Source organism: Podarcis gaigeae (assembly GCF_964106915.1).
Source record: "Podarcis gaigeae genome assembly, chromosome: 8".
NCBI lineage: Eukaryota > Metazoa > Chordata > Lepidosauria > Squamata > Lacertidae > Podarcis > Podarcis gaigeae.
The window spans coordinates 83,652,118-83,713,798 of record NC_139684.1 but is presented as its reverse complement, the minus strand read 5'-3'; the positions used below and the strand labels follow the sequence as shown (position 1 = coordinate 83,713,798).

The window sequence follows — 61,681 nt, the reverse complement described above, 5'->3', positions numbered from 1 at the left end:
TCTACGTGGGGCTACCTTTGAAGGTGACCTGGAAACTGCAATTAATCCAGAACGCGGCAGCTAGACTGGTGACTGCGAGTGGCCACTGAGACCATATAACACCGGTCTTGAAAGTCCTACATTGGCTCCCAGTACGTTTCCGAGCACAATTCAAAGCGTTGGTGCTGATCTTTAAAGCCCTAAATGGCTTTGGTCCAGTATATCTGAAGGTGCGTCTCCACCCCCATCGCTCAGCCTGGACACTGAGGTCCAGCGCCGAGGGCCTTCTGGCAGTTTCCTCATTGCGAGAAGCCAAGTTACAGGGAACCAGGCAGAGGGCCTTCTCGGTGGTGGCACCCACCCTGTGGAACGCCCTCCCACCAGATGTCAAAGAGAAGAACAACTACCAGACTTTTAGAAGACATCTGAAGGCAGCCCAGTTTAGGGAAGCTTTTAATGTTTGATGCGTTACTGTATTTTAATATTTTGTTGGAAACCGCCCATAGTTGCTGGGGAGGCCCGGCCAGATGGGTGGGGTATAAATAATATATTATTATTATTATTATTATTATTATTATTATTATTGGATTGCCGACCGATCCTGGGAAACCTTGTGTTTTTAACACCGGCCACTTGTTGCAGGTATTTAGAAGTTCTTCACGCTACAGAGGGAAATATTTTCCCTGTACACAGAACTACTGTTTAAGGAACAGCTGCAAGGCCTAGTTTAAAGTTGGCAACCTTAATCCCCTCACCACTCAAAACGAAAACACCAAGTTTCCCTTGAACATACCAGCTCCAGGACTGGGGAAAGGAATTGACAAGAGACCCAGCGAGCCCTCTTAACTTGCCAACAGCAGAGCGTACAAACTGCAAATGTTCTCCCTCTGCTTCTGACGGCTGTGGGTGCGAACTGTGCCCTTTGCCTGTCTTACTGCCCAGGCCTCAGTCGCAGTGGCCTAGCGTGGGGGGTGCAGGGGGGGCCGGCCGCACCGGGTGCAACATCTGGGGGGGGGCGCTAATCTAGTGGAAGAGACTCGAGTGCTAAAATCCATGGGTTAGGGGGCGCAAATTACTTGCCTTGCCCCGGGTGCTGACAACCCACGCTACGCCACTGCTCAGTCGCCAACCTCAGCCATCCCTGTCCATGCAGCCTGAGTGTCATTTAACCCCAGTGGCGTAGCGTGGGGGTGCAGGGGGGGCGGCCACACTGGGCGCAACATCTGGGGTTAGGGTTAGGGGGCGCAAATCCACGGGTTAGGGGGCGCAAATCCACGGGTTAGGGGGCACAAATTACTTGCCTTGACCCGGGTGCTGACAACCCACGCTACGCTACTGTTTAACCCACAAGAGCCTCTGCCGTGTGATACCCACTTGGCAGCCAGCTTTCTTGCCGAACTCCTCTCTTCCACAAGGTGGCAGAGGTAACCTGGCCTGGCCGGCTGGGATAAACCTCAGGTAAGAACACTCTGATTGCCATCCAGCGGGTGGAGTATTGAGAGCAAAAGCCTGGCTTTATAAAGACTTGGTTCTGTCCAGAGGGACAGCCCTTCATCTACTTGGGAGACAAGCTGAGGACACACAGCAGTTCAGGTCTACACGGCAGCGGTCAGCAAGCGTGTCACGGAAACATCCCGCGGGAGGAAGCAAGGGGCTTGATTCCCCAATATTGGAGGGATCGTCTCACTTTGCCCTACGCCATGGAAGCCTGTTGATTCCTTTAACTCTGCTGCCAAAGTGCGCCTGTGCATTTTCAGGGGAGGCGAAAGGAGGAGGCGGACAGTTAATTCGGCACCAGACTCTTTGGTGGGTGGATTTCAGAAAGATCCTATATTTTTTTTTGAGAAGACAAAGAATAGCAATAACTAAACCCCGCAAAGAAAGCAATTCCAGGATTTTTAAAAATATATAAAAAAATAGTGTGCGCTCGCAAGATTCCCTTTCCCCCCTTTCTTACTGGGATTTTGGAATGCTGGGCTCTGTCAAGATGGAATCGCACGACATTTCCGAATGGACTTCATACTACAACGAACCCACGGAGGTAGGTGCCAAATAGCGCAAAAAAAACCCCCAACAACTTGGGAATAATTTGGGAATAACTTGGGAATGGATGCCTTTTTTTTTTTTTAAGGAGTAGGGTTTAAAAGAAGCAACTGTGACTGCTCTATTTAAGACATGCATGAGATATAATGTTAATTGTGAGACCTGGCTGTACTGCAATCTTGGAAACTCTCTTGTGTGCTTCCAGAGTGTTGGGCTATATACTTCCTTTATCAGAATACGCAACTCAAAACTCCTGTTGTTATAAGGAACCGTCCCGGGCATCGCTACTAGGCAGGCGGATACGGCGTATTCTACCTGTCGACAACTTAAAAGGAAGGAAAAATAGCAGGCGGTATAATTTAGTTCAGCAATTCTACCTTGTGGAATTCAGTAACATGTAGAATTCACTCTTAGAAGGGGCAGTGGTAGACCCCAGATTGGGTGCCTCTAAAACAGGGTTAGGCAAATCCATGGAGCATAAGACTATCCATGGAGCTACTAGTGGTTACGTTTTTCTTCCACTGTTGGGGCCAGTAAAACTTCCGAATAATACCAGTTTCTGGGAATCCCAAGTGGGGAGAGTAGGTTTCGCACCCAGGTCCTGCTTGTGGGATATAGCTGGGTCATTGTGAGAACAGTCTGCTGGGCCACCACCAGCTTGACCCAGGAGGTTCTTCTTGTGTTCCTAGGGATGTTAAGAGTCGCCTTCCTAGATCGGACCTCATTATTCCAGAGTTCTGGCCTAGCTATGGCCAGTCAAAATGAAACAAAAGCTTGCTGCGTTCTATCTGGTCAATGCATGGGCCTGTCCAGCTCAGAGGACTGGCTGTGACTCTCCAAGGTTTCGGACACAGAATCCTTCTCAGAGATTGGGGATTGAACCTTCTACATGCAAGGCATGTGGTCTGCCACGGCGTCACCATGGCTCTACCCCAGATGCCACTGGAAGGGCACGAAAGCCATGGGTCACCCAGCTCTGTTCTTACCATCTGGCATCCAACCGTTTATTTACAACCTCTGATTGTGGGCCAAATGACGTCTCCAACCCCCCATGGGTGTTTACCTCGCCGTTTTTATGGCCGTCGTTTTATGGTTACAGTCTGTAAAGTTTTCTAAAGGAAGCCTCCAACCAGGTCGATCGCAACACCTAAGGGCCAGGCCGCCTTAGTACTTTACATTCCAAAAACGGGAGCTGGGTCTTTCAAAAAAACAGCTTTCTCTTAAGCCGACGCAGCGTGTACCAATATCGTCTTGGTCCCGTATCCCAAAAAGAGCCATTTTCTCCCGTGGCTCCTGCAAGCTCTTTCTAATCTCAAAGCCACCTTTCTTGCGGTTGGAAAACTTTGCCGTCGATTCCATATTCCCTTGCCTCCCTGCCGTTGCAGCAATATAAATTAAAACTGCGGTTGCAGGGTCTTGGAGGTGGGAGAAAAAGGAAAACCTGGTGTCATATTTCTTTCGTTTTTAATTAAATGTAATTACTGAGCAAAGAAGCTTATAATCCCAACATGTTGCTCCTCAGCCTGCCTCCGACCAGGTGTCGGCTAGGTCACGGCGCCGGTTTCTAAAATGGCAGCGTGTTGCCTACTCTGCGGTGACTGACATCAGCGTCCCAGGTTTTTGGGAAGGAGTTCATCCCGCATGCCGGTGATGGAGCCATGCAAAGCTTGCAATCTAAACTGCTGAGCTTTAATTCCCTCTCTGCCTCCAAAGGGGGCAAAAGGTGGCCCTTAGGGAGGGGACTGGCTGGGTTTCTTCAATGCCAACACAGGTCCTACGGTTTGGGTTAGCAGGAGCTTGCCAGCACTTCAGATCCTGAGCTCTGTTGCCCATGCACTTTGGGCGATAGCTGCTTCCTGTTGTAATTCTAGGCAGGGACAATACTTGTGTCCGTCCCCCACCCCTAAAATATATATATAACACCCTCTGTTTGGGAGTAAAGGCAGTGCAGTGCATAACCCTCTGTCGCCCCAAAGTGCCTTTTTTTGCTTTCTCTCCTGTCCACTGCTGCTACGTGGCCCACTTACAGTGGTACCTCGGGTTAAGAACTTAATTCGTTCCGTACTTAACCTGAAACTGTTCTTAACCTGAAGCACCACTTTAGCTAATGGGGCCTCCTGCTGCCACCGCGCCGCCGGAGCACGATTTCTGTTCTCATCCTGAAGCAAAGTTCTTAACCTGAGCTACTATTTCTAGGTGAGCGGAGTCTGTAACCTGAAGCGTATGTAACCTGAAGCGTATGTAACCCGAGGTACCACTGTAGTTCCTTGTGCTCTCTCAACAATGCACGGGTGGCCAGGATTGCTCCCAAAAACATTCATTCTGGCAGCTAGACTGGGTGGGGACTGGGAGCGGCCGCCGAGACCATATAACACCGGTCCTGAAAGACCTACATCGGCTCCCAGTACGTTTCCGAGCACAATTCAAAGTGTTGGTGCTGAGCTTTAAAGCCCTAAATGGCCTCAAAGGCCCAGTATATCTGAAGGAGCATCTCCACCCCCATTGTTCAGCCTGGACACTGAGGTCCGAGGGCCTTTTGGTGGTTCCCTCCCTGCGAGAAATGAGGTTACAGGGAACTAGGCAGAGGGCCTTCTTGGTAGTGGCACCCACCTTGTGGAACACCCTCCCTTCAGATGACAAGGAAATAAACAACTATCTGACTTTTAGATAGGACGGTTGGGAGCTGTCTAGAGTGGCTGGGGAAACCCAGCCAGATGGACGGGGGTATAAATAATATATTATTATTATTATTATTATTATTATTATTATTATTATTATTACTATTACTATACCATTCTGCGCATAATGTACTCAAACAGAAGTCTCTTTTCTAAAAGCCTAAGATCAAAATTCAATGGACACTTGCTTGGGAGTAACTCTTACGGAACACAATGGAAATCAACTTGAGATAAAAAATAAATCTCTCTAGAACTGAGGGCAACACGAAGATTGGCTAACAAAATGAAACACTTCACGTGACTCGTACTTAACTTGTGGAACTACCCAAAAGAGGATGCAGTCATAGCTGCTCCTATCAATAGTTCTGCAGAAAGATTAGATAAATTTCCTCAGGGGCAGATAAACTTTGGTCACCATGACGAGATCTAAAATGGAAGCCCTGTCGTACCGCTAAAAGCCAATCCTTGAGGAATAGCGACAAGGGTGGGTGAGCATCTCTGGGATGACGTCTGCTGGGTCACTCAGAGGCACCGAGTCTCCAAAATGGCAGGCTACACGGACCTTTGGCTTGAATCCAACCCAGCAATGCAATTAGCGCACACAGTAACCTAAGCAATGGAAAATATATTATTAGGGCCACGTCGCTTCCGCCGGGTGCTAAGCTCTGCCTCTTACGCACGGGTTGCCAAGGGTCATTATTTATTTTATTCCCCATATCTACCAGTCTCCCGACAAGTGCAATTCTCTGCGCGACGTTACCCGATATTTTAGCATCAGCAACAGCACCGTGTTGTAAACCGTCACTGAAACAATCAAGGTATAACCAACAAAAGCTTAATAATAATAATAATACAGTGGTACTCAAGTTACATACGCTTCAGGTTACATATGCTTCAGGCTACAGACTCCGCTAACCCAGAAATTAGTGCTTCAGGTTAAGAACTTTGCTTCAGGATGAGAACAGAAATTGGGCTCCGGCGGCACGGCGGCAGCAGGAGGTCCCATTAGCTAAAGTGGTGTTTCAGGTTAAGAGCAGTTTCAGGTTAAGTACAGACCTCCGGAACGAATTAAGTACTTAACCCGAGGTACCACTGTAATAATAATAATAATGTTTCGCAAGCAGCAGTTCATACGACTCTGGAAAAATGTCAGAGAATAAAACAGCCCCGGCGTTAAGCATAACACAGGCTAGGAAATCATTGTCTTTTAAAAACCTGTGGAAAAATAAATAGATTCTTTAAAATGCATTAAGGCAGGCAGCAGGTGGGCCTCTATAGCAGCCTTCCCTAAGCTGGTGCCCCCAATATGTTCTGGACTACAGGAACGGCTATGCTCGGCCGGAACGGCTGGAGGCAGCCAAGCTTCTGAATACAGTGATACCTCAGGTTACATACGCTTCAGGTTACAGATGCTTCAGGTTACAGACTCCACTAACCCAGAAATAATACCTCGGGTTAAGAACTTTGCTTCAGGAGGAGAACAGAAATCGGGCTCCAGCGGCGCGGCAGCAGCAGGAGGCCCCATTAGCTAAAGTGGTGCTTCAGGTTAAGAACAGTTTCAGGTTAAGAACGGACCTCTGGAATGAATTAAGTACTTAACCCGGGGTACCACTGTACCAACTTCTGGAAACTACGAGAGGGGAGAGGGGCTCTGCTTGCAGTTTCCTACAGGAATCTTTTTTTTTTAAAAAAGATATTTATTAAAATTTCAGGAATCTGGCTGGCCACTGTGAGAACAGGATGCTAGACTAGATGGGCAATTGGCCGGATCCAGCACTTTTGATGTTCTTATCAGAACATCAGCTCCATCAGCATAGTAATAATAATAATAATAATAATAATAATAATAATAATAATAATTTATTATTTCTACCCTACCCATCTGGCTGGGTTTCCCCAGCCACTCTGGGCAGCTTCCAGCAGAATATTAAAATACAATGATTCTTCAAACATTAAAAGCTTCCCTAAACAGGGCTGCCTTCGTATGTCTTCTAAAAGTCCGATAGTTGTTTATTTCTTTGACGTCTGACGATAGAAAGTCTTTCTACCCAACACTGCAAATCAGGGCAGGCTTACTGTGTGCCCTTGGCAAACCTGGGCGGCAACGGGTGGTTGCTCACGCCCTTGTCGCTTGATGACGCCTCTTTATTTATTTGATAAGATTTCCATCGCCACGTTGGTAGCATAACGATAGCTCAAACTATATGTGGAGTAGAGAGATAGAGATAGCTCAAACTATATATGTGTGGAGAGAGAGAGAGAGAGAGAGAGAGAGAGAGAGAGAGAGAGAGAGATCTTCTTTGGCCAGGCATAGTCAAACTCGGCCCTCCAGATGTTTTGGGACTACAACTCCCATCAACCCTGACACTGGTCCTGTTAGCTAGGGATGATGGGAGCTGTAGTCCCAAAACATCTGGAGAGCCGAGTTTGCCTATGTCTGTCTTTGGCGATCAATCGTAGACAAGTAAGATTGTCTTCCATGAACACGGTCTTAACAGTGAGTCCGTAAGTGACTGTGGAGGCCAATTCTGGATCCACACGTCCTATAGGCAAACAGACAGACAGACAGACAGACAGACAGACAGACACACACACACACACACACACACACACACACACACGGTAGTATATAAATTTAATAATACTAATACTACTACTAATAATATATAAATCTTACGATTTTTTTTACGACAGAGAAGAGCTTGTAGTGCTCAGGTCCTGTTTGCAGGCTCCCCAAAGATCAGATCCGAGGTCCACTTATTCCAGCATAGGGTCAGTCAGAACAAAAAGGAAAAATCAAACCTGCCTGATCCCAAGGCAGAGGATAGGCCCATCTTGTTCAGTATTGCCTACACTGACTGGTAGCAGCTCTCTGTGGGTTTCAGACAGGGATATCTACCTGCAGGTGTGGCTGAGCACGTCTTGCAAAGCCGATGCTCTACCAGTGAGCTTGTGGCCACTTCCAGATATAATTTGCAATATTTATGAATGGTCCCCAATCCTAGATCACTAAGCAATCTACAAAATATAGAATAAGACACATCATAAATAAAGCAGTAATTAAAAGTAGCCAGGTGACATGGAACAGAAGAACTTAAGAAGCAGCACTATACCATTCCTGAGATACCAGGAATTGAAATTGGGAGCTTCTGCATGCAAAGGACATGTTCTGCCCCTGAACCGTGGTCCTTTCCCCAGACTGTGCCTTAAGGACCACGCATTGCACAGCAATAATGATGTTTAAAGTCTGCCCCTAGATTTACAGTTAAAGAAAGGCAGGATGATTAGCAAAGGATGGATTGGGTTAAACCACAGAGCCTAGGACTTGCCGATCAGAAGGTTGGTGGTTCGAATCCCCACAATGAAGGGGTGAGCTCCCGTTGCTCGGTCCCTGCTCCTGCCAACCTAGCAGTTCGAAAGCACGTCAAAGTGCAAGTAGATAAATAGGTACTGCTCCAGCGGGAAGGTAAACGGCATTTCCATGCGCTGCTCTGGTTCGCCAGAAGCGGCTTAGTCCTGCTGGCCACATGACCCAGAAGCTGTACGCCGGCTCCCTCGGCCAATAAAGCGAGATGAGCGCCGCAACCCCAGAGTTGGCCACGACTGGACCTAATGGTCAGGGGTCCCTTTACCTTTATCTTTACCTTAAGTAGCAGCTAATTGATACAGATCTACATATATACAATATTTCATGTGATTTATTTGTTTTGGTATTTTATAATTTGTAAACCACCTTGGGTGTCTTGGCAGAAAAGCTGTCTATCAGGCTTCCTCAACTTCAGCCCTCCAGATGTTTTGAGACTACAGTTCCCATCATCCCTGACCACTGGTCCTGCTAGCTGGGGATCATGGGAGTTGTAGGCCGAAAACATCTGGAGGGCCGAGGTTGAGAAAGCCTGCTGTATATAATTGTAATAAACAACTAAAACACAAATCCTTTTTTTAAAAAAACTGAATGCGTGAAAAGTTGACGCCTCAAAGGTTCTGTTTGGGGTGACGATGGAACTCACTGAGCAATATCCAGCGAAAACTAAGAACAGCCCAAGTTAGTCTTGGGGGGGCCAAGCGAGACATGACGGTGTTGGGATCATTTGAGTCCCTGCCAAGAGAGACCACACTTATGGTGTGGGATTCGGAGTGACCAAGTCTGGGTCACTTTGCTATTAGCACCACTTCTTGTACTGGGTCCAAGCACCCAGGAACTGGAATCTGCAAGAGACCAAAAGGCAACATATACTGGACAGCTGACACTGTATTGGCAGGCCTTATACTTCAGCTGGAGCCTTACACCTGGCGGAAGTTACTAGTTGGGTGCAGTGCTGGATTTACGTATAAGCTAAACCAGCTCTAGCTTAGGGCCCCACTCTCTTGGGAGCCCCCCCCCCCCCAAAAAAGGAAAAAAAACCTAGATGTAAATTTCCAAAATATAAGATAAAAAACAAATAAAATAAAACCTACATACAGCAAGAGTGTTTTGTGTTGCGTAGGCTCCTATAAGTAATGGGCCCCGCCTGCTCCCTAAAATATCATGGGTTTGCTCATTTCTATATACAGTAGTACCTCCAGTTGTGGAAGGGATCCGTTCCGGAGCTCCGGTCCGGATCCCGAGGGTTCCGCAACTGGAGGTGCCTGTTCTGCGCATGCACGCGGTGCAATAGAGTGCTTCTGCACATGTGTGCGGTGCATAGAGCGCTTCTGCGCATGCACAAGCAGCGAAACCTGGGAAAATACCGGTACTTCCAGGTTTGCTGCTTTTGCAACCCGAAGTTGCAAAAGCCGAGGTTCTACTGTATAGGGTGCCTACATTCTGCATGGACTGGTTACATCGCAACACGTGCAAATGGCTTTAGATACATATTAGGTCCATAAATTACAATATAGCATATATTCAACACAAAAAACAGCGACAATTTGTTGTTGACAAAAGACTGCTGGACATATAAAGGGCCCCATTACCTTCAGTAGCTTAGGACAGTGTTTCCCAACCTTGTGCCTCCAGATGTTTTTGGCCTATAACTCCCATCATCCCTGACCACTGGTCTTGCTAGCTAGGGATGATGGGAGTTGTAGGCCAAAAACATCTGGAGGCACAAGGTTGGGAAACACTGGCTTAGGACCTCATCAAACCTAAATCCAGCCCTGGATAGGTGTCAGAATTGCACCTCTAAGATCAAGCCCCAGGAGAGCTGGAAGAGGCAGTCCTCTGTTGCGAACTGCTCTGGAAGCCACCTATGAGCTTCAAAAAGGACTTTTCCATGCAAATGGAGGGGGGGTATCATTGCAAAATATACCAGGCAACCCTGTCCCCAAAACATCTGCTGGGTCTGTAGCCCTTTCCAGCAAGGGGGTGAAACTTAAAGCCCTGTGAATGGAGAACAGTGGGGCAGAGTAAGGCCGCATGATTCCAGTCCTCTCTCCTAGACCCCCTCTAACACATTCGTTCGTTCTCATTGATAAAGCTCCTCTGTCTAAGACGAATGTACAAAAGGACAAATACAACACGCCTCCAAACAGGGTCAGAATCTTTTCCCTTTCTAGGAAGATTTGGTTTCACCGGGTGAAATCAGCGCCGGCACATTAAGAACACTTCCTACTGTACAGTATTTTAAAATTTCCAGCTTTATTTATTTATGCGCTTTAAATGCCTGTCAGAGGAAAGGACGCTGATCGGTTAACTTTAGGCATCCTGATTTCATGAAGGATTAAGGCTTATCAACAGTTGTAGCTAGAAAGGAGGGAAATGGTTGGCGCTGTGAGTTAAACCACAGAGCCTAGGACTTGCCGATCAGCAGGTTGGCGGTTCTGTGCGCTGCTCTGGTTTGCCAGAAGCAGCTTAGTCATGCTGGCCACATGACCCGGAAGCTCCCTCGGCAAATAAAGCGAGATGAGCGCCGCAACCCCAGAGTCGGCCACGACTGGACCTAATGGTCCTTTACCTTTACCTTTACCTAGCTAGAAAGGGAGCCTCCATCGTCAGAGGCTGTCTGTCTGATGACTAGTTTCTGGGGACGAACTGCAGGGAATGGTTACATCTCTGCCACGGTCAGCTTCCAAGGAACACATACAGCGGAGCTGCGGTTGGTGACTTTCGATCTGCCCTAGCATAGTCAGTTTCTTACACTTTTATTTTTCCTCTGTCCCGTTTGAAGAGTCTGTAAACAGTGGAATCTTTTATGTACCCAAAATGACACCATCCATATACCAAAGAGAGGTGGCAACAGATTTGGGGGACCCCAATGTCTGCAGAACTAGGGAGAGAGGAAATAAGGGTGAGGGACACCCACAAATGTTTTAAATTTTGTTTTTAATGTTGTAACCTGCCCTGGGAGCTTACAGTGAAGGGTGGGCGATAGATAGATGACAGATGATAGATGATAGATAGATAGATAGATAGATAGATAGATAGATAGATAGATGATGGATAGATAAATAGATGATAGATAGATGATAGATAGATAGATAGATAGATAGATAGATAGATAGATAGATAGATAGATAGAGATAGATAGATAGATAGATAGATAGATAGATAGATAGATAGATAGATATAATCAATCAGCCCAATTAGAGTTGAGCATGCTCAGTTGGTACACAAAGCTGTCTGAAACATTGAATGCTAGTGGGAACGAGGAACGGAACGGAATATCCTGGAGATGGGCACACAGGCCTGGCTAACACCCTAAACAGGGCCATTCCATGCCACAACATTTTGTTGCAGATCCCCCTTGTTATTTATATTTTTAAAGATTTATATATGCCAACATTTTCAATATTTTTAAAAGGAAAAAAAGAAAGAAATCCAGTTATATAACCCAACTATATAACGAGATCGAAACAGGCAATTGGGGGGTGGGAGGGGAGTCAGCGGAAACTTTAGTACACACAAGATAAAAGTAGACCAAAACTGAAAAGCCAGCAGCTGGTCGATGAGGGCAAACCAGGAATTTTAGCACAGACAAATGGGAACACTTTCAGGACTTCCAAAATCTAGAAACCGCCCCCCCCCCCCGGAAGTTCTCATCTGCTGAATTGTGCCTTTGTCGTATTTAGTAAATTTAGTTCAAATTATCAAAGGGTGTGAAGAGGTTTTATACCCAAATGAACCAATTCAGTATCAAAAAGAAGGGGGAAGGGGAACCTACGCGTGAGCAGTTGCTTCACGATTTCTTCTCATTCTGCAGCAGAGATAAAATAATCCAGATTTCAACACACCAGGCAGCCAACTCATTACACAATCATCCTTGGTTTGGTTAGAGTCATTCAGAACCATCAGGACAGAGAAAATTTGACTAGGGTGGAATCTAGACACATATAAAAAAAAAAACGTTGTGAAAACGCTTTTTAAAAAAAGTTTTGAAAAATATATTGACTTTGCCATAGCTCACCGTCACCACCTAGTGTCACATTTGTGTAATGCACTTTACAACACACTTTGATTTGCAGCTGTATAGCTGTGTCCGAGGATACAATAAACCATTTGCATTCATTTTTAAAAATGCAATAAAATAGCTAGGGCTGCTTGCTGACCTTTATTAAGGCCCAGAGACTATATTCTCATGGGGGTGGGAGATGGTTGATGGAGGACCCTGGGTGAGGGAGAGGGAAATGTTGGTCTCCTGGATAAGAGGCTGTGAGGAGCTAAGGACTTTTGCTCTATAAGACTCACTTTTTCCCACCTAAAAAGTAAGGGGAAATGTGTGTGTGTCTTATGGAGCGAATGCAGGCTGCGCAGCTATCCCAGAAGCCAGAACAGCAAGAGGGATTGCTGCTTTCACTGCGCAGCGATCCCTCTTGCTGTTCTTTCTTCTGAGATTCAGAATATTTTTTTTCTTGTTTTCCTCCTCCAAAAACTAGGTGCGTCTTGGGTTCTGGTGCGTCTTATAGAGCGAAAAATACAGTACTTTTAAGATAGGACTCTGTATTCTACTTATTCTGTTTGCTATTTTATTGTATTATGAAAATCATAAAAATCTCACCACTGGGGCTGCTTGCTGTTGTTTAGGCTTAACTCCATTCTAAACGTTTGGTGGGTTGATCAAAAACTCAATTTTAAATAGGTGGACCTAAAACTAGAACCAAAATACAGGAACATTTTGAAATTGCTGAAAGAAGCATGAGAGAATCAGAGCAAATGGGCAACTTTAACACCACCATTATTTCTTCATTCTCTGTGACACACCACAAATAAAAGTCACAACCAGCAAAATCAGACAAGTAAGGTAAAAAAAAAAGGGGGGGGTAAATTCTGCTTCATTAAGACTGATGGGAAACTTGCCACTATGGGAGAAGGATTTCGGGCAAGACTTACCCCTTTATTGATTAAAATGGTTTTAAATTTGCCGTTCTACAAACAAGGGTTTGAATTAGGCTGTGGGTCACGGCAACAGTTTAAAGTCACCCCTCTTGCAGGTTAATGTAGGTTTATCTTATTGCTGAAAATGTTACAATTGGGCCACTTTCTACTGAGTCACGTAAAAGACTTGGATTAATAAGTAACTTTGCTGTTAGTGCGCCTCAGAATGAGAAAAAAACGTGCTTTCATTCAGGCTGGCCAGGACTTTTGCATAAGACAAAAGTTAGCACACTCTTTCAGTAATCGATTAATCTGTTAAAATGAGATATCAGCTGAACGACTCTCAATTTATCAGACTGCCTTAGCTGTTTTTTAGTTCTCAGCGCCTGCAAATTCCAGCGACACAAACCAATCTAATCAACAAGATACCACGTTGCAATCGTTATTTTCATAGGTACAGGTGGTCTGCCCTAGAAAAAGCTGTTCCAGTTTTATTAATCTGAATCAGTTTTTAGGTACTACCAACTGCACAAACATTTTCACTTTGAACAAAGCACCTTTTTTGCACACCCCCTAGGTGGCTCCACATGTTGCCTCACCTGAGCCCCCCACTAAAAAGAATAAAAATAAAAAATTCTTCAGCATCCCAGATACTGGGAGCAGGACCTATACAAGAACCATATATTTTTCAAAAGGGAGATTGTTTTAGCTCTCAGTGCCCCTGCAGGGGAACAATACATGATTATCAGTTCCTTCAGGTTCAGGTTTCTGTGAAGGCTTGGCAGCGCTGACGTGAAACACCAGTGTTAGCGAAAGTTGTTCCGTCCACACCTAATATGACGAATCTCTGTGTACATGAACTGCTCAAAACCTTAGATATGAAACTATTTAAAGGGTGGACCTGGAAAACGACAAAGGGTCATTTTGCACTACTCACAGTTGTGGAAGCTTTTTTAAAAAAACACACCCCTCAAATCACAATCTATCAAAGATGGGAGCAGGGTTATGCCCAACAGTGGTTGTGGTCACTAATATGACCAATATTAACATGTATATTGAGGAAGTACTTGAACAGAAAGCTGGCATTTGCTATACAGTGGTACCTCGGGTTAAGTACTTAATTCGTTCCGGAGGTTCGTTCTAAACCTGAAACTGTTCTTAACCTGAAGCACCACTTTAGCTAAAGGGGCCTCCTGCTGCTGCCGCGCCACCGGAGCACGATTTCTGTTCTTATCCTGAAGCAAAGTTCTTAACCTGAGGTAATATTTCTGGGTTAACCTGAAGCATATGTAACCTGAGGTACCACTGTACATGTAATCAAATGATACTGATCACTAAATATGCCTCTTGGAGACCCATTCACAAATCCCACAGGTCCTGGGTAGTTTGGCTCTTTGGTCGTGTACACATTACTGTGTTGAAACAGCTAGCTCATTCTTTTTTCTCAATTTATATTGCTCTGAGGTCGGCAAGCACATCAAAATGCTGTATTAAGAAACAATGGGATAGATGCAGATTGTGACTAAGGTCATATGTGTGTCTCCCAAACCAGTGGTTGACGCACACTGAATGCCGAATCAACGGGAGTGTGTGCACAGCCTTTGTAAGAAAGAAACTAGCATTGAGTGCTATAACTCATCCAGACTGATTTGATGATGATGATGATAGTTTATTACTTGTACCCTTCCCATCGAACTGGATTGCCCCAGCCACCCAAGGCAGCTTCCAAAAGACTATAAAAGAACACAACAAAACATCAGATATTAAAATCTTCCCGATACAGAGCTGCCTTCAGATAGGCAGACTGGGTTTAAAACAGCCAAGACTCCAGTGTCATGTTAAAGACTCGCAGATTTATCATGGCGTAACCTTTCATGGACTCCACAAAAGCTTACACCGTGATAAAACTGTTAGTCTTTAACGTGCCGCAGGAGTCCGGGTTGTTTGTTTGCTACCCCTCTTAACATCCTTAGGTTGGATTTTAGTTTCCCGTTCTGCCATTTTTTTAATCCCAGCAAACTTTTGCTTTGCAGTCAAATCTGTCACCGCGGGAAATAAACAGGTTAAGAAAACTTCTTTTCTAGTCATCGGCAGATTTGTGAGAGGGTCTCTGAAAGTCATTTTATGTAACTACAGCAGAAGGACAGGGACCTGGATCAGAGCTGTGGCGTGTGTTCTCTAAGGCATCCTTTACAGAAATGCTCCCAGGTGCTACAAACCTCTGTACGGTGAAAGGTACAATAACAGGCTGCCGTCCTGTACATATTTACTTTGGAGTAAGACGTGGTGAGTCCCGTGGGGCCTACTTCTGAGTCAATGTGTTTCAGAGTGGGCTGCTACACATGTGTTTAGGACTGCAGTCTCTGTTCTTCCGAAGACACAAAATAGGACAGGGCCTCCCTATCCCATTCATGATGAAACAAAAAAATTCCTTCCAGTAGCACCTTAAAGACCAACTAAGTTAGTTCTTGGTATGAGCTTTCGTGTGCATGCACACTTCTTCAGATACACTAAAGTGTCTAAAGTGTATCTAAAGTGTATCTGAAGAAGTGTGCATGCACACGAAAGCTCATACCAAGAACTAACTTAGTTGGTCTTTAAGGTGCTACTGGAAGGAATTTTTTTGTTTTGACTATGGCAGACCAACACGGCTACCTATCTGTAACCATTCATGATGGTTTAAATCGGAATCTCTTTATTATTAGTGGGATTCTTTTTAGCCTTGATTATACCTAAAACTGATTTCTAGCACTATTGCTGGATATCCAAGTCACCAAAAACAGGAGCAGCTCTAATGGCACTCTTCAGATATTGTTGGACTCCGACTCCCATCCATTCAAGCCAGAATGGCCCATGGTCAGACATGGTGGGATTTGTAGTTAACAACTAGACTAGGGCACTAAATTGACTCCCCTTAGTCATAGCTGTCAACTTACAGATTTGAAAATAAGAGACCAGCAGCCTCGAAAATAAGGAATCAGCAGCCAAAATAAGGGATCAACAATTACTTTGATAAAATACATATTTTGTGGCGGGCAAATGGCTTTAGATACCTATTAAGTCCTATAAATTACCATATAGCATATATTCAACACACAAAAACAGCAACAATTTGTTGTTGACAAAGTACAGCTGGACATAGAAAGGGCCCCATTACCTTCAGTAGCTTATTTAAGGGACATCATCAATAAGGGACAGCAGCGGGACATGGCCCTGGGATAAGGGACTGTCCCACCAAATAAGGGACGCTTGACAGCTATGCCCTTGGTCTAAAGGTATTCTATAATCCAAAGGTATTCTATAATCCCCCCCCCAAAAAAAATAATAATCTGAAATGTTTGGTAAATGTTTGGTTGGGTCACCAACTTTTAAAAACTAGTCCTGCCCCTGTGCCTTAAGCAGTGAGTTGATTGGCACAAATTTAGCAGGTGAATATTTTCCTGGCATGGAGCTAACATGATGGGGGAAAGCTTCATTTGCAAAAAAAAAAATATCTCTGCATCAGGCTGCTGTTAACTGCACAGGAGTAGGGCCAGTGACAACTTTGGCAATTGCACATGCAAGTCCTTCTGGGGTCTGGTTGAAAAGCAAAACGTTCTGCAAGCCGAGACGGAGTTGGCACTTCCAGCCATTTTTAAGACAACGGCTCTTTTTTCCCCTCTCTCTCCCTCCCCATCTCCAGTGGTCCAGTCCACCGTCCCTCCCAGCCCCCAGATGTTCAGAATTGGTCCAACCTTTCCCATGCAGGAAAAACCGACTTAATTTTAGCACCTTCTGTGGTCTTCGTGGAATGGAGCAAACAGAAACCTGCTGAGCAGGATGCAAACTGTGCCCGAGAACCAATGGGTGTCGTTCAGAGGGAAGGTGGCAACAGGATATGGTTGAAAGGGGGTGATTTTTGGCTCGGCCCGTTCCGTCGGAGCATGGCAGGGTTCTCTATTCAGCAGCAGAGTTTAATTTGAGCCAGGTTTCCAAGCCGGTGAGCTCCAGAACCTCTTTTCAAGCGGCAAAATTCGGTCTCAGGAGAACTGCCAAGGTCCTGCTGCTGATAAAGAGCCTTTGATATACACAGAGCTTTATGGCCTAAGCTAAACAAGCAGGTCCTTGCCCCCAAGGAGCTTGCAGTCTAAATTTCAACAGTGCAGAGAACAAAGGGAGGAGGTGCAGAAAGAGGAGGGTGAAGGACTGGCAAGCTAGACATGCCTTTCCTTGAGTCCATTTTCTGTATTGGGGACCAGGGACTGGCGGCTCTGCCAGAGGAGACTGGGACGCGAAGGGTCTTTCCTAGTCCTACGCAAGAGACCAAAGAAGCTGCCTTTTAGAACCAATGATCTACCCTGACTGGCAGAGGCTCTCCAGAGTCTGGGCCTGCCCACACCAGAAGACGATGTCCAAACAACCCCAGGGTTGTTTCACATCTTCTCTCCCCGTAAGGTAAAGGTAAAGGGACCCCTGACCATTAGGTCCAGTCGTGGCCGACTCTGGGCTTGCGACTCTCATCTCGCTTTACTGGCCGAGGGAGCCGGCATACAGCTTCCGGGTCATGTGGCCAGCATGACTAAGCCGCTTCTGGCGAACCAGAGCAGCACACAGGAACGCCGTTTACCTTCCCGCCGGAGTGGTACCTATTTATCTACTTGCACTTTAGAGTGCTTTCGAACTGCTAGGTTGGCAGGAGCAGGGACCAAGCAACGGGAGCTCACCCCGTTGCGGGGATTCGAACCGCCGACCTTCTGATCGGCAAGTCCTAGGCTCTGTGGTTTAACCCACAGCGCCACCCACGTCCCTCTCTCCCCGTCCGCCCCCTTTAAATGGAAGGTTTTTCAATCCGGGCTGTTCTGCACTTTCCAAGGATTGGAAAACCCCCCAGTTAGAGGGGGAAAGGTCTGGGACAACCCTGAAATGGAGACAACATAATGTGGACACTCCCCCCCCCCCCCCGCAGAAATGGAGAGGCAGGTTAACGCACATTCGCATTTTGTTTGCTCGGGTGCGGGTAAGTCCTAGCAGGAGTTGTCAGGAATTGGATTTGGGACTGTTTGCACGCAAAGCAGACTTTCTACCACTGAGCTAAGGCCCTTATAATGACAAACCTGGCCGTGGCACAGGAGCTCTGTGATGGGATTCTATGACATTTTTTTTGGTGGAATAAAAGCGTTAAGATCAGAATGTGGAAAATATGAAAACAAGGGAAGAGGCAGGAACGAAGATATTAGAGATGTTCTTCAGACTATGGGGAGCCCGGAAAAATTAATAATTAACAATTTGGACTGCAATTTGGTAGGGTTTTTTTATTTTAGTTTATTGTTTTTAATGGGATTGTGATGTGGATATGTGGATTGGCTGTTTTTATTGGAAAATCAATAAAAATGATTTTAAAAAACAAAAGCAGGAGGAGGGCTGCAGCACTCGAGGGGGGGGGACGGAAACTTTCTAGCCCACCCTCCAGATGTTTTGGACTACAACTCCCATCGGTCCCAGCCAGCACAGGAGAGCTGACCTAGAAAGAGGGAGGGTTTGTTATTCCCGACATGTGACTCCCGAATATTAGAGGCATTATGCAGACCTGACTTCTTGGTCCTTAGCACACTGAAACTGCCCAGGCATGTTCACAGTCAGGGGAGCATTAAAGTCTGGGTTTCCACTACTTAGAAGTAGTTTTATGGATAGGAGCAAGGGTGGTTCTACATGGAGTTATGCTGTATATTATGCTGATGTGAATTAGAATCCCCGCTCCAGTGTACAGTGGTACCTTGGATTAAGTACTTAACTCGTTCCAGAGGTCCGTTCTTAACCTGAAACTGTTCTTAACCTGAAACACCACTTTAGCTAATGAGGCCTCCCGCTGCCGCCACGCCGCCACCACACGATTTCTGTTCTCATACTGAAGCAAAGTTCTTAACCCGAGGTACTATTTCTGGGTTAGCAGAGTCTGTAACCTGAAGCGTCTGTAACCTGAAGCATATCTAACCCAAGGTACCACTGTATAATGTACAGACAGGTGGGAAAACCCACTGTTTTCCTACCTGCAACTGGTCTAAAAGAGTTGCCAGCATTTCTACAGCCCCTGCTCCTACGCTCTAAACAGAAGTCTTACATGCGGACATTTAGCAGGCGACGCTTTCCCCACCACCACACCCCCAAGCACAGGAGCAGGGCCAGTCAACAACAGTGGCATCCTTTTGAATCTCCAAATAGAATCTCCAGTTAAAACAAATATGTGAACACATGCCTTTGGATCTCACTCAGCACTTCCTATTCCTTTCCCTCTGTTGCCTTCCCAACCTGCTGCTTAGGGGGCTGAGTAGTTAACCCAGAACATTGGTGGTTTGAGCCCATCCAGGGATGGCTGTCTTAAGCATATGTGGCGCCGGAGTGCAAAGATCTGCCCGACGCCCCCCCCCCCAGGTTGCCCAGTCCCAGGCACTCAGGAGGGTGGAGCCGGCCGGCCGCCTCAGTGTCTTGCTGGCCCGGTCGCCCCCAAACTCGCGGTGCAGAGCCACCCGCAGCAGAAGAGCCTGTCATGGCGCTCTGAGCGATGGGCGGGCTCTTCCCCGGACTCAACTCTCGGGCCCCGGACTCTCGGCCTGGCGCTCCTGAGAGCCCGGCACCCGGGTGCCCCACACCCCTAGCGCCTATGGGTAAGACGGCCCTGTCTGTGGGCAGGATTCGTGCATTCCAGAAAGTTGGACTGGATACGGTACGAGACGATGATCTTTATTGTCATTGTCCCATACAGAAAAACGAAATTGAAAAATCTACATAAAACATTCAAAACCCAACAAGCCTGCTATCCCAGCTATCCCAACCTGGTTAGCCCCCTAAAAACTCTGATACCCCGTTTTTAAATACAATATACTCCCATGGACACTCCTTACACTGTATTTCAAACCAAAATCGCATTTGGGTAGAAACTGTTTCTCAGGCAGCTAGTCCTAGTCTTTATAACCCTGTACCTTCTTCCAGAAGGCAGAAGCTGAAAGAGATCGTTTCTGGGGTGCACACTATCCTGCGCTATCTCTGCAGCTTTTTATAGCACCTGGAAGCATAGATTTGATCCAAGGTGGGAAGAGTGCACCCAATTATTCTCTCCGCAGTCTGTAGGATGACCCACAGAGTCTCTTCCAACTCTACCATTCTATGATCCGACTTTTCTTTTTTTAAAAGTTGGCTTTGGTGGCCCTGCTGAATGCATCTGCACCTAACACACTGGTCCTCAAAAATGTGGGGGCAAAATTCCAAGGAAGGAAAGCATCTTAGCAAGTGAATTCTTCTTTCCTCCTCCTAGGGAGCATGTGTGTTTCATCAAATAAAGTCCAGAAAAGATGCTCAAGTTCAAAAAGTTTGAGAAACAAAGATGTTCGATGGGAGTTGTTGTAGTCCAAAACATCTGAAGGACACCAGTTTAGGGAAGGTTGATTTAGAATTTTGTTATTCTGCAAAGCTCTGTGTTCCCAATGCCACCAAAATAAATGATATATTACTGCTGGTGTAATGTTAGGGCTTTCACTTGACTAATGAAGGCAGCACAATCTCATGCATCTCTACCCAGGCCATGTTTATTTAGAAATAACTATTTTCAATGGTGCTTTCTCATCCAAGTAAGTGTATTTTGGATTACAGCTTGGGGCGATTAACCAGTTAAGTGGATCCACTAGGTAAAGGTAAAGGGACCCCTGACCATTAGGTCCAGTTGTGGCCAACTCTGGGGTTGCGGCGCTCATCTCGCTTTACTGGCCAAGGGAGCCAGCGTACAGCTTCCAGGTCACGTGGCCAGCATGACTAAGCCGCTTCTGGAGAACCAGAGCAGCGCATGGAAACGCCGTTTACCTTCCCGCCGGAGCGGTACCTATTTATCTACTTGCACTTTGAGGTGCTTTTGAACTGCTAGGTTGGCAGGAGCAGGGACCGAGGAACGGGAGCTCACCCTGTCGTGGGGATTCGAATCGCCAACCTTCTGATTGGCAAGTCCTAGGATCTGTGGTTTAACCCACAGCGCCACCCATAAATCTGCACATGTAAAAATCACATAGGTCTAAAGCAAAAGAACAAACAAGCACATACTTCCTTTGTTTGGAGATATTGCAGACAGATATTGCTTTTGGGTATTGAAGACACCTAATATGACATTTGACACCTGCAATTACAAAAGCAACTTGTACTAAAAAGCTGAATTCCTTGAATTCAAAAGTTATAAAACTATAGTCCCATTAACTGGGACCTGCCTTTTAGCTGATCAACGTGGCTTTTAATTGTTTCACCTAACCGGTTAATCAACTCAGGCTTGCAGCCCTAAGTATTGCAAGTGCCTAAATCTCTGGCCCTCCAGATATTGCTGGACTTCCATCAGCCCCAACTGGCACAGCCAATAGCCAGCGATGATGATAGCAACATCTGGAGGGCCACTCTTGGCCTACAATGAGGTCCGGTGTGTCGCAAAAATGAGGAGTCCCTACTCACAGGCGTGATGTTTCGGGAAAGCGATGGCACACTTTTACAAAGTGGGAGGCAGGACCATGTCGCTGGCGCACTCTGAGGGTACCCAGTGCCTGGGGCTGCAGTCCCATCCACATATACTAGGAGGGGAGCCTTCCTGAACACACTTCTGCTTGTGCCATCTCTAGAAAGCATGGCTCTGAGCGGTTTCCCCCTTGCTCCACTCTTTTCAAAAGGAAAACCCGCTCTTTAGCAACAGATCGGAACAAACGTCAATCCAGGGGAAACCGGAATTGCTGTTTGCTCCGATTAAGCGCTAGAGAGTGGGTTTTCACTGGGGGACAGCAACAGGAAGGGTGGACAAACCCTGAGTCAGGATTGCACCATGCGGCTGCTAAACCAGGGGGCATGTTGGTTACCCCAGTTTAATGCTTCAATGAGCAAACCGGCCCTATCTCCTCAGTTGCAGGGACAGAACAGATTTGACTCCTGGTTTCCCAACAAAGGGGTGGGCTTTGATGTGGCTGTCGCCATGTTTCAAAGGTCTTCTTGTACACAGTGCAGAGGGATGAGAGATACCTTTGGGGAAAGGGGAGACCAAGCCAGGGCTGGTTGCCAGACCTGCCCCCCCCACCCCCGCATGCAAACAACAGATTCTAATGTCCAAGGCTGCCTGTCCGGGGGTGGGGGTGAGGAGGGGGTGATGGCCCCGGTCCAGCTTGCACAATGCCAGCGTCTGCTGTGCTGTTTAGAAAGGATTTGGGGCTATCAGGGAGATGAGAGAGGCCATGGAAAATCTAAACCCCACGCTCTCCTCCTGAGCAGCAAAGACCGGCAAAACCTGCAGCGGGAAAAGTTGCAAAGGATGGAAAAAGCGAAGAGGGTTCTAAAGAAAATTGCACATCCACAATTGGACAGCATTTCCGGGGGGGGGGGGGGGGAGAGAATTTAAACTTCTGTTCAATCCCGGTTGCGGAAGAAAAGAACGCGAAGGCTCCGAGGTCACCATCTAAACATTTCTTTATAATCCCGCGAGCTTGAAACCTTACTGAAACGAAAAGCAAGTGTTATGTATTGAGGTTCTCACCCACTATTTAATAGCAAGAGTCGTCAAACTTATTCGCAGCGCAGGGAAATGTGTTCAGTTACAGAGCATGCGTGCGATGTTGTGCAGGGCTCAAACCTAAACCATGACATCCATATATTAAGTTCCAAAATCATTTTTCTCAAAGTGCAACTGGCGTGTTAGGGGGAAGGGAGCCAGCTGGTGCAGCCTATGCAAACTGATGGGTCTCAGCCAACTCACAATTTATGGGGCATGTTGTGTTTGCTGCATACATCATGGTATCTATAATGGTAAACACAAGGAAAGTGTCGTGTATTTGTAAACATACCGTGAAACCATGTGTCCTTCCCACTTATTTACAAACGCTCATTTGTCCAGCGCGCTTTGCACCCGCAAGCGCCGTGTGAACACGCTGTGTCAAAACACCACTTGTGTGCAATATTATTATGGCATATATTCTATGCTTTCCAATGAATCCTGCCCAGTGATGGATTGCACCCATTCTGGGGAGTCAGGGCAAGGGAGGAGAAGGAAATTTCCTACTGGACCGCAGGAACATCTGGCTAATAAAATCCCAGCCACGTGAAGAAGCGACTTGCTGGACGGCCCTGAAATAGCTCCCTCTAATCCAAGATAATGAAAGAAGGTTCAAAAGCCATTCGCCTTCTCAGAAACAATAGGAAGGCAACCTTGGTTGGGAGCAGGCTAATCTCCTTCGCTCTTTCTGAAAAGGGTTTACAATGTTTGGCTCAGGGGGGGAAATAAGTTACAGGCAGACACACCCAAGGCAGGTCTAAAGGAGACACAGGAGGAAATATCAGGTAGGAAACCTAAGCAGCCTTAGCCAGCCTGGCAACCTGCAGATGTTTAGGACTACAACTCCCACCAGCCCCAGCCAGCACAGCTGGGAGTTGTAGTCTAAAACATCTGGATTGCCCCAGGGTGGTGAAGGCTGAGCCAAACTTGTGTCGACTGTTGTTGCAAGTGCCTTAGAGTCAAATGACATGATATACTGGTCTTCTGTGATCGGAAAAAGCTTTGGAGTCAAGTCACCCCTCCCCGCTGTGGTTGCTTTTTGAAGAACAAAATTGTGCTAGGAGTTCCAGCGATGGAAAAACAAACTCATGCGTGGTTTGGCTTCTACTGAATCATACCTTTGGTGTCTAGCTCAGAATTAGCTCAGCAGGGCAAACGGTGCTCCCAGGTGGGGACTTCATATTGTAAATGGGTTGGTCACATAGTGCGGATCAGCTGCTGACACCAGATTTCCTTCTTTCTTTTATTATTGGATTTCCGCTCAGAAAGGGTTGATCCAGATTTAATGGTGGAGGGAATATGGGACAATGACGTTTGTGTGGACATTGCAAACGTTTGCATGCCAATCGCGAAGCTCGTGAAGTGCCGTTTTACTGCACGCTAAAGGACAGAAGGAAACTACCTCTCTATCCCATGACTTAACATGGAGTTGCCATTCGCCTCCTCACAGATTTCTATCCTGTGCCTTTCAGGGGATCGAGCCTCAGTGAGGGACGCAACAGCAAAACGCAATGACAAAAAAATTCAAACACAGTGGTACCTCTGGTTACGAACTTAATTCGTTCCGGAGGTCCGTTCTTAACCTGAAACTGTTCTTCACCTGAGGTACCACTTTAGCTAATGGGCCTCCCACTGCCGCCACCACACAATTTCTGTTCTCATCCTGAGGTAAAGTTCTTAACCCGAGGTACTACTTCCGGGTTAGCGGAGTCTGTAACCCAAAGTGTTTGTAACCTAAGGTACGACTGGAACAATAAAGGAGCACAAGATGTCAGAAAATAACATTAAAAGAACAGCAGCAAATGAATATTTGCTCCATAAAGGTAAAGGGACCCCTGACCGTTAGGTCCAGTCATGTCCAACTCTGGGGTTGCGGCGCTCATCTCGCTTTATTGGCCGAGGGAGCCGGCATACAGCTTCCGGGTCATGTGGCCAGCATGACTAAGCCGCTTCTGGCGAACCAGAGCAGCACACAGGAACGCTGTTTACCTTCCCGCCGGAGTGGTACCTATTTATCTACTTGCACTGTGACGTGCTTTCAAACTGCTAGGTTGGCAGGAGCAGGGACCAAGCAACGGGAGCTCAACCCATTGTGGGGATTCAAACTGCCGACCTTCTGATCGGCAAGCCCTAGGCTCTGTGGTTTAACCCACAGCGCCACCCGCATCTTATTTGCTCCATAAAAGGTAAAGGTAAAGGTACCCCTGCCCGTACGGGCCAGTCTTGACAGACTCTGGGGTTGTGCGCCCATCTCACTCAAGAGGCCAGGGGCCAGCGCTGTCCGGAGACACTTCCGGGTCACGTGGCCAGCGTGACATCGCTGCTCTGGCGAGCCAGAGCCGCACACGGAAACGCCGTTTACCTTCCCGCTGGTAAGCGGTCCCTATTTATCTACTTGCACCCGAGGGTGGTTTCGAACTGCTAGGTTGGCAGGCGCTGGGACCGAGCAGCGGGAGCGCACCCCGCCGCAGGGATTCGAACCGCCGACCTTTCAATCGGCAAGTCCTAGGCGCTGAGGCTTTAACCCACAGCGCCACCTGCGTCCCATTTGCTCCATAAGATGCCCCAATCCCCCCAAATGTATGCACTGATTTTCTTTCAAATGGGGTCAAATTAAGAGAGTCGGCGGCTACATGTTCAGGGAGATACGGTCTGGAAATTCTCCACACACTAAAGTTTTGCTGCTTGTGCCACCTGGGCACCCAAGCCACTGGGTGGCAACGCAGGGGCCGCCCACCTGGCCCCCAGTATGAAATGTGGGCATGTTTAAGAGACCCTGTTCAAGGTAGGAGAGGACGAGCCAAGGCAAATTTCAACTGAGCAGGAAGGGCAGACACGTCTCTTGCGCACTTTGGATATTTGAGGGGATATTTATTGAGATATTTTGTGGGCGTGATAGGAAGTACTGGCAAACACACTGGTGCCTGCAGACACGCCCCTATGGATATATGCCTGGGACTGCTCACGCATGCAAGTTCTGCACAGCGTCGCCCTACTTCCCCAGTTAATCCTGATTTCCCATTTCTTTGGATACCCTCGTAATTGAAAGGTGGAAACAGTAGGCGAATCTGGATTAAATGGGTAAAAAAAATATACAGGGCAGCAATTTGATGAGGACAACACAATGTGGACACTGAGAAAAATCTGTAAGCATGAGCAGTGGATCCAAATTAGGGGTGCAGGGACGCCTGGGGGTCCGTGGCCCCATCTCTTGTCTGCAGCCCCCAACTCTAATTTTGACATTTTTGCATAGTAATATCGCAAATCTTACGGTCTGCTTTAGCGTTGTGCGATTTTTCAATACAGTGGTACCTCAGGTTACATACGCTTCAAGTTACATACGCTTCAGGTTACAGACTCCGCTAACCCAGAAATAGTGCTTCAGGTTAAGAACTTTGCTTCAGGATAAGAACAGAAATCAGGCTCCGGCGGCGTGGTAGCAGCGGGAGGCCCCATTAGCTAAAATGGTGCTTGAGGTTAAGAACAGTTTCAGGTTAAGTACGGACCTCCGGAAAAAATTAAGTACTTAACCCGAGGTACCACTGTATGCTGGCCCAAAATCAGTTTCGAAATAACACCATGATAACAATTTTAACCCTGCATCGCTCCTCGCGCAAAGGAGGGCAGAGCAGCCGATTTCGAGGCGCCTCGGATATCGCACGATGATCTCCGCCGATAACGCTGCTGATCTGATCTGCCTCCCCTCACGCCGAGGGAGACCAGGGCAGCCGAATGTGAGGATCTCTTTGGCAGAGCAGACCTTTCCCTCTCTTTGGCAGAGCAGACCGCCAGCTAAACATGTGTGGCGGTATATCACAATGTCAGAAAGGAGCCGGTGTCAAACCACCACTGTCCTCGCTGCAGCTTGTTTCCCCCCCCCCATTTTCACCGGCAATACACCATCGAGTGAAGCCGCCACTGCCGTCTGCCCCTCATACCTTGGTTGTCAAACTTAATCCGTTCGACTCCCGGAACCGTTCATAAACCAAGGCGCAGCTTCCAATTGGCTGCAAGAGCTTCCTGCACTCAATCGGAAGCCGCATCTGACGGTCGGCTTCCAAAAAACGTTCACAAACTGGCACACTTACTTCTGGGTTTGTGGCGTTCGGGAGCCAAGCCGTTCGACAATACAGTGGTACCTCAGGTTACATACGCTTGACTCCACTAACCCAGAAATAGTACCTCGGGTTAAGAACTTTGCTTCTGGATGAGAACAGAAATTGTGCAGCAGCGGGAGGCCCCATTAGCTAAAGTGGTGCTTCAGGTTAAGAACAGTTCCAGGTTAAGAACGGACCTCCGGAACGAATTAAGTACTTAACCCGAGGTACCACTGTATTGATATATCGCCCAGGTCTACCCCCCATCCCCCTCCCCTCCCACTCAAACCATGCTGTGGAAGTGACTCAGTTTCCTCTCCTCTTCCCACCCACCCAACCTTCTGCACCTTCCTTCATCCCCACGCCTGATCTCCAATTTCAGAACATCAAGATGTTTAGCGGCTGATAGACCATGATGTTGAAAAACAGATATCTCTTAGCCCTAGTCTTTTTTTCCTTTTTCTTTTAGTATAGCTTTGCTTATTAGGGGCTACCCCATATTTTGTTCAAAAATATATATATGCAGAGGTAATACACACGAAAGCTTATACCAAGAACAAACTTAGTTGGTCTCTAAGGTGCTACTGGGACATGGGTGGTGCTGTGGGTTAAACCACAGAGCCGATCAGAAGGTTGGCGGTTTGAATCCCCGCGACGGGGTGAGCTCCCGTTGCTCGGTCCCTGCTCCTGCCCACCTAGCAGTTTGAAAGCACGTCAAAGTGCAAGTAGATAAATAGGTACCACTCCGGCGGGAAGGTAAACGGCGTTTCCATGTGCTGCTCTGTTTCGCCAGAAGCGACTTAGTCATGCTGGCCACATGACCCGGAAGCTGTACGCCGGCTCCCTTGGCCGGTAAAGCGAGATAAGCGCCGCAAGCCCAGAGTTGGCCACGACTGGACCTAATGGTCAGGGGTCCCTTAACCTTTAAGGTCCCTTTACCTTATATATATATATATATATATATATTGACTGTGTCATACCAACACAGTACCTACCTGAATCTAGTACCGTAGAATTATCATTTTTTTCAAAGTAAGGGGGTGCTGTGGCTGGGCTTTTGAAAAATAGGGGGGTCCTCAGTAATTAGCTAAATGGGAACCACTTTTTGTAGAGAAACTTTTTCTCCCTCTCTCATAACGCTGAAGCCAAATGTCGGAAGGTTCAGGGCAGATAAAAGTGCTTTTTCATGCAGTTAAACAATGGAACTTGCAGACAAGTTCAGATGGATTTTAAAGAGGATTAGTCAAATTCGTTGAGGATAAAAGGCTATCAATGGCTATCAGCCTTGTTCAATGGGGCGGTATGATTCTGAATCCCAGTTGCTGGAAGGCAAAGGAGGAGAGAGTTGTTATTGTGCACTGATCCTGCCCGGGGTTCCCCTCATGGGCGTTGATCTGGTTGGCCACGGTGAGAATACAGGATTACATTTTCAAACTGCCACACTGAAGAGCCCTTAGACTTCATGTGCAAGTTCACAAGAACCTAAGACACTAATAATAATAATAATAATAATAATAATAATAATAATAATAGCATTTCTGACGTTTCAGAAGGAAGATAAATTATAGGCACAATGCCGCACAGCCCCAAATTCCAAATTAAAATGTATCCTACCATTAAATGCATATATTTGTGCATACATCCAGCTCTGTTGTGAAAACAGTTACTCCGAAATTCAGGAATCAATTGCCCCGTTCTGAAACCAGTCACGGTTTTTGCTCCTCTGGCCAGAAGTTCTTCCAAGGTCCCTTACTTTACATATACCTTGACCCAAGGTATTCGCGTTTGATTGGCAGTGTGTTGTATTTCTTGACCATCTCTAAGCATGGTGTTGTACATCTTAGGAACATTTCAAGACTACATTTTCTGCGAAATGGTTAGCTGCTGCTTGGGAAACTTAAGTAGCATTGCTTTTAGGGGGGAAATTTCCTTGCATTTTTTCTGTCCCATCTTCAAACCATGCTCAGGAGATCGAGAAATGGGCTCCTAGGATCCTCCTCCCCTCTTGCACAATCAATCATGCCTCCCACTGAGTTTCAGAACTAATTATGATTATTGCTACGTCTATACTGCCTTTTCTGTTAGCCCAAACCACAGTTTCCAGACCCACTTTGAAAACTGCTCAGTGGAAACAATGGTTAGTGGAAACGCTGGTGGAAGCGTTGATCCACAGTTAGCTTCAAATCAGAAAAGGAGGGCTTATGTGTAGATAATGTGCAGGTTTCAATGTAAGGTTGCATGCAGTTGCATGTGAGAATCTGTAGACTGGGAGCATAATGTTGGCAACAGAAGAGTAGCAGAAGAGGACATTTCTGACCCTTCCTGGTCCTCAAGTCACACACAAGGAGCTTTCATGAGAACAAAACAGTGGTTCTTCCTATACTTCCTCTTCCCCCAAATCAGACTGGGAATGATGGGGGAGTGTGGAGAAACCACCAGCCCCACTAAAGGCTCTTCCACCTGCCTCTCCTAGAAGGCCCCTCAAGTGGTGGTGGCCCTGCCCCACATTCTGGAACACACACCCTGCATAACCAGGAATTTTCTAAGGGCGGTGAACCAATAGAACAGCCCGCCTGCTCCACCACCCATAACTGGGAGGGTGGAGCAATAAAACAGGTTGCAGAAGGCTGTTAGATAAACATTTGGGTGGATTGCTTTATTCCAAGAAATGGAAGGCGGAACAAGTCCGAATAGTGTAGCGCCAAACAGTGTCACGCCAGGAAAATCCCCAGTTGAAATCTCACCTCGGCTAACTAGGTGGACCTTAGGCAAGCCATACCAGGCTTGCCCATAATGGAGTTTAATGTCTGTTTCTCATTGAATTTGCATAGTCCACATGCCGTTAACACACACCCACCCCAAGCAGCACCCACCTCAATGCTTTCCTTCCATAAATTCAGGTTCCCCGATGAGGGTGGGTGATCCGATAAGCTGAGCAAAGCCGGGCTGCAAACTGCTCCGTTCAGGGTTGCAGCCGATTTGGGTCTGTGTTTTGGGGTGACATAAGAGCAACCCTCGCTTTCTGCCACTCTCTTTTCCATGCCTGCTACTTCCTCAATGCGTTCATTTCTTTTCCAGTCGTACTCATAACTATTTATGGTGTGCTCCCAGTCCCGAACTGGGGAGGGGGGGGTTGGTTTGTTTATCCCTCAGGTTTGCACAAAACCAGAAAGCAACACAAGCAAATTTATAACTGCGCAACCGGGGTGCTTTTGCATGCGCCGCAGCTATCTGCATGCGTGGCCCGTCAGTTCTTAATTGGCATAACTGAATCAACCAATGAGAAAGCAGCCGCAAAAACAAAAGGGAATGCTTGCTGGTATTCATGAGAAAGACCAAAGTTGTTTCTCATATATAAATTCAGAAACGTGTGGGTGGAGGCTATTCCAATCTAATTTGAATGGGGTGGGGAAGGAGACAAATGGCTAAATCAGGGGTCAGCAAACTTTTTCAGCAGGGGGCCAGTCCACTGTCCCTCAGACTTTGTGGGGGGCCAGACTATATTTTTTTGGGGGGGGTAATGAACAAATTCCTAGGCCCCACAGAGATGCATTTTAAACCCAGAGATGCATTTTAAATAAAAGGGCACATTCTACTCATGTAAAAACACGCTGATTTCTGGAACGTCTGCGGGCCGGATTTAGAAGGCGATTGGGCCGGATCCAGCCCCCGGGCCTTAGTTTGCCTACCCATGGGCTAAATAACGCTCAAAGGTGTGGGGGGGGGGACCCATTGTCTCTCAGCCCCACCCCTCCCTTGGCCATCTGTAGTAATAAAGAACTGCCTTACAGGTCTGATGTAAGTATCGTTGTGGTCATGTATGTGATGCTCTTTGAGCATCCAAAAAGCACTTTTTAAATGCTAAGCGCCCTGTCGCCATCGCTATAAAGGAGACTGGATTTTTGTTTTTGTTTTTAAGAAGGATTCTCTTCTCCGCTGCTTCTCAAAGGTTGGCACTGATAGACCAAGAGTCCCCTTTGGATTCTTAGATAACAAATGAACAGTGGTCCTCTCCTTCTCATCTCAGTGAAATTCTTGGTTCAACTGAGATTTATATCTGGGTTTCCTACCAGCCAAACCCAATACTCTAGCTTTTTCAGGCAGGCCTCCTTTCTTAAACAAAAACCCGTTCAGGTCCACCGATGTCTTCCTGCTGCCTTTCAAGGCCTTCAGAACAGGCTCCGTGAACAAAATTTATGGCCCCCATCACCCACAGCAACAGACGACAAGCATATGGCCAGTGAGGACTGTGGCACCAAACTGTATTGCTTTGGTATCGCCCATCCCTTGGCAGCAGATCCTCACTTATCCTCGAGGATCAATAGTTTTGCCAATTAAGTCCCTATCTTATGTAAATAGCAGGGCTGCTTCGCTGCCTTGAAGCATCTGGTTCAGTGGCTTTGAGCAAATAAAGGACTGGTAAACAAAGATGGCGCCCCAAGGGGAAATGACCGGGCTCATGGACCACCAGCCCACCTCGTCTGAAATGGAGGAAAGCTTCAGCAATGGCAGCCCAAACTGAGAGGGCATTTTCTACTCTCTGTCTGTTCCCTGTGAGATGGTACTAACCAGGGATGTTTCACCTGGGAACTCTCAAGTGCGCCTCATATTTTCCTCTCCGCAAAATTTTAGTGGCAAGCCTGGTGGCAGATCTTCCTTCTATTTGTGGCCCATCTGTATATTTTTTCCCTAGCAGAACAAGGAAAGGGAGAGGTTTCAATACCTCCCTTTGTGTGCTTCACTGTGAGGAAATATCCCCCTTTCTCTTATATCTTATGTCAGTGGTGCAAGTGGACCCTCTTCCTTTTATATTTCTTAGCATAAAATGGTCTTTTCCCTCCATTCTTTGGGCAAGCAGTTGTTCCATCATCAACACCTTTTCATCTGTGGCACAGGACAAATTCAACAGGTGCAGATGTCTGCTTTTAGTGGCAGGAAAAGCTCCACGTCTTGATTTCTGCCTGCTGTGTAACTATCAAAAGCATCAAATGTTGGACCGTTTCTTTGCCATTTGTCTCCCTGGGGAATGCTCCGACTCTCCTGTAACCATCTCCTTTTGTCTCCCACAGGTGTTTCCTTCGGTGAGCACGATGACGTCCAGCTTGGGGCCTATGAACTCGATTAATTCCTACGTGACGCTGAACCCCCTCACGTCCCCCAGCTCCATGAACATGCCTTATCCAAACAGCGGATTGAGTAGCCCTTCTCTCACTGGACTGACCAACGCCACCAGTTCAATGGGCCTCCCGTCGGTGGCTTCTCCCGTCAGCCCAGTATTGACTCAGCTGGGAGCTCAGGCCCCCACACTCAACTCTCTGTCGCCTTACCAAAATGTCGGCCAGTCCATGGCCCCACTAAGCTACTCGCCGTCAGGCATGAACAGGCCCAAGGAGATCAATAAGTCGTACCGGCGCACGCTGACCCACGCTAAGCCTCCCTATTCCTACATCTCCCTCATCACCATGGCGATTCAGCAGGCCCCGAGCAAGATGCTGACCCTCAACGAGATCTACCAGTGGATCATGGACCTCTTCCCTTACTACCGCGAAAACCAGCAGCGCTGGCAGAACTCCATCCGCCACTCCCTCTCCTTCAACGATTGCTTCGTCAAGGTGGCCCGTTCCCCGGACAAGCCCGGCAAAGGCTCCTACTGGGCGCTCCACCCGAATTCGGGCAACATGTTTGAGAACGGCTGTTACCTGAGGAGGCAGAAGCGTTTCAAAATCGAGGACAAGGCCAAGAAGCCGAACTCCAAAGGCTCCAACACCCAAGAGCAGGCATCCAAGATTCCTGAGGGTCTTCAGGAAGGCCAGAGCCCCAACACGGGCTCGGAAGGAGCAGAGTCGGGCCACTCAGACACCTCCCATGGCTCCGAGGAGCAAAGGGGTTTGGTGCAACTCGATTGTTCTGGGGGTCAGGGCTCATCCCCAGTTTCCGAGGCCTCGCCAGCCCCCATCTCTCAGTCCATGAATAGCCACTACTTTGCCACCTCAATTACCAACCTGGATCTCCCGAGCGACCTCAAAATGGACCCTCAATTCAACTTCAACCATCCCTTTTCCATCACCAACTTGATGTCCACGGAGCAGAACCACAAGATTGACCTGAAGTCCTACGAGCAAGCCATGGCCTACAGCGGCTACAGCTCCCCACACGCGGTGGAAAGCAAACACCCCTATGAGGCATCCACTTCGCTCAGCGAGACCGGCTCCTATTATCAGAACCTGTACAGCCGCTCCTTGCTCAACGCCTCGTAAGGTTGTCGTTGCGAGATAGGAGGGGGCCAAAGGAACAAGAGAAGCTCTGCCTCGTGCCGCCATCACCAGCAAGACCATCCACGAGACGTTCTCTCCCACCACCATCCAATCGCATCGTGGCCCGTGGGACAGAGAAAGCAACCAGAGACTTGGCTTACTAGACTCTCTGACGAATCATTACGCTTTCCAGACCTCAAAACCGAAACTGCCTCATAGCGGTCCAGAGCTCCTTTGGCGGCCTTCCGTGTCAATGGACTCACTTGCCCATCAAGACCAGGGAAAAGCAAGGAAGAACAAGCTCACGCACCTTTGGGCCACCAACCAATGGCCAGTTGGGTGATAAAGGCCATGGATGGAGTCATCTATACTTCAGCATGGGTTCGCACCCATGGCAGATCCCCACCACCTCAAAATGGTGGACCCCACTCTGAATTTTATGGTGATTAAAGATGCTTGCTATATCTCCAGGAGTGGAGTGGGTGTCCAGGAATACATAAAAAGGGGCAGAGAAATGGAAATTTGCAAACTGGGGAGCCATCCCTTGGCCCAGAACACTGGGACTTTCCTGTCTCAACGCAGATGTTACAGTCAACGGTTGAACTCTTGTCTTGAGATTCTCAAACCACCCGTTTAGGTCAGAATGATACGTGGCAGGACTCCATTGTTATACACACACACACACACACACACACACACACACGGGTTTGGTTACCCCAAAGACAATTTAGGCCTCAGCCTGAAGAGGAGCAGGGAAAATATAGTTCACATCTATCTTCTTCTTTTTTTAAAAGAAAAGAAAAAGTGGCTTTATATATTTAAATATTTGTGCTTTCTGTTGGGAAAAAGGGTAAGAGCTGATTTAATATATCATACTTTAGAGACAATTCGAGGGGGTGTTTGTTTCCAAGTGTGTTTGTCTCTCCTTTTCTTTTTGGTATTAATGATAATTAAAACAAAACGGTATTCAGGGTTCCCCCTCCCCTCCCCTGCAACGCCATCCCACCGCTAGCAAGGAATTTATAACTCTGATCTGGTGGCACAAGCAACAAAAGGCTCCTGGCTCCCAGTACTTAAGACCTCGAAAATATTTATTTATTTTTAACACATACTTCCCCCGATCTTCCAGGGCTGAGGGTGGGAATGAGTGAAGCTGCCTTCGTCAGGCCCAGCTCACTGTTCGCCTAACACAGACAGACAGCACTTCTTCAAGATTTGGGACCGGCTTCTCCTATAGCCCGACCTGGACATCCCAGGGGTTGAATCTGGCCCTTTTTTGCATGCAATGCCAATGCTGTACCATTGAGCTACAAACCCTTCTGCAGAACAACAACCTCTGCAGAGCAGAAATAGCGGGTGTAAACTTAAAAAATAAAACCTGCCGCTATCGTGCCCAGATACTCAATCAGCATAGCTGTCAACTTACAAATTTGAAAATAAGAGACCAGCAGCCTCGAAAATAAGGAAACAGCAGCCAAAATAAGGGATCAACAATTACTTTGATAAAATACATATTTTGTTTCGTGCAAATGGCTTTAGATACCTATTAGGTCCTATAAATTACCATATAGCATATATTCAACACAAAAAAACAGCAACCATTTGTTGTTGACAAAGGACAGCTGGACATAGAAAGGGCCCCATTACCTTCAGTAGCTTATTTAAGGGACATCATCAATAAGGGACAGCAGCGGGACACGGCGCTGGGATAAGGGACTGTCCCGCCAAATAAGGGACGCTTGACAGCTATGTCAATCAGATCTCTGCCACCCTTCGAAAGACGAATCGGAAAAGGCAGCCCAATCACAGTGTACAATTAACAAAAACCAAAATAAGAGCGTAACCCAGAAGAAAATGGGGGGGGGGGGAATAGGCACAGTGAAGTTACATTGCTGAAAATGGAACTTACCTATTTTATTTTATTTTTGGATTGAATCGGTATCACTACCAATAAACCTTGGCTTGTATCTCCGTAACGTTATTTCCCTTTGTAGTCCTTTCTCATCCTTCAAACGCCTGCAAAGAGACACAGCTTACTTCGAAGTGCCAAGGAAACCACACGCTTGTGCAAACAGGGCTAGATCATAGAATTGCAAGGGACACCCGGGGGTCATCTAGTCCAACCCCCCCCCCCTGCAATGCAGGAATCTCAGCTAAAGCATCCACAACAGATGGCCTTCCAGCCTCTGCTTAAAAACCTCCGAGGAAGGAGTGACCACAACCTCCCAAGGGAGACCATTCTGGGGTCGAACGGCTCTTACTGTTCTTAGATGTAACAGTATGGAGTCTGATTAAATAGGTCGGCCGAATTGCACAACAGGTTCTGCCTCCTGAGTTTAATGCAACGCGAAATCTGCACCGTCGTTTTTATACTTCTCCTCTCTAAGCCCGTTCAGCTTCCTGGATTCGCAGGGCAACTACTGAAACCCAACCATCAAACGGTACGCATGTCCTGGAGGAAAAAGAGGACATACAGTATGGCCAACCCTAAATCTGGCCCATCAACAGGACCTTAGGTATTTACCGTATTTTTCGCTCTATAAGAAGCACCAGACCATAAGGCACACCTAGTTTTTGGAGGAGGAAAACAAGGAAATAAATATTCTGAATCCCAGAAGCCAGAACAGCAAGATGCATCTGGCTTCTGGGATAGCATCTGACTGTTCTGGCTTCTGGGATAGCCGCGCCAAGCCTTTTCAGGGCAGCGGGATGAAGGCTCGCCCTGCCTGAAGAGGCTGCAGCGGCTAAGAAGAGGCGTTTTGCTGAAAGGGCGCTGCGCAGCACCATTCGCTCCATAAGACGCGCTCACATTTCCCCTTACTTTTTAGGAGGAAAAAAGTGTGTCTTATGGAGCGGAAAATACGGTATTTATCAAAAGTTCTACCCCACTTTTCAGCACATCTGGGTCTCAAGGTAAAGGTAAAGGTACCCCTGCCCGTACGGGCCAGTCTTGACAGACTCTGGGGTTGTGCGCCCATCTCACTCAAGAGGCCAGGGGCCAGCGCTGTCCGCAGACACTTCCGGGTCACGTGGCCAGCGTGACAAAGCTGCATCTGGCGAGCCAGAGCTGCACAGGGAAACGCCATTTACCTTCCCGCTGGTAAGCGGTCCCTATTTATCTACTTGCACCCGGAGGTGCTTTCAAACTGCTAGGTTGGCAGGCGCTGGGACCGAGCAGCGGGAGCGCACCCCGCCGCAGGGATTCGAACCGCTGACCTTTCAATCGGCAAGTCCTAGGCGCTGAGGCTTTAACCCACAGCGCCACCTGCGTCCCTCTGGGTCTCAAAGCAGCTTACAAAAAAAAATAATATGCAAAATACAAAACTTAAAACGGACTGAAACACTCATTTACGGTTACAAAGGGCTCCTGAAATCCAGATGTTTTTAGCCTGGCACCTGAAACTTGGCAGAGATGGTGCCCATCTGGTTTCTAATGGGAGGGAGTATCATAGAGATGGGTCGCTTTCCTTAAAAGAACCAACTAATGGGCAAGATTGACATCTGTCTGGGGAATATTTGCCTCAGCCGGCACAAGCCAACCATGTCATTAACTCAAAGGAAGCTGGACCTTTGCTTCGGCCTAGCAGCCCCTGCCCATAGCAAAAGGGAAGCCATTTTGAAGTGGCCGACCAACAACACAACTTGCCAGGCCCTACTGCCACCCTGGCTGTTCGTACACAAGCCTATTTTGGCAGTTTGAGAGGAACAAATGGCAGGAGATGAAATCCCAAAAGTGTGTGGGGGTTTTTTGGTCCAACATGTGCTGAAATACATTCTTCTTCAGGGGCGCTTAGAAAGCCGAGTGCTCTTTTAAGCGCCTCTGTAGAATTTTAATCTGAAACACACTGGGTCAATAAAATATTATGGTACACTTTTGGTGTGTGTGGTTTTTTTTTTAATCTCCCTGCCATTACTGTTTTCCCACCACAGGGGGCTGGATTCGGCCCTTCTTTCACGAAGCGCTCCACAAGATTCAAAATGGCGGGGAGATTGCCTGTAGCGGTTGTTAGCAACCACAGAGGCCTTGCCTCTCTCCACAAGGGAAAAATGCAGTCCCAGAAACGAGCACGTTAAGGCCCCAAATTAAGGAGCTTTCAAGCCAAGATGCGGAAAGGAAAATGGGACATGAAGGTCCTTCCTTGGTCGAACATCCTATCTCTCACGGCTCCCCTCAGGCTTCTTATTTGACTTTCCAGAGAAACTGGAAGGAACTAAGGGACCTAAGATGGAGTCACAATGGTGCCTTGTTCCTTCCATTTTATTTTTCCACTGGAGCTGATGGGAGTTGTAGTCCAAAAATCTGGAGGGCATGAGACTGAGGAAGGTTGCTAGATGGTGCCTTTTTATAAATAATTCCAGTGGGCCTATGTACTGCGTAGGGATGCTGAAGGGACAAACCCCTTTGCTTAAAATAAGAGTGATTGTTGATATTACTACAGATATTTTGAGGAATACAAAACCCACAATAAGCGATAATAAAATGCAAGCCTTTTGCAAGAGAGTAGGCCATTAAACTTTTCTGCGTCCACTGCCAGTCCTTAGATCTGAAATGACACCCCTGTCCCCAGGCTTCCCTCCATTTCTGGAAAGTGTCCCCTCCTTTGATGTGCGCTAAGCAATGCCATAGGGACGCGGGTGGCGCTGTGAGTTAAACCACTGAGCCTAGGGCTTGCCAATCAGAAGGTTGGCGGTTCGAATCCCCGCAACGGGGTGAGCTCCCGTTGCTCGGTCCCTGCTCCTGCCAACCTAGCAGTTCCAAAGCACGTCAAAGTGCAAGTAGATAAATAGGCACCACTCCGGCGGGAAGGTAAACAGCGTTTCTGTGCGCTGCTCTGGTTCGCCAGAAGCGGCTTAGTTATGCTGGCCACATGACCCTGAAGCTGTATGCCGGCTCCCTCGGCCAATAAAGCGAGATGAGCGCCGCAACCCCAGAGTCGTTTGCAACCGGACCCTTTACTTTTACCCTTTAAGCAATGCCATCTGCAATCAAGGAGATCCGAATTTGCTAGACAAAAGGAAAGCTCTTTGCAACACAGGTCTGCTCCTCTGCGCACACATTTACATAAGCCCTTGGTTTTGCCAGGTGGGATCAGAGCTCCTTGGCAACTCCAGTTCTTGTCAAAGGGGAGATTAAACTTTGCCAGTCATGAATCTGGGGATAGCTCAGATCTAACGTCCTGAAATCTGCAGGCGAGCTGAGCGAAAGAGGCCTAACTTTAGAATTCAAGAGTGGAATGGTAATTCAGTCTTAAAACCTAGAAGTGTGACACGTTTAGAAGTACCTGAGATTCCTCACAAACTCTGATGAAGAGGAGCAGGATTTCGGGAGGGGAAGTGAATACAGCTCCCTGCAGGCCACTGCCCCAACCTTTATCCTCCACGCTGCCACCCACCCACGGTGGTCCATGACCCCTGGGTTTGTTTACTCCTCAAATACAGTGCCCACACTTATCCTCTGGCGTGGTGGTGGTGGGGGAAGAATCCAGGCCTTCACATCCCACCTCCTGCTGCCCTTGCAGTGCAGATTAATCATTAACCGGCCAAAGCCCCAACACCCAGTCACCAGGGTCACACAAGAGCCACGTGGCCAAGCACACACCACAAGGGGACATGTCCTAAGCATGTACGTCTTGCAAACCCCAGTCAGCTTCTCTCCCAGCGGGACCCGGGTCACTAAAATTCCAAATTCGCCTGGGACATGACAAAGATCACTGCTAAAAGGTTTTTTTTTTGCAGGAAGGCTACATGGTTGTTTCATTCCCCTCTCATCAATCTGGCCAGCTAGGAAGGCCCCACCGAAGGGGGAGGGATGGAAAACTAACCCTTTTCTCTGGAACGCTGCAGTCCAGAAATTCAGGGTCCCACCCAAATTCTCCATGCCTTTTGGAACGCACTTGCCATCCACAACATCTGTTCGGGGCATTCTGCACAGCAATGCATACTATCAAATCCCTCTCCATCAGTCAGCGGTTTATAAATCTAGCCTAAAGGACACCAGAGGTCCTCAGAAGCTTGCGGGGGGGCGTCTCTCACCAAAGCAGAGTTCTTGAGAAACAGCTTCCCCTGTAATCTGGGGAGGCAGAGAAGCAGCAAACTGCACATTCTTGTGGGGCCAGAGTTAAGCGTTCATTTGTTGAGGCTGCGTCCCAGAAGACATCGATCCCAAATGCAGGTGTTCCTCACCTTGGCACTCTCAGGAATATAAGAATATAAGAAGCCACAGGGCTCGTACAGACTTCTGCTTGTTCCACTGCTTTAACCTGGAGAAATCTGATCTTTACCGCTTGCCCATGGATTGACGTTTGTCCCATTCAGCGCTAAAGAGCAGGTTTTTCCCAGGGAAAGCAGCAGGAGAAAACAGAAAACGACTCGACCCCCTGCTTTCTAGGCACAGGACAAGTAGCAGTGTGAACGAGACCTTACTCCAGTAAGCACTGGTCTATCTAGCACAGTGGGGCTACCTTTGAAAGTGACCCGGAAACTGCAACTAATCCAGAATGAGGCAGCTGGACTGGTGACTGAGGGCGGCCGCCGAGACCATAGAACCTACATTGGCTCCCAGTATGTTTCCAAGCACAATTCAAAGTGTTGGTGCTGACCTTGAAAGCCCTCAAAGGCCTCAAAGGCCCAGTATACCCGAAGGAGCGTCTCCACCCCATCGTTCAGCCCGGACACTGAGGTCCAGCTCTGAGGGCCTTCTGGTGGGTTCCTCACTGTGAGAAGTGAGGCTGCAAGGAACCAGGCAGAGGGCCTTCTTGGTGGTGGCACCAACCCCGTGGAATGCCCTCCAATCAGATGTCAAGGAGATAAGCAACTATCTGACTTTTAGAAAACATCTGAAGGCAGCCCTGTTTAGGGAAGTTTGACATTTTATTGTGCTTTTAATTTTCTGTTTGGAGCCACCAATAGTGGCTGGGGAAACCCTGCCAGATGGACGGGGGTATACATTTATTATTATTATTATTATTATTATTATTATTATTATTATCTACACGGACTGGCAGCAACTGCCTGGAAATGCAGAGCAGCGAACCTGGCGCCTTCTGCATTCAAAGCAGCTGGCCTACACCCCCACACCCAGCTATATCCCTTTCCCTAACTCAAGGTTCCCCGGCAGATAAGTCAATGTGGAAAGAATTGTCTCGAAGCAACAAAGTTTGTAACACCACTGGGTTGGCTAGCGAGAGGGTCAGCAGCAGCAGTTAGGTAACTTCACCCTTTGGACCCAATGGTCTTATGACTTCCCTACTCTTTAGATGATAAAGTGGATTACCTCACCCACTTCAAAACTTTGCAGCATTTGGGGCTTCTCCTGCACATTCTGGACTGCAGATAGGGGCCCTTGACTTCTGCCCTAGAGTTCTACCTGGGCAGCACCACATAATTCTCTTAGGCCTCTTATTTTCTTTCTCCCTGCCCTCGTTTCGCAAATACTTTCCGCCTAATGTAAATCCAGTAAGACATTGGTGCGATGCTTTCTCTTCTGTTCCCCACTTTCTAATTCGCTCTCTTCATCCAGTCTCCTTAAATCCCAAAATGAGAATTTCCCCCGCATGGGCCAAAAGAACTTTTCCCCAAATGCGAGGATTGGATGAGGTAAAGGAAAGGCATCACTCTGCACATCAGACTTCGCCAACCTGGTGCCCTCCAGATGTTTTGGATCGCTCAGTCGGTACAGTGCGAGCCTCTTAATTTCAGGGTTGTGGGTTCGAGGCCCATGCTGGGCAAATAAAGATTCCTGTATTGCAGGAATGGACTGGATGACCTTATGAACTCTACAGTGCTATGATTCTATAACTTCAGTGCAGGACTGATGGGAGTTGTAGTCCAAAACAACTGCTATGGGGTTGGCAAAGGCCGGTGTCCGTGTCCTATCCACACCACACACCCAAGGAATAGGTTTTGACACTGGAAAACAGCCTCCAGCCATGCGCATTCAAATCTATTACTTATCCAAGTTTTCGGCTTGTGTACACACACTCCTGTTTCCCTCCGCCAGTTTGGGAAACGGTGTCTGCGAAACATTATCGGTAGTCCGTATGTATCCTGTATCCATCCTGTCATTTCTTAGAAAATACTGTGTTTCTCCAAACCGGTTTCAATCCGAATTGAGAAAAAGAATGGCTTAGCCGACCCTATTTTAGCACATCAATGCACACAGAGTTTCTTTTTTTTTTTAATATTTTTATTAATTTTAAGAAATACAGAAAAAAGAATAAAGAATAGTTATAGGAAAATAGAATAGAAGAATAACAAATTTCCATGTTCTTTTTCCATCCAATCTAAGGGACTTCCCCACATCCTCCAAACCCTGCGTTCTCTGTCATGTAAAACATCAGCAATTTGTTAACTTATTTCAAAACTTATTGTATCTTCCATTTTATCATGTTCCCTGATTTCAATTTTACTACAACCCAATTCTTATATGCTTTGTATTAAACACAATAAAGTTATTTCATTATTTTACCTCTAAATTCTTGTGTCTTAATTTTCCTTTCATTAACTTATATTTGCTGAAGCTAGAATTTCCTGAAAGGTGCATTTTTTTTTTAACATTCATACAGCTTATAGTGTTTTTTCAAGTAGTCCTTAAACTTTTTCCAGTCCTCCTCAATTGTTTCTTCTCCCAAGTCTCGGATTCTGCCAGTCATTTCAGCCAATTCCATATAGTCCATCAACTGTGATTGCCATTCCTCCAGCGTGGGTAAATCTTGTGTCTTCCAATATTTTGCAATCAGGATCCTTGCTGCTGTGGTAGCGTACATGAAAAAGGTTCTGTCCTTCTTAAGCACTCTCTGGTCTAGAGTTTCTAAAGAGAGAAGCGTCGGGGTTCAATATTTCCTCAGCGGCCAGACCCTTTAATCTCCCCATAACCTCAGATACACACGGCCGGCCTGTGCTGCTGCTCAGTGGAGAAGGAGGGGAAATTATTTTTTTCCCATGCTCAGCAACACTCTTACTTCTTCAACCACCCCAGGCCTCAGCCCTGAAAAACACATGCAGCAGATATCTGGTGGTCGAATGCCCCGGTGGCTGCAGAGCAAACTGCACCCTGTGGGTAGGGGACACCGTTTTTTAAAGCTCCCCCAGGCCCCAAACTGCCCGGGGGGGGGGGACTAGCATGCCAGGAAGAGAGGGTCCGACCCCTGCCTGCTCTCTTTTTAATGCTAGCTTTCTACTTGCAGGGGTTTTCTTCCCCTAACAGGAGTTAACAACGCCTGCCTACCTTGCAAGGCTGTTGTAAGAATCGTAGGTGCGCGTGTGAACGCTCCCTAAAGCGCAAAACCTCGCAAGTGCCAAGCGCGCGCGCTTAGCCACCCATCCCAAATCCCTTCCTCTCTCCTTCTGCCTTCCAGTGCCACTTCCAGGGGCGGGGATGGGCTGGCCCAGGGGTGCCAGCCAGGCCCGCGATGGGGCTGCTCCCTTTCCCGGCTGGCGGCCTGAATGGAGCCAGTGTGCGCGCGGGTGCGTGCGTCCGCCGGCTGGGCCGGACGCAGCGCGATTCCGCACATTCCTGGAAAAAACAACACCGCCGGGGCTGCAGGAGGGGAAAAAAGGGACCTTCTGTGCCGGCTGATCCGGCCCTGCCCGGCTAGAGGAGGCAGGGAGGTGCGGGGCGTCGTCCCAGGCCACCCGCCTCCTTCCAGCCGAGCTGGAAAAAGGATCCCCTAGAAATCACCCCCGGCTGGCAGGAGGAGGAGGATGGAAACGCGCAACCACGTGCGCCCTTCTCCATCTGTCCGGGTTGGCACCGCCGTGGGAGGTTCTGCAGGGCTGCGACGGGCAGAGCTTGGCAATCGGAGCGGCCGGGAGAATCGGCAGCACCGGACGGATTTCTGCCTGCCTGCCGGGTACCTCTTAGAGGGGCGCAAGAGCGGGGGGGGGGCTAGCTGGCTAGCAGGAGGGAGGGAGTGGGGAACATGTGCCAGCGGTACCCTATTTCGAACTTAAAAATGGAAAGCGTAATGCTGGTGGTCAACAAAAGAGGTTTAAAGATTCTCTCAAGGCAAATCTTAAAAAAGGTAATACAAATACCGACAATTGGGAAACACTGGCCTGTGAGCGCTCCAGTTGGAGAACAGCCTTTACCAAAGGTGTCATGGGCTTTGAAGACACTCGAACTCAGGACACAAGGGAGAAACGTGCTAAGAGGAAGGCACGCTTGGCAAATCCACACCGTGATCAGCTCCCGGCCAGAAACCAATGTCCCCACTGTGGAAGGACGTGTGGATCCAGAACTGGCCTCCACAGTCACTTACGGACTCATTGTTAAAACCGTGTTTATAGAAGACAATCTTACTAGGCTACGAGTGATGCCAAAGAAGAAGAAGAAGGTGCAGGGTTTCCAAAACGTGGGTCTCCAGCTGTTGTTGGAATACAACTCCCATCACCCCTAACAGGACCAGCCCTCAGGGATGATGGGAGTTGTAGTCCAACAGCAGCTGGGGAGTTTGGGAAACCCTGCGGGGTGAGTTCTTGCTACGCTTCCTCTTGTTCAGATAATGGGAACCTTGGAAGCTGTGAGTCAAGCGCTTTGGTCCATTTAACTCAGCGCTATGGTGTTCCCCTACCAGAGACCAGGATTTGGTGTGGAGACTGCCATGCTTTGTTTGGGGTGGGAGGGTTGGCATTCATCCCCTGAAGCTGTTCCTATCACTGTCATCTGCATGTCAGGATATCTGGATTTCTGCCTGTTGCCAGTGGCGTAGCGTGGGGGGTGCAGGGGGGGCCGGCCGCACCGGGCGCAACATCTGGGGGTTAGGGTTAGGGGGTGCAAATCCACGGGTTAGGGGGTGCAAATTACTTCCTTGCCCCGGGTGCTGACAACCCACGCTACGCCACTGCCTGTTGCACAGCTATGGGCGTAGCCAGGATACAGTGGTGCCTCGGGTTAAGAACTTAATTTGTTCCGGAGGTCCATTCTTAACCTGGAACTATTCTTAACCTGAAGCACCACTTTAGCTAATGGGGCCTCCTGCTGCTGCCGTGCCGCCGGAGCACGATTTCTGTTCTCATCCTGAAGCAAAGATCTTAACCTGAGGCATTATTTCTGGGTTAGCAGAGCCTGTAACCTGAAGCGTATGTAACCTGAAGCATCTGTAACCCGAGGTATCACTGTATATATTTGGGGGCAGGGAGAGGACACCCAACCTGTCATCATTCTTTGTCTGGCTGATTCGGAATGAAATGTCTCAACAACAGTTGTTTCAAATTACTATCTTTTGACCCCAAGTGCTCAGAAAAACCTGTCAAAATCTTTTTTACTTTTAGTTAAGTATTTTTTTTTATTTATGGGAGGGTGGGCAGCTGTCTCCCCCCAGCCCTATGTGCACAGCAATAAAAAGGCAATGATAATCACGGCAAGGAGCGTTGACAGAGGGCCTTCCAAGTGTCCAGAGCACTTCACAATCATTACCTAACACCAGCCCTGCAAGGTAAAGGTAAAGGGACCCCTGACCATTAGGTCCAGTCGTGGCCAACTCTGGGGTTGCGGCGCTCATCTTGCTTTACTGGCCGAGGGAGCCGGAGCACAGCCTCCGGGTCATGTGGCCAGCATGACTAAGCCGCTTCTGGCGAACCAGAGCAGCGCATGGAAACGCCGTTTACCTTCCTGCCGGAGTGGTACCTATTTATCTACTTGCACTGGCGTGCTTTCGAACTGCTAGGCTGGCGAGAGTTGGGACTGAGCAACAGGAGCTCACCCCGTGGCAGGGATTCGAACCACCGACCTTCTGATCGGCAAGCCCTAGGCTCTAGTCCGGTGTTATAAAGTTCACGCCCACAACACTGGAGACGGAATGGCAAGAGAATGGCTGCCTTTCCAAAATGACCTAGTGTGTCCAAGCCTTCCTGGTCCATAGCTCAGGCAAGCACCTGCTGACTACTATGATAAACTAGCTCAACACACACACACACACACACACAAAACACCTCTGTCCATAAAAATAAAAATTAGAAATTTAATTTGGGAATCAGTAGAGAAAGCCTTGGGTTTCTCCAATCCCCATGCGGCCGTGGAATAGGTTCTGTCTTTCAGTCTAACCAGGTTGTTGTGAATTAAAAACAAACCAACCCACATAGAGTGAAGTTGTCGCAAAGAGGATGGGCAGGAGGCAAACCGTCAAATCAAGGCAGACCCAGCCCATTGGGGCCACCTGTACACAGGGAGCTGAGAAAAACAGAGTCACGATCAGCAACCACTGCTAGCCAATAAAAAGAGGCTTCCGTCAGCTTGGAGATGGGCTGAATCCTCCTTTGCCTCCTGCCTCATCCCTCCCCAACAGACCCATCTTTCTCCCCCTTCCTTCCTCGAGCTGTTTTTAACAGTTTCCAAGGCAGGCCAGAGCAGAACCTTGACCAGAAAGGGCTCTTTATTCAATGGAGCCGGGCAGTCAAAACGTCATTCCACCAACACCTTCTTAATGAAAACACCGCAGGCTGCTGGGAGAAGGTCAGGGATCCGCAGCCTCTCAAGGCCGCCTTCCCCATGGAAAAAGAGATAAGGGGGGGGGGTAGGGAGGGCATGAGTAGAGTTTCCAGGTCTGCCTATTGAACTGGAAAGCAAGGGCTGCATTGCTAGTCAATACTGTACAGCCTCGCTTTTCCAAATGGGTGAATTCTGCAACCCAGCAAGAAGGAAAAGGACTGAAGACATGTTATGTTTGATTTGCCTCATTTGTCCCATCAATATTTAGCTTCCCTCTCCCTTTAATACTTCCAACTTGCAAGGAACAGGTGTCGGCAGCAGCTGCAAAGCGAGAGGTAGCCGAAGCTTCTCCTTTTTTCACGACCTCTGTGGTCTCCCAGCGCAAGTGTTTTATATTTGCTCCTTACAGATCTGTGTTTGCTCTGCAGCTGAAGATCTCCGAAGACAGATGCAACCCCCAGGCTACGAGACGACCTCTCAACCGGAGGATAAAGCATATTTATGTCTTGACGCTTGACTACTGTCGCAATCTGCCTTGGCCTGCCCTTGATGGCTGACCAGGAGCTCAGGCTGATTCGCTTCCCTGTTGGGGATGCGATGCAGACTAGCCTCTGTCGGAGGCAAAGGCCAGGCACCTTGCCCCGCTGCTCTGCCTGCACAATTCAGGGTGCAGATTTTGACCTATATCCCAAATCCCTTATAAGCCAAAACCTCTTCCCTCCTGCCCCATTGTGATCTCCTAAGCAGTCACGAAATTAAAAGACGCCTGCTTCTTGGGAGAAAAGCAATGACAAACCTAGACAGCATCTTAAAAAGCAGAGACATCACCTTGCCAACAAAGGTCCGTATAGTTAAAGCTGTGGTTTTCCCAGCAGTGATGTATGGAAGTAAGAGCTGGACCATAAAGAAGGCTGATCGCTGAAGAATTGATGCTTTTGAATTCTGGTGCTGGAGGAGACTCTTGAGAGTCCCATGGACTGCAAGAAGATCAAACCTATCCATTTGGAAGGAACAGATAGGTAGCCGTGTTGGTCTGCCATAGTTAAAAAAAAAAAAATCTGGTATCTGAAGAAGTGTGCATGCACACGAAAGCTCATACCAAGAACTAACTTAGTTGGTCTTTAAGGTGCTACTGGAAGGAATTTTAATGTTTAATAGGTTATTGTATTTTAGTGTTCTGTTGGAAGCCGCCCAGAGTGGCTGGGGAAACCCAGCCTGATGGGCGGGGTATAAATAATAACTTACTACTACTACTACTACTACTATTATTATTATCCATAGTGAGGCTCAAGCCCTTGGAGGTTTGCATGACGCACTATTGTCAGTAATAAAAGTGATGAATGGAAAGCAGACAATGTCAAAAGGAATTCCCTTAGCCAAAGCTTGGACGACTCTGCGAGTCGACCCTGAGCCACTGCTTCCCTTCCGAGCTGGGTGAGCATGAAACCCGGGAAATTTAAGGGACATCATCAATAACGCAGCGGGACACAGTGCTGGGATAAGGGAGTTTCCCGCCAAATAAGGGACGGTTGACAGTTATGCTGAGTATTATGGAATAGAGAAGATATTGCACTGACTTAGTTGGTCTTTAAGGTGCTACTGGAAGGAATTTTTTTATTTGGAAGGAAATCAGCCCTGAGTGCTCACTGGAAGGACAGATCCTGAAGCTGAAGCTCCAATACTTTGGCCACCTCATGAGAAGAGAAGACTCCCTGGAAAAGACCCTGATGTTGGGAAAGATGGAGGGCAGAAGGAGAAGGGGACGACAGAGGACGAGATGGTTGGAGAGTGCTCTCGAAGCTACCAGCATGAGTTTGACCAAACTGCGGGAGGCAGTGGAAGAGAGGAGTGCCTGGCGTGCTCTGGTCCAGGGGGTCAGGAAGAGTCGGACACGACTAAACGACTAAACAACAACAACAAAAGGTGCTTTCACAATCATGCTGGTGGCTTAGGTAAGAGAGTTGCTTGGCAAAGAGTCCGTATTGTTTAATCTTCCCCTTGCCAGCAGCGCCACTGATGCCACCAAGCTCACAGTCCCGGTAACTGCCTTCTATCTCCTCTGTTGGAAAGCATGCCTCCCTGAATACCAGTTTCTGGGAACTGCAAGCAGGGAAGGTGCCCTGTGTTGCACATAAATCCTGTTTGCAGGATTCCTCGAAGCATCCCTGTAAGAACCCGGAGACCCTATGGCCTGATCCTACAGGGCTTATCTCAAGTTCTTACATAGTGCCGTGAAGCTGCATTGCAGTAAAATGAGTAAACCACAAACATTGGGAAATTGCTTTTTAAAAAAAATTGCCGTATTTTTGGCTCTATAAGACTCACTTTTTCCCTCCTAAAAAGTAAGGGGAAATTTGTGTGTGTCTTATGGAGTGAATGCAGGCTGCGCAGCTATCCCAGAAGCCAGAACAGCAAGAGGGATTGCTGCTTTCACTGCGCAGCGATCCCTCTTGCTGTTCTGGCTTCTGAGATTCAGAATATTTTTTTTCTTGTTTTCCTCCTCCAAAAACTAGGTGCGTCTTGTGGTCTGGTGCATCTTATAGAGCGAAAAATACGGTAATTAATTTTATTTACAACATAAATTCACCACAACTCAAATAAACGAATCCACCACCATTAGACATGAACATAACATAACATAAAATAAACATAACATAAAATAAAACAAACGACAAAATAAAAGACTTCCTTTATCCTGTACATGGCCTCCTTATTTACTTCTCATAAACTGTTTCCTTTATGAATTATTATTACGGTTTTTTCCAAATTATGACTAAAACAAAAACCACAAAGTCTCCTGCAGACATTAATCGAAACAAGCCCAGGGCACTGTATTTTAGGGCACTGTTTTGTAAAGTATTCTTTACATTTCCCCCATTCTTTTTGAAATTCTTGTCGGGGAAAGTCCCCTGATTGCCTCTGTGAATCTAGCCGATTTGATATAATTTAGTAATTTAGTAATTTTTTTTTGTTGGCACAAATTTCTTTTTTTCCAATGGGAAAATTGCTTTTGGATCTTCCTGCGTCGTGTGCAGATTGGGCCTATGTCCTAGATACGTCGATCCAGGGTCTTGCCGCTGAACTGACTTGTGGGAGCTGACAGAGCTCTATATTGCCCCAGCAATGACACCGCAGAGAGGCGAACACATGTGTGCATCGCGACTTCCTGGTTCCTTCTTCCCCTCCAGTGGTGATAAAGCAGGTGTGGCCGCGAAAAGCCCTGCTCAACAGGATACAGTTTCCTGGTTAGGGATTTACAGTTCTCAGCAGTAAAAAGGAAAGGGTGATGCTTGTCTTATACAGAAGCGTGGAAAGATGCCAGCAGGCCGACTCTACCTTAGCCCTAAGGAGGCTGGAGGGCATCCTATCTGAAGAAGAAGAAGAAGAGAAGAGTTTGGATTTGATATCCCGCTTTATCACTACCCAAAGGAGTCTCAAAGCGGCTAACAACCTCCTTTCCCTTCCTCCCCCACAACAAACACTCTGTGAGGTGAGTGGGGCTGAGAGACTTCAAAGAAGTATGACCAGCCCAAGGTCACCCAGAAGGAGGAGCGGGGAAGCGAACCCAGTTCACCAGATTACAAGTCCACCGCTCTTAACCACTACACCACACTGGCTCTCGTGTGGGGCAGACCCACCTCGATACCCCAAACAGGTGACGCATGACACAAGCCTCTCACTAGTGCTAAGCCAAGGAGGCAGAGCCGTCTTTCCCATAGGGCTTAGTGGTGCGTCGCGCCAGGGCGCTGGCCTCTCAGGGGCGCCCCAGCGAGTGGGGGAGCTGCGCGGCTTTGCAGGTGGCCTCCCCTTTCCCTGCACACCCGCGAGCTGCACCCCGTCAATGGCCTAGGACCCACGTTCCTACGGGACCGCCTCTCCTGCTATGCCCCGCGGAGGACCTTAAGGTCCACAAATGGCAACATTTAGGAGGTCCCAGGTCGCAAGGTGGTTAGATTGGTCTTAACTAGGGCCAGGGCCTTTTCAGCACTGGCCCCGACTTGGTGGGACGCTCTGTCACAAGAGACCAGGGCCCTGCGGGACTTGACATCTCACCCTGTCGCGGGGATTCGAACCGCCGACCTTCTGATCGGCAAGCCCTAGGCTCAGTGTTTTAACTCACAGTGCCACCCATGTCCCCTGCATGGGGTTAGGAAGTGAATAAACAATAACCAGATAGCGCTGGGAGGTTTCCATCCGGAAGCATCCCAACATTAACCATAACATCACTCTTTTTGCTCCCAACCTCTCTGCTTAGAGAAGAGACCTGTGGCACTCAAAAGCTTGCACCCAGCAGCCTTGGAGCTATCCACAGGTTTAATAAACATCCTGTCCGGGTTTGCAAGTGCTTTCATCTGAAGGCAAGGGCAGCAGAAGGCACAAGGCCCAGGTGAAAAGCTTTTTCAATGCCCTTTTTCAAGGGGATTTTTTGCTGGGCCGGAAAAAAAAAACCCAGCCACGTGGATTCCAATAGGTTCTAAATTTATCTGCCAGAGCCCACGACCTGGCTTCACCCTCTATCGCCATCCAAAACCGAGAAACACTCCTGTCTGCTTTTTTTCTCTCCAGTGTGCCCCTTCTGAGCAAAGCACCGTTTATTCTGAGGCCCACCATACCCGCCGGGGTTGACCACAGCGCCCGTGTGGAACCTGCAAATAAAATCTCGAAGTGAGCCACAGGGCACAGCCTGGCACCGATTCTCAGGCATAAGTGGGCACTGTGTGGAGAGAGGAATGGGAGAGAGAAAGAGGCTGGAGAGGGGAAAAACAGCGTAGGAGCGCGGATGGAAAAGTACAGAGAACAGAATCAGGTAGGCAGAGGATTTCAGGTGGCAAGACGAAAGGGGAGGAAGAGCAGGCAGAGAAATATTCAGGATTTGGAAGGGCGAGGCTGGCTGAACGCTTCAGAAACGCTGGGAGCCCCTCCAGACTGGTCTTACATCGCGAGTGTGTTCTGCGATATCTTCTCTATTCCATAATACTCTTGGGCATCAGGAGCATAACTGTCAACCGTCCCTTATTTGGCGGGAAACTCCCTTATCCCAGCACTGTGTCCCGCTGCTGTCCCTTATTGATGATGTCCCTTAAATTTCCCGGGTTTCATGCTCGCCCGGCTCAGAAGGGAAGCAGTGGCTCAGGGTCGACTCGCAGAGTCGTCCAAGCTTTGGCTAAGGGAATTCCTTTTGACATTGTCTGCTTTCCATTCATCACTTTTATTACTGACAATAGTGCGTCATGCAAACCTCCAAGGGCTTGAGCCTCACTATGGATAATAATAATAGTAGTAGTAGTAGTAGTAGGAGTAGTAGTAGGAGTAAGTTATTATTTATACCCCGCCCATCAGGCTGGGTTTCCCCAGCCACTCTGGGCGGCTTCCAACAGAACACTAAAATACAATAACCTATTAAACATTAAAATTCCTTCCAGTAGCACCTTAAAGACCAACTAAGTTAGTTCTTGGTATGAGCTTTCGTGTGCATGCACACTTCTTCAGATACACTGTGTATCTGAAGAAGTGTGCATGCACACGAAAGCTCATACCAAGAACTAACTTAGTTGGTCTTTAAGGTGCTACTGGAAGGAAACTTTTTTGTTTTGACTATGGCAGACCAACACGGCTACCTATCTGTAACTGGAACTATTAAACATTAAAAGCTTCCCTAAACAGGGCTGCCTTCAGATGTCTTCTAAAAGTCTGGTAGTTGTTCTTCTCTTTGACATCTGGTGGGAGGGTGTTCCACAGGGCGGGCGCCACTACCAAGAAGGCCCTCTGTCAGGTTCCCTGTAACCTCACTTCTTGCAATGAGGGAACCGCCAGAAGGCCCTCGGTGCTGGAGCTCAGTGTCTGGGCAGAACAATGGGGGTGGAGACGCTCCTTCAGGTATACTGGACCGAGGCCTTTTAGGGCTTTAAAGGTCAGCACCAACACTTTGAATTGTAGGCGATGTGCCAACCTCATTTTGGGCACCTGGCGATCCAGAAGCTCTGGGAGGATCAGGTGAGTTTGCTTTGGGTTTGGCCATGGCCTGGGTGGGGACGTGGTGTGATCAGAAATGCACTGGGAGCCAGTGTAGGTCTTTCAAGACGGGTGTTATGTGGTCCTAGCGGCCGCTCCCAGTCACCAGTCTTGACGGATTCTCCTCCTGCCTGGCGTTAGACATGTTTCAGATTGTCCTCTTCCCTAACCAGCTGATTGTTTTTGTATTTTATGTTTCTTGCTGATGGTTTTTGATTTGATACCATTCTGATGTAAATTCTCCCCCCCCCCAAAAAAAATATTTTTTATTCATTTTATAACACAAATAAAGAACACAAACTAAAAAACAAACAATACAAACAAATTCTTGTCATATCCTTATTTTCCTAAACATTGTTAAGTGGGCTTCCCCAAGTCCCACCTATCTGATTTTCATTTTACTTCATCTTTAGCAGTTTACATATATCATAGTTTCTAACTGTCTTTTTTTTTAATCACACTTAAAATAACTTCACATTTTATCGCTTACAAATAATATTATTTTAAAGTGCACTATCTTCTATTTCTAACCCTACAGCCAATATCTGCTTCCAAAGCTATTCTAAGATTTAAATATTAACATATTTTTTCAAATATTCCTTAAACTTCTTCCAGTCTTCTTCTACGGTCTCTTCTTTCTGATCTCGGAGTCTTCTGGTCAGTTTGGCAAGTTTCATATAGTCCATCATCTTCATCTGCCATTCTTCTATAGTTGGTAAATCTTGTTTCTTCCAATTCTTTGCTAGCAATATTTTCGCAGCTCATTCTGATGTAAATTCTGACCCATCGCTACATAGGAATGTATTAATATTGAAGAAGAAGAATCATAGAATCATAGAATGGTACAGTTGGAAGGGACGCCAGGGTCATTGTTATGTACTGAGTTGAATAGGATCCAAAATGCAGCAGTCTGATTGGTCCTAGAAAACAGGATCCAGAATGCAGCAGTCTGATTGGTCCGCAGGAGCCAGCCAATCCAACTCCTGGTGGAAGTTAATCCGCAACCTGATTGGTCTACAGGAGAATCCCGGAATTAGCCAATCACGTGGGGCCCATTGTGTAAATAATGTATATAAAGCAGACATTTTTGGGGAACTTCCATTCTTCACTACTATGAGCTGAATAAAGAGCATGAAATCCACACTCGACTCTGAGTATATTTCAGTCATCCATACCCTCCAATATTTCTCCGATGGAAATAGAGATGTACCATTCCATAATGATAATTTGACTGCTTATACCCCACACATTTCACAGGGTTGCCCCAGCCACTCTGGGCAGCTTTCAACATATATAAAAATAATAACAAAGCATTAAACATTTTTTAAAAAACCTTCCCTTTACAGGATTGCCTTCAGATGGCTCGGGGGTTGGATAACTCCATACCCTCCAACATTTCCTCAATGAAAATAGGGACATCCTAAGGAAAAGTAAGGGACGCTGTGGGTCCTGACCGACTCTGGGGTTGCGGCGCTCATCTCGCTTTACTGGCCGAGGGAGCCGGCGTACAGCTTCCGGGTCATGTGGCCAGCATGACTAAGCCGCTTCTGGCAAACCAGAGCAGCGCACGGAAACGCCGTTTACCTTCCCACCAGAGCGGTACTTATTTATCTACTTGCACTGTGATGTGCTTTCAAACTGCTAGGTTGGCAGGAGCAGGGACCGAGCAACGGGAGCTCACCCTGTCGCGGGGATTCGAACCGCCGACCTTCTGATTGGCAAGTCCTAGGCTCTGTGGTTTAACCCACAGCGCCACCCGCATCTCTTTCAGCCTACTTAGCCTACACATAAATCCGGCACTGAGTAGTGTGACTGCCCCGAAACTTTTGCAGGCGCGGTTTTGAAAGCGGATACCCGTGTGACACACATACACACACACACACACACACACACACACACACACACATAGTATCAAGAGCCCAAATCATGAATACACAACACATGAAGAGCCCTGAGAGCCCTGCATGTTCATTGTTGCAGAGACACACATTTAAATTTTAGCCTTCGTGCAGTAGTTTAGTTTCTGCAAGAGTCCATAGACACATTCCTGCCATGCAGAAACACGGTGCAAAGGACCACTGAGGGGCGTGTCTTGGGGAGAAGGGTGGGGCCTAGAGAGAGTTCCAAGGGCCACATAGAGAGATCAAGAGGGCCACATTCAGCCCTTGGACATAACCCCGCCCTGATATAGTCCATAATGGCTTCTAATCATGGATAGATTGACCCCCCTCCATGAACTTGAACCTAAAGCCATTTCTACAAGCTCCCTTCCTCCCTTTCACGCACATAGACAAATTCAAAAGAATTGACATCTTGCTAGCAACATATAAAGGGCATGATCCAGCCCAAGGAAGAGCAGAAGGTTCAAGTCTGCGGGAAAGGGTTAGACGTATTCCCTACGATGACTGAAATCAACAAGACTTTTTAAAAAGTTATTAATTTTGGCAAGACACTTCCTCCTGGCTGAATTAGTTATATCAAATAAGGCTGCCCTAGTTTCTGAGAAGACGTGTTTTTAGTATGTACATTCATCACCAACACACCTGCCATTCAGGTCTGAGGCAGAAACACAAACTGGAGAGATTTGCTGGGGGATGGTGGCATTGGACCTTTAAAGCGGGGGGCGCACCCCCTTTTATCTGCACTCTGCAACACTACGGTGTGTTATCAAAAGTACCTGCCTTTCTGTTTGACCCACAGATTCACCCCACCGAGTTAGCATTGCCATAAATAACTAAATCGGCCGATGTTTTAGGAACACAGCACCCTCGAAGGCCGGGACCCCTTTGCTTCAAGACAGACAGGAAGGTAGACAGACAGACAGCAGACAGACTGCTGGGCCAGCATAGATAACGTCACCCTTGGAGCCAGCAGCACTTAAACCAATCGTAGCTGAGGAATTAAGCCAGTTTTAATCCAGGAACCAATCAGCCAGTTAGAAAGACACACATTTGTGCATAGATAAGAGCATTAAACCTGAACTGAAGGAGCAACAACAAAACCCAACCCATACACTTTCTTAGGGACCGTAGTTCAAAAGCAGAGCTTGAGGTCTCCGGTTTTAAAAGAATTTGGGCAGCGGAAGACATTAGAAAATATCTCTGCCTGGGTTTTTTTGGAGAGCTGAGGCCCCTGGAGAGCTGGGGCCCCTCAGAGTAGACCGTGTGAGGCCTTGATAACAACAACAACAACAACTATTATTATTATTATTATTATTATTATTATTATTATTATTATTACCCTGCCTATCTGGCTAGGTTTCCCCAGCCACTCTGGGCGGCTTCCAACAAAGATTAAAAGTACATTAAAATGTCACACATTGAAAGCTTCTCTAAACAGGGCTGCCTTCAGATGTTTTCTAAATGTCAGGTAGTTGTTTATCTATTTGACATCTGGTGGGAGGGCATTCCACAGGACGGGCGCCACCACCAAGAAGGCCCTCCTCCTGGTTCCCTGTAACTTGGCTTCTCGCAGTGAGGGAACCGCCAGAAGGCCCTCAGAGCTGGATCTTATTGTCCGGGCAGAACGATGGGGGTGGAGACGCTCCTTCAGGTATACTGGGACTTTGAGGCCGTTTAGGGCTTTAAAGGTCAGCACCAACACTTTGAATTGTGCTCGGAAACGTACTGGGAGCCGATGTAGGTCTTTCAGGACCGGTGTTCTGCGGTCTCGGCAGCCGCTCCCAGTCACCAGTCTAGCTGCCGCATTCTGGATTAGTTGTAGTTTCCGGGTCACCTTCAAAGGTAGCCCCACGTAGAGTGCATTGCAGTAGTCCAAGCGGGAGATAACTAGAGCATGCACCACTCTGGCATGCTCAGTTGTGGGATACCTTTGGACGTCCAGATGTTACTGAACTACTATTCCCATCAGCCCCAGTGTTATGTACTGAGTTGAAGAGGATCCAAAATGCAGCAGTCTGATTGGTCCTAGAACAATAGCATTCAGAATGCAGCAGTGGAAGTGTTTTTAATTGTTTTTGTTTTGTTTTGTTAATTCAATGTTTTACGTAGTGTTTTTGTTTTTGTATTGTATCATATTGATTTGTTTTAATTTTCTTTATTTCTTTTTGTAATCTTTAAACTCTTAATAAATATTATTTATTAAAAAAACAAAACAGAATGCAGCAGTCTGATTGGTCCTAGAACAATGCAGCAGTCTGATTGGTCCGCAGGAGCCACCCAATCCAGCTCCAGGTGGAAGTGAATCCGCATCTTGATTGGCCTACAGGAGAATCCCGGAATTAGCCAATCACGTGGGGCCTATTGTGTAAATAATGTATATAAAGCAGACATTCTGGGGGAACTTCCATTCCTCCTCACCACTGTGAGCTGAATAAAGAGCATGAAATCCACACTCGGCTCTGAGTTTATTTCACCCAGACAGCACGGCCAATGTCCAGGGGTGTTGGGAGTTGTAGTTTATCAAGCTCAGGAGGGCCAAAGTTCCCCCACATCGGGCCTAGGTGGACCAGTGTCCAAACTGGTGTACAGCTGCTTTATTTGTCGAGGCAGTGGCAGACTTGGGGTTCTCAAATTTCAGCGGTGCCCTGTGCGGCACTAAAATGTGGAGGGGCGCCTCTTGTGTTTCATTCTACGGCATTGTTTTGGCAGCACCCAGTGTGACCGCACCAGTCGTGCCACCCTAAAACCGCCTTAGGTTGATGAGCTTTAGATCCTGTATACCCATACTCCGGGGATAGCCCAGTTGGTAGGGCCTAAGACCCTTGATCTCTGGGCTGTGGCTTCAAGCCCCACGCTGGGCAAAAGAGCCTAGCATTGTAGGGGGTTGGACTCGATGACCCGTGTGGCTCCTTACAACTCTACAGTTCTATGATTCTATAATAATAATAATAATAATAATGATAAAATGTTATTTATATCCCGCCCTCCCCAGCCAAAGTCGGGCTCAGAGCAGCTAACACCAGTAAAATAATACAGCATTCTAAAATCAATTCATTATAAAATCAGTTCAAATCAAATTAATGGCACAGCAAACAGTGTTTTAATGCAGCAATGGTCGTCGGCACATTATAAAATCAAAAAGTGGGTGAGTTTCAGGGAGCAGGCATCAGCAGACTGCTGGAGAAAATGTGGCTTTAGAGCAGGAATTGGGAACCTGTCGCCCTCCATACACCATGGTGCTACAACTCCCATTATCCCTGGCCACTGGCCATGGTCGCTGGGGCTGATGGGAATTGTAGTTCATCAACCCCTGGAGGCTCAGAGGTTCCCCATACCTGGTTTCGAGACTCCTATTTTCATCTGGGGTGGTCATGTCCTCTGGCAGACGTGTTTTGGGCTGATGTTATTAGCGAGATAAGTCTCGTTATCGGCTCCTCCGTGATTAAAGACTTGTTATCCATATTAAATGGCTTGTTATCCATATGTTCTGGTGTAATGTGGAAGCACCTTCTAGGGATTAGGGTTATCTATGGATTTGATTATCGCGTAGCAATGGGGAAATGGTTCGGGGCGGAATATCCAGAATTTGTGCACCCAATTTTGGGGGACTTGGCAACCAAGGATTAACTAACATACAACCTAAAGTCACTAAGAGGCCCAAAGGCGACAGACTCACTCTCAACAACTTGGAGTGACTTTATTAATTTCCTTAATTGGGAAGAGAGTGAGGACTCAGCCATATTTCTGTTTGTCCTGTGCTTCCTAGGCATGGATTTGAGAAGTTTTTATTGTACTCCTGCCACTTTCCCCAGGGAAACCTGCTATTTACTGCTAAATCAGAACAAACGTTAGTCCTCAGAAAACCCAATTCGAGGTTTGTTATGATTCAGTGATCAACAGCGGTCTTCTCCCAGGAAGCTTGGGACAAGAAGAATTGTGTACGACCTGTGAGTCGCGAGTCCCGGCCAGCTATACACAATTAAGGGGCTCATAAAATGTTCATTCAAAATTGTGACAGTGGATGGGAGTTGGGGGACGCTACATTTAAGTATAGTCCAGTAGCAAATTTCGTGTGCCTACACACTTCTTCAGATACACTGAAACAGAACTTCTGTTTCAGTGTATCTGAAGAAGTGTGCATGCACACGAAAGCTTAAACCCAGAACAAACTTAGTTGGTCTCTAAGGTGCTAAATGTCAGAGAAACACAAGAATATACAGTGGTACCTCAGGTTAAGTACTTAATTCGTTCTGGAGGTCTGTACTTAACCTGAAACTGTTCTTAACCCGAAGCATCACTTTAGCTAATGGGGCCTCCTGCTGCCGCCGCGCCGCCAGAGCACGATTTCTGTTCTCATCCCGAAGCAAAGTTCTTAACCTGAAGCACTATTTCTGGGTTAGTGGAGTCTATAACCTGAAGTGTATGTAACCCGAGGTAAAACTAATGCTTTAGCAATTCGATGTTATAATGCATTCAAATACATGGCAATACCATTTTAGATGTATATATGTTGTTTTGGAATATGACTTGTTTCTTATCTAGGTTATGTATAAGGTTGTTTTTTTTTAGAAGAAGAAGAAGAGGAAGAAAGTAGATGAGTTTTAGTTTCTTAAATTTTACCAAACAAAAACGCAATATACACAAAGAGAAAAATGAACGTTAACAACAAAAGAACAGAAATTCAGCACAAGGGAGCTTTTGGTAACAAAGTGAGAAGGAAAACCAAAACTTGGGAGTGAATGAACACAACTGTGAAATTATAAATGGGGTTCAAAAAACACACCTATGTTCGTGCCTACAGTATTGTCTCTTTTTAAAATGAAGATGTAAAATAGGTGAGTTTTGCTCACACACGAGAATTTAAAACATGGGTTTGCGAAGCAGGAAGTCACACTTATTCAAAGTCAGTATAGTCTACAACTTAACTAGACAACATTACTGTTTTGTGCATTTTTGTGGCAAAGCACCATATAAATGAATGAATGAACAAATTACAGAGTGAGAATTTCCCACCATTCCCCCCTTGAATAACATCAGGAGCCACAACCGCACAATTCAACAAGCATTCCCCTGAGCTAGATTTCGACAAAGGATCTCTCCCTCTCTCTTTGCCCTCACAGTAACCCAGGGAGTCAGTTCACACACGCCTCCCACAAAAGTATTTGTGAGGCTTAGGGGCTGGAAAGGTTTCAAGTGACTGGGTGGAAATCCCAGGCACCCACCCACTCCCACCAGGATCCACCAGATCCTGATCCACGCCCCCTGGGCCTTTTGTTGAGCCTCGGAGGCGATGAGTGACACACTCTCCCCCATGGCTGTGGCCTCCTTCATCCGTGTAATTTAATCTGTTTGTTTTGCCACGATGGTGATTCCTTCTTCCTTCCCATCCGTGCGTTACAAGGGCAAACAGAGCCCAAACACGGCAGGTGCGACGCCTTGGCTAGCCGGATACGGCCCTCTTGCCCTGGGCGATGAAGTCCTGTGGCTGTGGGAAAAGTGGGGAACCGCCCAGCTGATGAATGGAGCGATGACGAATGATCCTTCCTTGATCCTTGTCTAGAGCTAGTCATCGTTTACATGGGGGTTCATGCCAGGAGTCTGTTTTCTTGGGAGGAAAAACATTATGTTGTCGTCTTCTTCTTCTTCTTCTTCTTCTTCTTCTTCTTCTTCTTCTTCTTCTTCTTCCAATGGTACCTCAGGTTACATATGCTTCAGGTTACATACGCTTCAGGTTACAGACTCTGCTAACCCAGAAATATTACCTCAGGTTAAGAACTTTGCTTCAGGATGAGAACAGAAATCGTGCTCTGGCGGCGCGGCGCCAGCAGGAGGCCCCATTAGCTAAAGTGGTGCTTCAGGTTAAGAACAGTTTCAGGTTAAGTACAGACCTCCGGAACAAATTAAATACTTAACCCGAGGTACCACTGTATTATTATTATTATAATACAAGGTTTTTTGGATTCCAAGGGCCCCTTTTGCAAAACCTTCCACCAGAGCAAGCGATGACAAATGCACCTTCCTTGATCCTTGTTTGCAGCTAGTCAGAGTTTACATGGGGGTTCATGCCAGGAGTCCGTTTTCTTGGGAGGAAAAACATTATGTATTATTATTATTATTATTATTATTATTATTATTATTATTATTCAAGGTTTTTTGTATTCCAAGGGCCCCTTTTGCAAAACCTTCCGCCAGAGCTTTCCAAACTGTGCATCGTGACGCATTTGTGTGTCAGCTGCACAGAAAAGCCTTTGCCAAAGGTGTCATGGGCTTTGAAGACACTCGAACTCAGGACAAAAGGGAGAAATGCGCTAAGAGGAAGGCAGGCTTGGCGAACCCTCACCGTGATCAACTTCTGCCCGGGAACCATTGTCCCCACTGTGGAAGGACGTGTGGATCCAGAATTGGCCTCCACAGTCACTTACAGACTCACTGTTAAAACTGTGATCACCAAAGAAAGAAATAAAAGTAGGTGTGTTGCAAAAAATGCTCCCTGCACTTCTCCCAGGGTGAGAAAGGGGTTAGTTTAACCTTCGGGTTTGCTAGTAAAACTGAATTACTGTGTCGCGAAATGATGTACGTCTACAAAGTGTGTCACCAAACATGAAAAGATTGGGAAGGCTTAAGCTATGGTCCAAAGAATAACAGAACCGTAGAGCTGGAAGGGACCCCTGGGGACATCCAGACTAACCCCTGCAATGCAGGAATCTCAGCTAAAGCATCCATGACAAATGGCTGTCCAACCTCTGCTTAAAAACCTCCAAGGAAGGGACACGGGTGGCGCTGTGGTCTAAACCACAGAACCTAGGGTTTGCTGATCAGAAAGCCGGCGGTTCAAATCTGCACTATGGGGTGAGCTCCTGTTGCTCGGTCCCTGCTCCTGCCAACCTAGCAGTTCGAAAGCATGTCAAAGTGCAGGCGTCACCACCGAGAAGGCCCTCTGCCTGGTTCCCTGTAACTTGGCTTCTCACAGCAAGGGAATCACCAGAAGGCCCTCGGACCTGGACCTCAGTGTCCAGGCTGAACGATGGGGGTGGAGACGCTTCTTCTGGTATACAGGACCGAGGCCGTTTAGGGCTTTAAAGGTCAGCACCAACACTTCGAATTGTGCTCGAAAATGTACTGGGAGCCAATGTAGGTCTTTCAGGACCAGTGTTTTATGGTCTTGGCGGCTGCTCCCAGTCACCAGTTTAGCTGACGCATTCTGGATTGATTGCAGTTTCTGGGTCACCTTCAATGGTAGCCCCACATAGAGTGCATTGCAGTAGTCCAAGCATGAGATAACAGTCTGCGGGCAGATAGGGTCTCAGCCTGCATACCAGGTGGAGCTGGTAAACAGCTGCCCTGGACACAGAATTGACCTGCGCCTCCATGGACAGCTGTGAGTCCAAAATGACTCCCAGGCTGCGCACCTGGTCCTTCAGGGGCACAGTTACCCCATTCAGGACCAGGGAATCCCCCACGCCCACCCACCTCCTGTCCCCCCAAAACAGTACTTCTGTATTGTCAGGATTCAACCTCAATCTGTTAGCCGCCATAGATGCACCTACAACACAACTCTTCCCCAGTGGGGGGGGGGTGTCTCCCAATTCCTAGAGATTTCTGCGGTACGTGACACCGAGAATGGTAGTGCGCAAGCCAGGATCATGCTCTGGGTGTGTGGCCACCTTTCCTCCATGCACACCTGATCCCAGAAGGAGATGGTAGTAATAATAATAATAATAATAACAACAACAACAATTTATTATTTATACCCTGCCCATCTGGCAGGGTTTCCCCAGGCACTCAACAAAGATTAAAAATACACTAAAATGTCACACCTTAAAAACTTCCCTAATCAGGGCTGCCTTCTAATGTTAGGTCTTCTAATGTCTTCTAAATGTCAGGTAGTTCTTTATCTCTTTGACATCTGATGGGAGGGCATTCCACAGGGCAGGTGCCACTACCGAGAAGGCCCTCTGCCTGGTTCCCTGTAGCTTTGCTTCTCGCAATGAGGGAACCGCCAGAAGGCCCTTGGCGCTGGACCTCAGCGTCCGGGCAGAACGATGGGGGTGGAGACGCTCCTTCAGGTATACTGGACCGAGGCCTTTTAGGGCTTTAAAGGTCAGCACCAACACTGTGAATCGTAGGTGATGTGCCAACCTCATTTTAGGCACCCGGCGATCCAGAAGCTCTGGGAGGATCAGGTGAGTTTGCCTTGGGTCTGGCCGTGGCCTGGGTGGGGACGTGGAATACCTGCTGCTGGCTTGAGGTTATAAATAACTGGCAGGCGGGACGGAGGGAGGGGAGGAACGAGGGCACAGCGGCACCCTGCCCTTTCCCCTGGCTCCTGTAGCCAGAGACTACAAAGGCTCCTTTCATGCTCCCACACAAGGGCTGCTGCTGCTGCTGCTTCTACCACCGCCATCACACCAGCCAGAGACCAGCCCTGGGGCTGCCCCCGTCACATCCAGCACAGATGG

At 47.5% G+C, this 61,681-nt stretch overlaps 1 protein-coding gene across 1 annotated transcript; it reads left to right on the top strand.

The window, feature by feature from the left end:
- The first annotated feature begins 1,097 nt into the window (after window positions 1–1,097).
- Window positions 1,098–34,858, top strand: FOXA3 (forkhead box A3). The gene is made up of 3 exons (XM_083754085.1): window positions 1,098–1,158; window positions 1,333–2,020; window positions 31,698–34,858. The coding sequence occupies exons 2-3, from the start codon at window positions 1,949–1,951 to the stop codon at window positions 32,883–32,885; spliced, it is 1,260 nt and encodes a 419-aa protein (XP_083610211.1). The 5' UTR covers window positions 1,098–1,158; window positions 1,333–1,948; the 3' UTR covers window positions 32,886–34,858.
- Window positions 34,859–61,681: the final 26,823 nt, after the last annotated feature.

What these genes read in the sequence shown, in the direction of transcription:
- FOXA3 (XM_083754085.1), top strand. Translation starts at nt 1,949, where the DNA reads ATGCTGGGCTCTGTCAAGATGGAATCGCACGACATTTCCGAATGGACT. An exon ending in ACTACAACGAACCCACGGAG is followed by an intron (nt 2,021 to 31,697) that starts GTAGGTGCCAAA and finishes TGTCTCCCACAG; the next exon opens with GTGTTTCCTTCGGTGAGCAC.